Below are 72,089 nucleotides of genomic sequence, written 5' to 3' on the forward strand. Positions count from 1 at the left end.
TGCTTACTATGGAATAATTTGAGCTTTAGGAAAGTAAAATATAAGCTGAGAAACAAGATCGAAGTTATTCCGCAGATAATTTCCAAGTAAACTTCCATTAAGGTAGTGCAATGAACAGAATCGAGCACGAATCTGATCAATTTTAAGGGCTGACTAATCAGAAATATTATCACTCCCCGAAATAAGACAAGAACAACTACGGAAACCACAACCTAACATGCAGTACATGTGCTTTTCATGAGAGTTGCCGCATGGATAACAGCTGCATCAAATGGAATCACAGACATAGGTGTTAAAAACGAAAACAATTCTCATTTTTCAAACTTATATAATGTACACACATGTCAAATGTTACATTTTCAGAATGATATAAGAACGCCATTGAAACTAAAAGATATCATATTAGTTAATAGATACTTAATATTATTTATACAATCAATGCAAAGTAAGCAACTTAAAAATAAATGTTAAGTACAAATGATGAAACAATTCTATTGAAAAAGTTTCAAATTAGTGACAGAACCATGAAAAGGAGATGAAAGCCGCCACGCATATTCCATTAATTGTTGCTGGAATAGCTGAACCTGTGATTGAGAATGTGTATTAATTGCTGAGCTTGATTAGACCAAAAAAACAAAGAATTTAATAATTCAATGAATATCATCAGAGTGATATATACATTAAATGGTCAGCATCATCAATCATCATACATTCTAAAACCTTTGGATCTTTATCAAACATGCTATCACTCAAGTTTCTAATTCATCTTTCAAGGTTTGTACTACAAGAAGACAATGATTGAGCACTTTCAATTCGCAGTATTAGCAATATACAATAATAACAGCAAAATGAAACTATAAAACATAATAATATGATATAACCATTACACAACAACCATTTTTCCTCGACAAAAAGATTTCGATATTTACCAAAATATCTGCATTTATAATTAAATTTAATAACTACAATCATAAAAAACTAATACATTTCTCAATCATGACCATTGTGTTTTTTATGACTGCTGAAAATAATAAGGTATAAAACCTGGCAACTTACCAAATAGCAGAATAGGTAGATGAATTTCACATTCAATAGACACTTCCAATCATATCCACAACTTAATGCTTCTCACCATGAAGATATAAAAACTGAATGATTCCAAATAAAACCATAACGGAATGTTAACTGGATATCCTTCAATCACTAACAAAACATAATAATTCTCTAGGTAGGCCGAAACAATTGACATTTATGGAAAGAAACAAAATTAAAAACAGGACTTCAGAATGGCATTGAATTAATGGAAAAGCCAAACTTACCGGCGGACAGAAGAATGACCTTAAGTACTACATTGATAACAATCTTTGTGGACTACTGATATACATATTCATATATACATATTCCTCTCGGACACATTCAAATAGGTATAATACGAATCAGGATGAAGTGATAACTATTTCTGTAAAAGAAAGGAATTGTTATAAAGGATCCTCAGAAGGCCAGTGAATTTATCTTTAAAAAAACAATACTAACCTGTCTAAAGAAATATTCTGAATTATTATGAAGTTACTTCAACCTCATATTCCAGTTACCCAAAGATTTCAAGTCAAAGTACATTGTAGCCTCAAATTGCTTCCACGGCTGAGCCACGATGCAAGGAACCCTAGGAACTCCGAGGAAGCGAAAGGCAATGTGGAACTTCGTGACGTCACGCGCTTCCTCCCCCACTTTCAGCTGAGACCACCTCCTATTATACGCACCTTGAATCCAACCATCAAATCGCTAGATAACAGTAAAAACATGACAATAATACTATGTAAAATCTAATTTATACAATAAAGATACGACAAGGAGTGACGAGGAGATACGGAAGAGAAGATTTAATATCTTTGCTATAATATTGTAAATAGCAATATGGCCGTTGATCATCAACAGTCACCAATGCGTACATAATATTTCTTGATCCAGGTCTCCACTTCTTTATCCTATCAACTAATCCCATTGTTACTCAAATAATTTTTTTCTCATCCTCCATTGCCATGGGGTCACATAATTTTATGAGGCTTTACTTAGATATTCTTAACTCTTACTAGTCGTTTCATAATGGTCTTCATGATATCAGCATGTCTCATGATGCGGCTGATTAAGTTGCTTAATTCGTGTACGAAGTCTTCGAGCAAAACGCTGCTGATTCCATGGACATGTCATGCATCAAGTAGGCACCTGCTCACGTTACATAATTCAATCCGTGGCATTCGCCAAGTTGACACCTTGCCTGTGATATCCACGAGTGATATTCACAGTACTGTTTCCCCGTTTGAGTCGGTATTGTTAAATTCGATTGCATTATATCACGTGTCAATTTGTGCAGCAGGTTGGAATCATATTTTTGACATTAATCTTATAATATGATAATACTCTTGCAAATGGTATGTTTCTAATTTTGAACTCAAAACCAGTTAAAATTGGTCTCTTATTTCAAGAACTGTCGTCTCTGCCATAAATGTAACTGCCCAAAAATGTGAATAGATTTGGATGCATTGTAGTTTATGCTCTCTGAAAAATTATTCTGCTGATCACGGGTGTACCTTCATCTTAATACTATCCCGCTAGTAGCTTTAACAGGATTGAGATCCAGACGTTCAATTTTTCATGCGCCAACAGGTTATGGCGTGCGTATTAAGGTGATTTGACAAAGACCTAGCATTCATTCGTGTCCTACAATTGCAACAACTATAGTTAGGCATAGTATCTATCTTATAGTTTCCAACAGAAGAGAGCAGTGTCGAATTCATGTGACTGATAAAGAGTTTTGGGCATTCAAACAGCGAATCAGGAAATAAAACAGATCAATGCAGCAAAAGTCTCTTAGCATACCTCAAGTCGACGGCCAAGTGTGTCACTTGCTATTTCTACAGAAAAAGCTTTATACCAATTTTCAATCCAGAATCTAAGGTACAGAGAGAGTGATTCTGTAACATTTCTCAGGTAATATCGCACACTGCACAGTACCTCAAACTCTTGCTATTCGTTAAGCTGAGATGAATTCCAATGATTTTCATGTAATCGTTCGCTAATTGATTAATAATACTAATGTCCTCCCGCAACTTAATTGAAAGTGCTGTAATTCAATAATATAATCATACTAATATAACACAATAATAAACAAGAGCAACAAAAAACATCCCCAAAAATGATGATGATGGCAATAAAATTGTATAAAAAATAAAAATAATAAAACTAATAATGATAGCAATAATATTAACAGTAATAATAACCACAGTGATGCCTTAGGCACAGCCATTCATTCTTGTTCTTCAATGCTACAAAAACTCGTTTCAGCAATGTATCTCTCTTATAGTTTCTGACATACTACTAGGTCAGAAGTGATCAGTGTTGAATTAATGTGACTGAGAAAGTGGTTTCGGCATACACACACCGAATTGGGAAATAAAATAGATCAATGCAACAAAAATCTCTTAGCATACCTCAAGTCGACGATCCCGTTTGTCACTTGCTATTTCTGCAGAGAAAGAAAAAGTTTTGTACCTATGGCCAATCCAGCACCTAAGGTATAAAAAGGGTGCTTCTGAAACACTTCTCACTTAATATCTCACCCTATATAGTACCTGTAGATCTTGCCAATCATGAAATTGAGATGAGTTCCAAAGATTTTCATGCAATGATTCGCTAATTGATTGTAAATACTAATATAAGTCGCAGCTATTTGAAATCTCAGCTAAATTGAGTGTTTTAATTCAATATTATCATCATACTAATTTAATCAAAATAATGAACAAAAACAGCAATAAATAGGCTCTAATAATGATGATGATGAAACTATAAAGAAATAATAATAACAATAATATTAGTAACCACAATAATATTTATTTCTACAATTTAATTAATAAAGAAAAAAATGAAGATTAAATAATTAGGGCAGCTTAAAGAAATCGTCAAGGGGGATTAGTGCTTCGGTTACCGTCCTTAAAATCATCGATCATAAATTGTAACATTAAGCATTTAGAAGAAAATATACTGGTAAATATTTGAAAGCAATTCATTTTGCCACAATATACTTGCAAAATTAAAAACAAAGCATTCGTATTTATTTCCATTTCGCATGGCCAACTTGACCCGTCTACCTAAACATCACGGCAATTCCCTGAAGTTAATCCCATCAATTAATGATTCATTTAGATGGACACAATGTAACCTCATGTGGAGCTAACTCTATACTCATAACTCACTATCTTCCTTGCACCTCTATATTCTAATAAAATTTCTATTATGAAGATGAGAGCTCATCTGTTATCAGAATCTCCACAAGGTTCCTAACTTGAAAATATGGAACATGTGAAAAAATAGATTTATAGCCTGATCACATGTAATAATTATCACTCTTTTGCCATTGTAGCATCGCTGCAGTAATTTCTATTTACCTGGTGGTAATATTAGGGATAAAATCCTATCGATAAATAGGGCCTCGATGCATGCAATACACATTGGTGGAGATTTAAATCCAAAGATATTTTGTTTTATTCTTCTTGTTGAAATCAATTGTGGTCACAATGCAGGCAATAAAATATAACTATTCGAACTATAACTCTATGTTGCACTTCCTCTGATTTGTTCCTTAATACGCTTTCCACGCTTTGAATCATAGGAAAAGGATGCACTCGTCGATGTCCAAATCCGGCGGCAAAGATGGGTGCCTACATATTGGCAAATTGGGACGCCGCTTGAGTTCTCAGATGATTTCAAAGTGAACCTCGGTATCGTTATCTTTAAATCCGCCAATATTATCTGTTACACCTACACGAAATTGTAAAGAATTCGGGATATGGATGCTTACTCTGATGTCTGTAATTATCACTTAATGTGAGCAAATGAAGATAAAGTCACCATTTACCATATCAAAAATGACATATATCCATTAATGTATTATCCACCAAATTTTTCTAAAAAATTCAATATTTTGTCACGGATTTTGTCGAAATAAGTAGTCGACATTTGAGAATTATAACAGCACTTCATTAAAACACTTAAACGAACTATATCCTATAAGAACTCATTAACTTCAATACAATGAATAAATATCAACAACAGCCCGTCACTCAGCGACGCCCACGTTACACACAGGCGCCGAAACAACGTTAAGAACAACCAAGTATCGAGACCTTTTCTCTCTCTCGTCTCGAGTGAAAGGTGGTGGAGTTCACAGTTTAGTTTAAGAAAAATTAAATTTAACTATATACTTCAATTTTACATATAAAACAATATCACTTTTCGCAGTACTAAAAAGTCTCCCTCATTCGTGAAGTTGAGATGGATTCCAAAGATACTCAAGTAATCATTCACTAATTCAAAATAAATACTTATGTGCTCCAGCTATTTAAGTGAAAATTCTTTAATTGGATAACATAATGAAACTAGAATAACACCAATAAAAATTAACAACAATAAATGTGCCCTTACAATATGCAGTCATGATAATAATAACCACGATAAGTTTTATTTCTTACCCGTAATAAATACAGAAAATATAAAAAGTATTCAACAATTTAACATTTAGAGAAGGTGAAGACAACCTATACTGCGAACCTGTTTTACGTTTATAGTTTATTAAAGTCTATCAATCGCACACCATAGAACGTAACCTTTTGTTAAGCTTTAATGGGAATAACGTTGGCCCATCGCATTTATTAAAAAAAATCTATCTATTGATGACATACAAATTTATTAGCAAAATAAAAGCATTATAAATACAGTAATGAAATTGTGGCCATTATTCCTCAATCTACTACTTTAATAAAGTATTTTTCAGAGGTTGCACTCCACTATTCAAAGGTATATGCATCCAGCATCCAGCTTTCTTAGAATTCAAATATTCCCTCGGCCCATGGTGGAAGTTCACAATTTTACAAATTTATCAGTGTCACAAAGCCTTCTTAGCAAACTTCAGGTAGCTCATGTATTGCGTATATTGACAACAACATCAATGGGCTTGAAGTGGAATAATGAAAGTATGTAACTTTTATTCCTTAAGCTTTTAAAAGAGTAATTCTCCATGTCTGAAAGTTAGATGCAACCATCAGCTGTTAAATATTTACTCTTTCACCTTCTCCATCATTCATTCTGACTTTCAAACGATAGTGGGATAATTTTATCCAAAGTATTGTACACTTATCTACATGCACTAGCACTATAAGTCCGTTTTTTGCCTTAACAAACTCATCGAAGAATGATGCTTTGTAATTTAAGTCGAGAAAACGGCAAAAAAGACACAATGCAGGCATTAGCTAACAAATAAATAGAATAACATTATTTCTAAAATTCAGGCATGAAAAATGTCCACTCAAAGAACGGAAATTCCGTTCTCTTAATTGAAATATATTACGATTTTTTTTACTTCGTTCCGTAGGTTTATCTTCCAGTGTTCTGACTAAATCTCGAACGTCCCAATAGAATAATAACAAATATTGCATAATGCAACATTATTTGAGTGCCATGGGAGTGTACAGGGGACCTAATTTACTGTCTGTGAAGCTGTCTTAGCCATTTAACACTAGGAGGACGGGAGTTTCGCGCTACCTAGAAGGACGGCTAGGGGTCATTTGACCCCTAAAATGTATTTTGGAATAAAACGCCTAATTTTCAACCAATATTCAGTTTAATCGTATTAATTGTTGAATCAGTTCATTAAAAACACTATTTAACATTATTAAATATTATTTCCATCGTCAAAAGTTAATAACAATTATTTTAAAGAACCATGAATTAAACCGTATGTAGTAGTCGATTGCAAATCAAATAACGAGAATACATACACTCAATACAAAAGTTGTGTTACATGTTTAAACAATAGGGTACTGGGTTTACAAAATTTGCATTAAAATTTTTAAAACTTATTACTTTGTTGTAAATCTCAGACAGACAGTATTTTTTCAGCGCTGTTTCCACAAAATATTTTTTTGCGCTGAATGCGTTTATTGGACGATTTATTCATCTACATCTAAATCTACACACCTACCCGCAAGCCGCTTAAAAGCGTGTGACAGGGGGTGTTAAGACACCAGCCATTTGCACATGAAAAGGAATTTGGAAAATGGAAACGAAATTGGTGCAGTGATTCAATTTGATGGTATTTGGCACCTTTTTCTTTTTTGTGCCCGTGGAGATATGGCTGTTGGATTTGGAGACGTGTAAATAAATTGATACATGGTATCCATGATATCTACTCCCGCTTTGTTTTATTATGAAATAGGATGGTCTCTGGTATTCTTTTATTCGTTTCGGAAATAGTGTCGTCTGAGATCATGCTGCTGAGTGAAAGTACATTATTGTTCTAGTTTGCCTGATTCTACGTAAGAGTATGGCCTAAGGTATTTTTTAACACTCGCGTTGAATGGATTACATGGCTATTTTAGGGGTCCTGGATATTTGTACGTCACGCCTGTTTTTTTCAGATCGTCCATGCAAGAGAGGTTTTCCATTTTTTATGACTTCCTGCCAGCTGGATGGATGGAAAATAATTGTTACAAGTTACATTTATTCCTGAATTCTTGTATGTTACGGTCACTTTAGTAACTATTTATTTCCCCAACGCTTGATTTGATGGCTAATCATCATCTTTGCCACAATATGGAAATTCATTTAGGCTGTATTTTCATTTCACATCTGTCAAAACCCAGTACTCGATTCCAATTTGTCTGGTTTATTTGGAATTTACCTCATAAAAGGACAGCTGCATTTTGTTGGATAGAGGTGTGCATTTGCGATCACGCCAAAGTCGCCATCGGATTCACTATCTTGGGCTTCGTCGCTTCCATCACATGCAGATGTTGATGGATTGGTCAGAATGTCCTTGAACTGATGTTTACGATTCACTTCCAGACTGATCTTCAATATTACCTTCAGCTATTTGAATCGCGACGATTCTCTTCTCTTGATATATTTCTCGACTTCTTACTTTCTTCCTCAACTCGCTACTGATATGCATGCAAAAAAATTTACAAACGAAAGCGCATTATGGTAGAATCTTCTCTAGTTGCATTGGAGATATAGAGAGCTGGAGAGCATTAGAAATTCATACAAAAGGACAAAATTTTCAGAAGTAACGCTAACTGCCGTTCGAAAGGCAGGGACTCAACCGCCAACCGTATCCTGATTCGTATCTTCCAGGAATTTGCAGTAATGCTTCTTCTCCGACCTACGTAGGGATTTCAAGGGTAGGATTTACAGTAGAATTTTACAGTCCACCCAATTCTTCCGCTCTCTCAAAAAGAGACAGGATTTTTCCCCAGGACGCAGCGTGCAGTCATCCCGCCCCAAACCCCGACGGGGTCAGGCGGCACTAATTATGGACGCACGGCAAAGGGGCTAGGTCAAGTGATAGTGTCGTCAGGCCAGAAAAATGTAACTTATTCATAAACCTGATGAGTCGATATTGAAAATAATGTCTCTAAGAGCTCTAAATCTTGGACGACGGAAAACAATTTTTGGGATACGTGACGATTTTCCGGTGTGGGTAATACAATAATCATTGAACAATAAATAAGACAAAATTAAAATATCATAATTACATGAATTTACGCAAATCAAGGATTGAAAATGTTTTATTTCCCTTTGCTGCCCAAAAAATATCGAAAGATTGTACACAACAAGTCGTTATGCCTAGGTTTTCGAATACAGATAGGAGCCCTTGGGACGAAACTGGCATTGAACCGGGTACTTCCAGATTCAAAATGAAGCAAATCATCTACCACACTAGCCTCTTGCTGATAATATGATATACATGGCACTAAAGTGCCCACGAGCATGAAAATAGCGCGAAAACCAATTGTGGGTCAAATGACCCCTAGCCGTCCTTCTAGGTATAACACGTCATAAAAATTTAAAACAAAACATTATTGTTGAATTTTCACTAATTTATCAAAATATAGACCAAAATGAACAAAGTCAAAAAGTTTCAAAATTTAAAAAAATATTTTAATAAGAGAAAAATAAATTTGAATTCTGAAAATGGGTCAAATGACCCCTGCCGTCCTTCTAGTGTTAAATAATGCTCTTACCCGTTTACAGCCATTTTCTTCAATATACGGTCTTCTCAGCATATGCATAAGTGCGTACATTCCAAAAAATTATAAAAAATAAGGAAGTGTTACATATAAATATGAAAGAGAAAAATGAGAAAGTACTGTCTACAGGTAGAGACTAACTAATTATTTTAGGCAAAATTTAGAGTTGAATGAGACTGAAAATGGACTGTGATAAAGAGAGAAGAGAAATATTGAAGGAGTTGTTACCAGTAGAAGAACAGAAAATGGAAAAGATAAGGACTGAGTCAGATGTGTAGTTTTCATCGAAATTGGGGCAACGAGAAAAGTGTTGAGGGAGATTGCGAGAAGAAAAAATAAACAAAAATGTGACTATTACCAAGAAGGATTTGTTTGCAAACAAGGTTCGTTGGGTATATACCGTTGAACACAACGAAATACGATGAATATGTAAATGGATTAAGGTGGCAGTGACGGGAATTGATTACGACAAGAGCCAGAAATAATTTTCATAATAATATTTTTTTTATAATAAAGAGATGGAGAGGAAGTGGAAGAAAATAGAATGCTAAAGGACGTGATGGGGCGCAGAAGCTACGAAGTAAGGGCATGAAAAATACAGTGATAAAAGGCGCATGTCCTGGGAAAGATTCTTCACCGCGTAGAACACGACGTACGTCTATCTAAGCTACGTGCTAATTTTTGCTTTCGTCGTAAATGGTGTTTCCTGTGCAGTCTGATACCGATTTTCAAAATGAAAAGGACAAAAGAACAAGAAAATCTCATATTTCTCTCAAGAAAACAACTTCCTCTTTCTAACAAGAAAATCTCAATGTTTGCGGTGATCGAAAACTTGCTGAACAGTTTTCCTCACGAAGCAAGAACTGAGACTGTTTTCCAAAAATCACAGCAAGGAAAGGACTCGTTGATGTTGATAATCTATGTTGGTGAGGAAGAATGAAGAAATCCACGGTTATTAGTTGTAATCCATGTGAAATTATGCAGGAAAAGTGTTTTGGAGAGTTTCTCACGGCTAGACGCTACGATCATGGAAAAACTCTGACATGATAACACCTTGAAATACCTTTCAATTTTTCTTCATTTAGTTAGAAAAATACCGTTTCCAAACTTTCAAATGATAAGCAGGGAATAAAGTTGTATGGAGCGGATCATCCTTTCTCCCCTGCGCACAATGGACTAATTATTTAGAAGAAATCCCATATGGAAGACGAAATACAAATCATTAGCGAATGGAACGACATTGGATCAGGTAAGTTGATTTTTGATAACATTGATGTCCATTGCCCAATTGACGGGAATGCATCGCTTGAAATTCATATTATATTAATTAATATCATCATCTTAAGAGGTTGAATATAAAATAAACATTTTATAATGAGGATAAATAAATTTTCCATGAAAATCAACTTGATTTTCTGGTAATACAACTTCAATACTCCTTTAAATTTTGGAAAACACCAAAATCTAGATTAACCGCAAGTGCCCATTTGTAACACGTTCTCACTCATTTCGACGCTACTATTGTAGTAGACATTCATGCTAGATCCTGTGAAATAAGTGTACAAGAAATAACATTTTACTAATTCCATCAGAAATCAGAAATAAGTGATCTGCCAATATTTTACGCGCTTGCATACCTATTAAATCAACGAAACGGTAATTTCACGGTTCTCAATGTAAACTTTTCAAATCATGTCCACAAGATTAAAACTTATCTAATAATGTTTCCTACTAAAGATGATTCCTGTTATATACCGTGGAACACAACGAAATACACTGAACAAGTAGGTATATGAATTAGGGTGGCAGTGCGGTGAATTGATGAAGACAGGAGCCAGAAATGTTGTTAGAACAAATATTTTTCATGGTTTCATTCTAAGCTAATATTTTTCTCACCTGTTCAACTTGTGGAAAAAAATGAAACCTAGTTTACTAATTCTCAAATAAATAGAAAAAAATACCAATTTACTGATAAATGTAGTCTAATACTGAGTCTTAATCTTGCTAAGCCCAAGTCTTGCTCAGCGAAAAAGATACAAAAGGGGAAAAGCTCATGCAAAGGTTAAGAAATTACTATTAACATGACTTACCATTATTTTAGGCTGCCAGATGACATCTCCCTTTTCGGTGAACGCAAACTTGCTGAGAAATTTTCGTCACGGAGCAAAAACTGGATACTTCAAAGCATGAATGATAAAGGTATGACGAGTATCAAGTGTACAATTTTTCTGTAGCATAAAAGTGATTTTCTGGTAGACTATTACTCCTTCAAAATTTTTTAATTTGCAGTTTTAAGCACTCAAAATACAGCAAGTAACGCAGTTTATATTTAGATGGTGTGTCCTAATGGTTTCGCCTTAGTAAAGTTTAACTGTACAACTATTATTTTCCATTACTGAAGAACAATTGGAAGGGTGGATTGCATAACGTTTCACATGTGAAAGGATCAAAATTATGAGAACGGCAGCATGCTGTTGCAACATAGCTAAGGAAAAAGACGTAAGTTGAACATTTCTCCACAAATTACATTTTTTTCATTTCATTCGAATTTTTTCAATGACGGCATTTTTATTTAAGTATACCGGGACTAGCCACGGTGATAACTTTTTACGGAGTCACCCGCAATGCACAAAATAGTGCGAAAAATCCACAGAGGAAAAATCATTCGCCTTGACCGGGATTCGAACCCGGATCCCTCGATTTCCGGCCGAGTGCTTTAGCCAGTTAAGCTACCGGAAATCGAGGGATCCGGGTTCGAATCCCGGTCAAGGCGAATGATTTTTCCTCTGTGGATTTTTCGCACTAGACGGCATTTTTTTAAATATCTCAGGTAAGCGTAGCTTTGTTAACTAGTCCACCAGTTACATATATTAATTTCAATCCTGAGGTTATGAGTATGGCCTGAGCTAAATATAAAACTAATGATGTTGAATGTTCCGCTTCGGCTTAGCGAAAAATCACGGTTACTTTTCATTCCTCGATCATTTTCCTTTCCATCCATTTCACCCTCACCATTCCCCTCCAGTCATTTATCCTCCTCTTTCTGAGCGCCCAAGTCATCACTCAAGATACACTCCGGATCAGGTTTTAAGCAGTGATGGCAATAGAAACTAAAGAAAAGTCAAAATCAGTAAAATTTCAATAGTTTGTTCCCGAGAGCGAAATGGAGAAACGAAACGAAAAAGAATTAAACCCGAGGGGTTAAACTCAGTGTCGAAACGAAATCGGAGTCAAAATTACTTCGGGTCGAAACTAAAAAAAAACTTCTGGGGCGAAACGAAACGTAGATAGTGTTTCGCACCGGAGAGATCACGTGCTTCACCTTCGAACAGTTTAGTTTCGACCCACACACCGAGTACGAAGTAAGGTTGAATGAAGTAGAGGTTCGGCCTACCGCCTTTAGATGCATGGGTCACTCATATTTTTACCACTGACAGGAAAACAGTGAACGCAAACTGGCTATTCAATTTTTAAGCTCAATGTTTAAACCTCTCTACACGTATGTCACACGAAATGGGTCGAAACTATTCCCCCTTATCCCCCTCAGTGTCACTTGTGACGTCAGTGGTGGTACATCATGCCTAAGTATCGTTCTGTAAGAAGATGGGCTCCTCGGAGACCAGTGGAAAAAATAATCAAGGACTGCACTGTGTTGAAGGCTAATCATGCTGGAGCTGTCAATGTTTGGGTTGCTGATACTATTGGAACTCTTATTTGGTTTTAAGTTTACCTTTGCTGTTGGTAATGATCACAATGTACAAGTTTCATATTGGCTCACTATTTGCTTCACAAGGATACCTAATAATGTAACCATGAATTCCATTCAACTTATGGGATCGAAACTTTACTATGAGAAGTAGAGTTACAATTAATTTAGTTTCGTACCCGGGAGTAAAGTTTCATCCCGGGTCGAAACTAAACTCCTGTATGATTTTAATTTCGTGCGGGAACGAAACTAAACCTAGGCCTCGTATTTTCGTTTCCCTTCGGGTCGAAAAGAAATCTTTTCGTTTCGTTTCAATTGCCATCCCTGGTTTTAAGGCATTATCATCAAATTTGCAAAAAATTCCGTCCAAGACTCGTTGAACAAGCTTTCTTGAGTGAATATGATGTTGTATCAATCGTCATGACTTCGGAAATAATTTCTTGAATGCTCTTGAATTCTATCGCTTTTATCAAATTCGTCTTGGTTCATATACTATTGAATCTCCAGTAATGTTGAAGCGTTTCGACCAATCAAAGAAAGTTTTCCAGCCTTCCCGGTGCTACCTTGGAGATGGGACATCATGGATGAGAGTTTGACATCATGGCCGCTTGGGAGAGGAACTCTGCTGAGGCCCTTATAAAATTTACGAGGAGCAAAGGTGTTTGTATGAATTGACCTCCCAAGACTTCCATACGAAGCAGAAAAGAAGTTCGGCACTGCAAGAAATTGTTACAAATTTGTTGCCGGTAAGTAAAATTATGATCATAATTGTATCTGTCATGCTTTAGTTATTCTTTTGTCAATCATGTTGTATAGCGTTAATGAAGTAAATACTAGCTTTCCACAAAAGCGTGAAAGAACGTTCAGCTCGATTCAATGCACGTTGACACTAAATCTTGAAAGACCGTCTCAAGTGATCTTGAATCTCATTTCAGCGTTCAAGACGACTTGTTCCACGTCCCTTGATCAAGACAAGCAAATTAAGAATTTTACTTAAGTATTTGACTACTTCCACTCTTTTAAATCAATAATCAAATTAGATCATTTCAAATTTTCAGCTTCTACTTTATTAGTACAATTCTCTTTCTGATTTCTTTACTGCCAGTTCCATTTTCTTTAAATATTACCCATGTTGTTATAAACTTCCACCTAATCTAGTATCCACGCAAAATAATCCTCAGTGCTTCTCTTCTTCAAGGAACTTCTCTCCTTCAAGAAGCTCATAATACAAGTGTTGAAACGTACGTTCAACAGCAACATAACGCAGCAACACCTGAATGCATCGCCATGAACTATAAACAATTTGGAATGAATTATCTTGATGGATTATGCACAAGATAAAAATCACCAATTCTATTGCTGTTATCTCAATCGTCTTTGGCTAAACTTTAGGGAAGTCCATTTTATAAATTAAATTGAAAAACTTCTTATTCTTCCTACAATTTATTTTACGGTATCACTAGTTTCGACCTGATATCATCAGATATGAATCTAATATAATAATAATAATGATACAATATCTGATGGTATCTAGCATTAGATATTTGATGATGACGCCGCTGCATCGAAACTAGTCATATCTTTAAATAAATTGGTAGAATAAAACATTGTTTTTTCTTTCCCTAATGCCATTGCTGTTTATAATGCTCGATGCACAATATAATAATATATACATACGAATTTTCTCATAGAATAAAGAAAAATTGACCATAATCTCCCGAAACTAAACAAGTGTTACCATTAAATTGCATGGGACACGAGCAGTGACGCTACATAATGGCTATTATTCTTTCTTCAGATTAGTACATTGTTCAACATTTTATGGTAATTCATGTCACTCGCGACTATTTATAAGCTGTCATATTTTAACTTAGTTTGTAATATTTTATCATATGTAGTGATATTATCGTATCTTTTTATCGTATGTTAATAACAAAAGAGAATTCGGTCATCATATTTGATCTTGATGAGTAGGCTTGAAAGCTTCTACTTTCATTTGGCACAGTGAAAAACTTTACTGTTAACAGTTGATCTTAGTTAAATCAGTGTTCTGACTATAGTTTTTCTCAAGAAATTCAATACTGGATACAAAATTTCTTTTATAAAAGTAAATAGGTTCGTATCGCTTGAGTTAATTGTTATTATGTAATTCTCAGTGGTGAAAATGTCATTGTTGTTCATTCAAGAGTTATGGCCAACAGTAACCAAAACGGCTGCAAAAAACGGAATGCTGCCGTATTCACGGAAAAATCAATATATGCATTAAGTATTTAGTCTCACCTGGATAGTAGAACACTCATTCTTCACTTCGGAATGATTTTGGGGTACTGGAAGAAATTAAAAAAATAATTTAACTTGCTTTCTAACCAATTACAAATTCTCGATCTATGGCAAAAGCTGGCAAAAAATCTACCACTTAAGGCAAAAAATCTACCTCTACGTGAGCTTCGTCACAGCGTAACCGCGTTGCATAACATCCATCAATTTCTTGAAAATGGTAGTGCTTAGCCAGTCAACTTGGTAGGCCAGGACTGAATGTATGATGCACAAATTTTGGCATTAGCATGGAAAATTTTTAAACAAGATTATACAAGAAAGGGATTTTTGCTATGTTACTACGTTTCCCAAAGCGGTGAATTTCTCTAAAAAAAATCGCGCGACGACTCAATTTTCCTGATGTTTGCGGTATATTTACAACAATAACACTTAATATTAGCTCATCACAAAAAACTCTATACAAATTTGACAGCAGCGTCCAGTACGGCTGACGTGAGCGGTGATAGGATACCGTTTCCTAGCAACAGACGGAAACTTTGAATCTAGCATCGAAGCAAAGTGTTTATCGATGTAGCCACGTGAAAATGTAGGCTTCACATGGCTGCGAAAAATGCCTTGTTTTTCACTCACCACAATTCCATCGTCGATTTTCCTCTGACTTGACATACTCGTTTCATGCAAAAAACATGCATGAAAAATTTGTGGTACCTCATAATTTACGATGCTAATACACTCAAAATCGTACGTAGCTCCTATCTCTATCTCCACCATTAAAAAGGTGTAATCTGAGTAAACAGATTAATTTTTGATTGGAAGTTCCTATGATCTTCTTCTTGGTTGAAAGACTATATATTTGGAGCATGGCCTCTTATGAGGAAAGGGTATACGGTTTCTCATAGGCCTCTAGGGGATCTCTTTACGTATGACCCTTTTCCAGGCACAAAGAGAAACGCATCTAGCGAGTAACCTCAGCGGTGATGTGGAATAACTCGCCAATGAAATTAAATAAAAATTATGCATACAAAATTCTGCCAAAATTCATTTAATTATTATTCCTGTATCGTAATGATTTCTTCTCCCTAGCTGATATATCAAGAACTCACAATGTTCCCCGTTTTATATGTCAATAGACACATGAAAATTAGGTATTTTCCATCTAATTCAAAAGGGCAGAGAAAGAGCGGTAAACACTAGGCACTTGAAAGTGCTCAGCAGTCGGCACTGACACAAAATACAAAAATGCTGTTTTTTGATGGCCACGTAAATAGACAGAATACCAATTTTTAATTATTCCCAATGAAGGATAAGGAAATAACAAATATATGGATCCAGAGCTCCTGTGAATCGCCATTTGGTCCAAAGCTAATGATTGATGATTTAATATAAACGTTGCACGTATCACTACATTATTCAGGAGCTGATTTTGCATTCAATAATCATTTTTTGGAGAGCAGAATTAGTTCCTGAATAATGGAATAAATCTCAGGCCTCACATGTATTTCGCACAACGGCTTAGAATGCTTTCAGTACATAAAACCATGTTTTTCCGTTTTAAGAGGTTTTCCATTGAGAAATGTTTTAATACAAGCGTTCATGCAGCTGTGCTATGTCGATTTCAATGCTTAACACTTTCTGATAGTCGACGTAAACTTAAACAATATTTTGTTTACAAGGTCAGATAAAAATGGAGGTTTCGATATTTCAAAGCGATGGTATTGCTGAAAATCGGAATATTCCCACAGAATGTCGGAGAGCAGGTAAAATTTAGTATAACAGCACCAGAGTGGGGATATAGTAGGAATGAGTCGATTCCAAATGCCGATTCTGGATTCCACCGAATTTCGGGTACAGAGTCGAGAATCGATCGCTTAAAGTCGATTCTGGCTCCATCGATTCCATGAAGATACATATTTGGAAAAAGCTTGGGGGATAAAGGCCGCAACACACCTGAGCCATTTTGAACTGTACATTATTGAGTTAACAATTTTTGACGAAAACAATTGAAAAGTTCATTATTTTACTAAGGATGAGCATATATTACTGTAGTAATAATTCGCTGTTTTCCATAAATATACTTTTTGGGTCTCTTAATTGTCTTTTTTTATTTCATTCAATTTTTATATTTTAGCGAGAGAAATGCTACTGAAAAAGCAATATCCTATCTGTTACTATGAACAAGAATCGAGGGAATGGAAACCGAGAATCCGGAATCAATTTGAAAGAATCGGAATTGGAATCTAAATCGAAAAAAAACGGAATCGACTCTTTCATAGTATAAAGAAGAACTCTCAGATATCTAATATAAGAACCTATGCGTCATTCCCTGGAATTCCATTGGTCACATGTATTTATGTGAGTCACAAAATAAACATGAGCAAACACAACCTCTTCAAATCAAGATATGCTACAGATGACTCACTTGGTGCAAAATAACTTACGAGTGTCCGGAGCAAAAAAATTAAATGGGAAAACTCGGAGACTTGCCTGATTTATCTCGAGGACTTTGACACGGAGTCGGAACTTTATTTGAACGGTAAAATGATATTACACCGATACAATCTGAAAAGCATAAACTGAATGAAAAAGTGAGAGATTTAAGCACATTTCATCACGCATCCTATAATATCAAGTTTTTTCTACCGTACAATAATGGTTACTTAGTCCTAGCATATCAATATTGAGTTCTGGAAAACGCTAACCACCCACCAAAATTACGAGATCAACTTGTGAAGGCAAAGGAACCAACCGGGCTAAAAACTGCTGGAGTGTACGCTATACCATGTGAATGCGGAAAAACTTACATTGGAGAGACGGGCCGCACTATTGAGACCAGATTGAAAGAACATCGTAGACACCTAAGATTAGGACAGATGGAAAAATCGGCAGTGGCTGAGCACAGCATCCTCGAGAATCATATGATTCACTGGGAAGAAGCGAAGCTTCTCTGTCGATCTAATGGATACTGGGAGCGGGTAGTAAAAGAGTCCATTCATATTCGAAAAAACAGCAATAATATCAACAGAGACTGTGGCTATAATTTAAGCCATATATGGGACCACCTCTTAAAAATACAAGGGGACTGGCAGCCAATCTGGAAACGCTGAACCGCCCTCACACACAGAATTCTGTATATATATACCCCGAGGCTTTGCGAATTTGGTATTGGATTCCTGAATCCCTGATGACGATGGGCGAGTTATCCATCGAAACGTTGGAAGGAGAAATGGAGGACCTGACTCAGTGCGAAACCCCGTGGGTGCAGTGAAGTAAACTTCACGGCACCTACGGAATCCTCTGCGATATCTTTCAACTCCTCGTATTGGGGCTCTCTTGAGGCAAATTTTCGCTTAGGTATAGATTCCCCACTATGTCCACCACTGAGAAATTTTCCGTAAACCGATGTCGACTCGAACACAATTTTTTAAATTGCCGATCGCCATTGCGAAAGAAGTAGACGATATTATCCCCAGGGAGCGTGTCAAGCACTGATTCCTACTCCTTGAGTTCGCGTACCGACTTTACATAGTTCATTGTTGTGCGCAAAGATCTCCAAATGGGTGAGACTGCGCAATCGTAATGATGATATTTGCTTAAAGTTCTTTTTTAACGAAGCTCAAAGATTAACCCCTTGGGCTGTAATGACGAGTCTATCTCGTCATGAATTTTCGACGCCAAACCGCGCAATGACGAGTGTATCTCGTCATCGGATTTTCATAATTTTAGTACTATTTAGAGAAACAATATAATTATTTTAAAAGCTTTAAAATGTTAAAAGATACATAGTATGCATAAGTAATTAATATTTTATGAAGCATGATGCATTGGAAGGATTTAAATGATTTTATTCGAGTAGCGATAGCTGTGTTCTCCATGTTTAATAATCACATTTTATTTCACGGTGCTATGTTTATTACAAATTACAATATATATCATTTCATTGCCTGCCATTTAAAAGAGAACCAAAGAAAAAAATAAATAGAGAATAGGAGCACGATATTCGGAAAATCAATCGAATTGGAAGGCGTTAACTGTTCGAGACAATTCCAATCGCAAATTTACGTCCAATCATAACTATTTAATGTACTTAACCCTTTAAGGTTCCATTAGGATTGCAGCCGCTGGAGTGCAAAACAAAATACGTTTTTAGTTTAGGTGACTGTGCTATCTACGACCGTTGAACAGTTGAAAGGAAATTAATTCCCCAAGGCCGTAATCTTTGCTGGGCAAAGGTCAGGGGGTGGGAAGTTACAAGGCTGACAGGGGGGGTAATACACGGAGATCAAGAAAAACACAATGAAACAAAGCAATCGCGCAGCTCACTCACTCACCTCGCAGATTTGCTCTATGGAACATTTCAAATTCAACGTTCAACGAACAATTCAAATTTCCGCGAAGGTCTCAATCACACACACATTTAGGTTTGCGAAGCGTCCGCCCACGCCAGTGACCCACTCACACGCAAGAAACAGACAAAATTATAAAATTAGGAAAATCACGCTCACACTCACGCACCTCGTGGATTTGCCGTAAGGAACAAATTTCCGCGAAGGTCTCAATCACAGATACATTCAGGTTTGCGAAGTTTCCCCTTTCTTAATGTAAAAATTGTTTTCCTCGTCCCTTTGCCGATCCCCGACGCGTCGCGACGACGCTCTCTTGGAGCAATATTTTTTCTCCCGGAAAATTGAAGCCATCTGTAGGTGAGTGAATGTGTGAGTGAATGCTTATTGAGTGCGGGTGTTTCCACAAATCACTGGCTATCCCTAAAAGGCCCATCCTGTGAAGATTCCCGGTTTTTTGTGGAGCGAGAATCCTTAGTGGAGGTCCCTAAAGCCCCAACAAAGGATCTTGTTGTGCATGTTTGTTGTGAGTGAATGTGTGTGTGTTTTGGGCTTTCCGGTTGAGAGGCTGGGGTTTGGTCCCTGCGGTGGATTTCTCCCCCCTTCCACCACACCAACGCAGTAAAGAAAAAAATTTTCGACTTGCAAGGTGGACGAGCATTGGGAGAATTATACGGCCAATTGAGTATTTATTTTCCACAAAGTTCCCCGTACTTTCTTTTACTGTAACTTCCCACCCCCCATCTTTTCCCAGCAAATAGTATGGCCTTGGGAAATTAATTTTTTTTCAACCGTACGATTTTAGGCTGATATTGGTGCGTAGACTCCTAAATATTTATATGAAAGCGATATCTCTTATAGTATCTGAGATACAGCCTTGGCCGTGAAATAAATACGGATTCTCCCTCCCGGGACACATGTGTCACATGACATAAAAACACACTACTTTTGTTAAAATTTGAGCAAAAATGTGCAGTTTTTCGTACTAACTCCACAAGATAGGTGCACATATAGGATAAACCGAAAGGCCTGTTATAATCGACCTTCTCCTTGATTTGTTGTATAATATCAAATTTCTACTTCGTAAACATCATTTCAAGGGAAATTTCTCAACAATGCGGAAACTACAATATCTGAAGGGTATAACAAAAAGAATTTAAAAACTAGGAGCCAATAGCTTATTCTTCAATAGAACTAATTCTTACAATAATACACCCTCTCCTTTAAGTTTTAGGGAATTTCAAAATTTGGGACAAAAACCTTGAGGCTTATCGATGGTTAAGTTCTAACAACACGTACCTATCTCAAAAATAGCAACTTTTCAGGAGAGAAAAAGAAACCATTTACATTTTTAATTTTGCACTGAAATTAAAAACTAAAAATTCATGAAACTGAAAAAGAAGCATACATTTGCAAAGAAAGAGTTGTTTTTTGCTTGAATTTTATTTTTTAAATGTCATTACACTTTTTTTAAGATACTTGTCTCCAACCAGCCAAATTTTGAGATACGTGTTGTAAGAACTTAGCCATCGATATGCATATTCCATATACAAAACCTTGGAAGGGTTAAAAATGCAGAGTTTTTAATAAAACGTCGAAAAGGCTGGATACCCGAGGAAAACCGTCGTCATAGTAACTGCAAATTGCATCAAAAATGTTTGTGCCTAATAAGGAGGTATGGTTCAGAGTAAGTTTCCTACATAATTTCGTTTAGTACAACGTTTTGGTGTTATTGAACTTGAAGGTATGACACATGAAGACAGCGCTGAGTAGACCAAGTGAAAATTATACCAGAAGACGACGAAGGGCGAGTGAAGTAAGATAAGTTGCAGAAGGAGATGTTTGGACATCGACTGTAACTGGCTGTAAAAAAATAATAAAGACGGCACCAACTTTCAAATTGTCCATTATTATTAGTTATCTACATTATGATACATATAATCTCCTTTTCTACAATTAGATTCACTCCTAGGACGTATTATGATGCAATCACAATTAAACCATCTTCTTTTTATCCACAAGTCATAAATAATGAAATGTAAAAAAACTTTCTTATTCCACCTAAATATAATACAGTACAATGAAGATTTCGACGTGGTGTGTGACGCTTATACAAAAAGAATATCTTCGATGCAAATGTACCAGCTGATGAGGTACCACGGAGAAAATCTAGGTAGTACAGTATTAAATTTATTTGGAATTATGAATTTTTTTGCATTTCTTTTTCTTTAGCCGATTTCATGAAGTCACTCCCGAAACAACCAATTGTAACAAGACATAAAGATTAAAGCGTAGCTGTGCTTGAAGCTGCCTTATCATCATGAACATGGTTCTTGTTATTTTCTTCCGACACTTTCAATTGATGAGAATATCTGTGGCGAGTTAGTGCTATACATTGATGATTCTTCCTCATCTTGCTCTTCCGCCCCCTACCACCGCGGAGGCAAGGGGCTGGGCCCTGCCCCTCTGTGACCCCTTCACCCCGCCGCTCTTCACCTTCTGCTGCCTCCAGAATTCCTCGCGGCCCGCCAGGTAGGCCACCGCCTCCTTGGCCGGACCTTCTATGTGAGCGCAGCCCTCTTGGTGCGGAGCCTTGATGTCTGCAAGGGAGGCACCGGGAAGGGGAGGTTATGTTGGGCAAAGATCGTCAATCCTAACAAGTGCGAAGCGTAGCGAATTCGGACAAAAAACAAGCTCAAATGACGCCAGTAGAAGAGCGTGTAAGGGCGAATTTCGTGCGAGCAAAACAACAAGAAAGAAGTGATAAATTTATTTACACCATGGATGTAGTTCACCGCGGAATAATCATACACGCCAAAGATGAAGTTCGCAATGAAAATGTATTATACTGGACCGGGATTCGAACGCAGATCTCCCGATTGCCCGTCAGGTATTATAACAAATTATACCACCAAGCCATCTTGTCAGAGCGAACTTCAGAATCGCGCAATAATCGAACTTCAGAACGTCCAAATCCCGGTTAGGCCAAATATTATTTCATGGCGAACTTTATCCTTGATGCATATAAATTTGCACCAATGCGCGTGACTGCGTGCTAAGTCACTTGTTTCATGCAGTGGAATAATCATTTGGTAAAGACGGCATTCAAACACAGGTCTTCCAAAATGCCGGTCAGGTTGCTTACAGTTTTATCTCCTAGCCGTCTTCTCCATGGGGAATTCATTATAACGTCGATATCCTGGTATTTTCAACTATTTTATTTACTTGATAGTGCATCCATGTTTGTATCCCGGCTACAATAAATTAATTTATCTTGGTGAATTCCTATGCTGGCGTAAATAATTGCACGGGTTCGCATAAATGCTAACACAGTTACAATCTGCATGCTTTAGTTTCAATGATAACTTTCCTCACAAATAATTTTAGTTGATCACCAACCAAATATGATTTCAGCACCTAGCGCTGTTATCAAGTTCCTTAAAAACTCGAAGCTACCGTCTGAAGCCAAGGTTGACTTAGATTGATAAGGACTTACATTTTTATCGTATACTATCAGACCACCCAGCGTTGCTTGGGAAGGATAGTACACAGAGAAGTAGGAAACTCGGAACTCGGAATTCTTGGCCACATGGCAGGGTTTTCAGGTAAAGGAACAAAGATTGTATAACGGTGTAAACGATAGTCCCCGTGGCCAGCAGCGAGCTACGGACTGTGCCGCCCGTTCAAAAAATCGCTGTTAATTTTGTCAACGCACGCGGTCGCAATTCCTTTAGGTATCATACTATACAGGCTTTGCTAGATATCTGGTTGGAATATCTCGAGGTAACTCGGTGATCCTTTTATTTATGATCTTAGATAAACGCAAAATTTCGAAGAAAACAGGGTCCTCCATTTTGTATCGCATCGGCAACAAATACCGCAACTAAGTTGTGGAAATCAATGAACATTAGAAAAACGAATCGCTTGATAATTTATAAATTTTGTTGCAATTGAATTCCTACAAAAAGTGCGGCATTATTTTTAACATGCTGAATTTCGTATAAAAATTCAATGCGGGCAATTTTTGCGAAATTTTTTCAACTTTGAGGTCGTGTATTTTTCTAAAAAAATAACCTATGAAAAACGGTTTGCGTAATAAAATGCAAAAGACAAAAAATGTGCAATTTTTCGAATTCTGTACTAAAAATGAAAACGTTTTTGAGGTTCTGTCCAGCTTTATTCGATTTCAGCCCACTGTGCGTCGGACAGAACCAGAAGTAGCACTGCGAGACTTGCGAGCATGAGATGGTCCTATGTACTAACTTCGGTCGCAATCTTTGCAGCCGCATGGAAACGAATAACGGACAGACAAATAGACACCCTCTTTAATGTATAAAATAATGGATGGATAAATTTTTCCATGCTACACCTCACACTACAACAATTTTGGCAATGAGGAACCACAGGATAGACCAGCGACATAAAGCCAAGACCCTCTGGTAAGTAGCTGAAAGCTGTGCGAGAAAGGCCACCACGATAATTGATTTAAAAAAAACTTAATATCAATGTAATAAATTGATAATGGTACTTAGTGCGGAAATCACCACGGTTTGTTGTGCTCTTTAAAAAATCGAATATTCTTAGCATTTTTTACTTTCGACTTAAGTTAAGAAATGCCGTTTTACGAACAGAAGTTGAATTGTAGCATGTATGTGCTAAATTATGTGACCATGCAAATCCATTTATCACAGAGCTCAAGCATTTAAAACACGCAGAGACTAAATTTGGCTTAAATTTCGAAAACTGTTTGGTACTACACTTACCCACCATATAAAATAATGTAAAATCGAGCCATTTTATTATTTTCATAGCTAATCTTGCTAAAGAAATAGAAAAGAGATATTGCTTAGATGATGTTTCTATGTCATTATTATGAAATGACTTTGACGCAGTCACTATAATCATATTTTTATAAAGGTAGTTGTACTTTCGCCAATCGAGGAGCTAAAGGAGAAGTATAGCTCTTTTAAACATCTGTTAATACGCGACCACTTGAATGAAAAGATAAATTGATTTCTCTGGGGGAAAAATAAAATCAGCGAACGTATCCGCGTAGAGTATCAAGATAAAAGTTTCCCTGGAGAGGTCCTCTTTATCTATCCTCATTGAGGTGATGCAAGCTTGATGATTATTTCGGGTGATGGATTAACTTTGGTCGTTTTTTTTATTTTTACCTTGAATATAGGAAGACATTGACGGAAAATACCTTTTGCAGATGATGTAAGCATGGAAAAAGTTGCAACTATGGCATGGAGTAGATTAGGAGGCATAAGAAGTTTGCTTTTTAAGGTTACTTCACAGGAACCGCCGAAGGTAGTTAGTTTGTAGAATTAAGATGAAAGGATTGTTTTAGAGTGATGATTATATTTATAATTCAAGCCAAGCCAAACGTTTGCCTCTAAGGAAAATTGAAGCAGTGGTGATAAAACTAGAGCACGCATTTTGAGTGAATAATTTCCACTAGAGCATGCCAACGCTAGAATGAGACAGAGAGAAATCACTCGTTATTAACGTGAGATTTATCTCCCGTTAAAACATAAAATGCATCCCAAGTATGGGCAACTGACTGTGTGAATATCTTACATTCTGGGTGGGGGAGGGGGAAGCAGTCAATTTCCCTTGGCCACCTCGCAGTTAGAGGATTTTTTTCGAGGGAGCAGTCCGACGGCTTCATCCGAGATTTGAACTGTGGACCTTTCGGTCAGCATCCAAGCGCTCTTCCCAATAGGCTACCACGCTCTCAAAGACGATGAAGTAAAACACCCTAAATCTTGACTACCAGTACATCAGACTTAGTTATATTAATAAACATATAAAATCTCCAGTTTCAATCTATTCCGTTAATTATAAAGAGAATAAAGTACGCTTATCAACTGCAGAATAATCTCTGTTCATCTACATCTACATTATACCCCTCAAGCCGCCTGGAAGGCAGGCGGCAGGGGGTGTTAGGACACCAGCCGTCTACGGATAAAAAATGAAGTGCTCTACGAAGTTGGGGCTAGCATTTATTAAAGTCCTTTATGGTTCGGGGGAAAAACGAATTCCCATATCTATCCGTTCGGCAAAACATCTCTCTTAATTTGTCGATTCTATTGGACCTGAAAATATAGTGTGGCTCTAATATTATGTTTTCCGTGTCGCTCTTAAAGATATCCATTCTCAGTTGTTCAAGCAATCTAAGCTTAGCGCGCAGCCTCCGAGTCTCCACGTGCTCCCAGCCTAATTCGCTAAACATCTGCGTAACATCTGTGTTGTTCGCCCTATCAGTGATCCAACACGTTCAGTAATCGGGTCTGCAGGGCTGGTGACCTCTCATCAGCTAATATAATTTCACCAGTTTTTAATAAAAGATTTTTCCATACAGAGTAATTGTTTGTTTTAATACCATGACTGTTGGAGTTCTTCAGTTCATGGTTTGCATAAAGTTTTGGTTACTTGACCCACTGACTCGGGAAAAGAAACGATCTCTGCAGAGTCACAGTGATGTCCAGGATCCATTCTGCCTTTATCGACCAAAATCGTTATTATTATTGTGGTGATCTACCTTGACTCACGCCTTAAGCAGTAGGTGGAGTTGGCGTCACTATAGGTCTCTAATTGAAAATTTATACCTTAAAAAGCTTCTTATGCATTGTGCTTGTTTCCTGTATGTTTCCAATAATCTGCGTAATCGATAATCCAACTACGCCACGTCTGTATATGTGACGGATAACCGAGATCGCACCGAAGATCATTCTAATCGGCCAACGAAACATCCTCAAACTCATATTCAGAAACTTAAACGAGAATTCTGAGTAAATCCAATGAAAGCATTCTCGCAGAGCTTGCAACTAATATAACGCAGTGAATAATGATTGAAGCGGAAAAAAATCATGCACAGGTGAAGATGTGGAGCAAAATTACGGATTCAAATGCAGAGACTGATAACGAACACTAAGAGAAGAAATGTTTGATTTGTCCTCACCAGGGTGTTGAAGCAAGTTCTCCAAATAGAGTTTGTCGACGCAGAGCTCTCCCAGTAGTTGGCGCGACGATCGGCTGCCGCTGTTAGGCGTGCTTAGCGACGACCGCGCGTTCTTCTTGGAGCGGAAGACGGTGGCCTGGGCCTTGGCTGCAGACGCTGGGGGGCTGCCGCTGGACTCCCCCGGAGACTTGGCCCTCAGGGCGTTCGAAGCCTTCCTCCTGCTCTGGGGCTGCTGAGGACCCTCTAGAATAACACATAATCACGATGTCATGAGCATCATCACTAATAAAATCAAGCTTTTGGGCGGTGTCCCACCACGTTTTTTTTTTTGAGAATTTTGTTTTGCATTTCGTCGAGTGACCTATTTCATTGTTTCACGCCCCGCCTTTCTATCTCTACACGTTCTTTTCTATTCAGACTTCCTTCTTCCATTAATTCCTATGCCAAATGTGTTACCAATTTTGATCATTTTTTTTCATCCTTCATCCATCTTGCACCATCACTATCGTAATTTTTCCCCTATTCCTCGCACCACCCGATGAAATTTACTATTCTTTGTTATTTATTTGTAAATAGTGTTGAATATTTTTTGTTCATTATTGGTTACGTTGCTTAATATTATTAAATTGTTTCTCCTGGTATTGTGAGTCCTCTGTAATTGGCCTCGTGCTGTTTTTGGACTGGATTAAATAAATAAACAAATGAAAAGTTTTTTTTTCAGTTTATACGAAACTAGCAGGCCACCCGGCGTTGACGGGAAGGATAGTAACCTCAGGGGGGAAACTTGGAACTTGGAACTCATAGCCACATGGTAGGATTTTTAGGTAAAGGAACACTGCAGATGATGATATACATATGTAACAGCAAACAATGGAAAAAACGATTTCGGTGTATCGCTCATGGGATCAGCCTATACCCCGCTCCACAGCATTAATCGTTGTGTGTGTCCGCGCGTGCGTAGACCAAAACGTCGTGTAAACTCATACCATAGCCAAAATGTTTGCACCGAGAGGATTAACAGTTGAGTGTAGAATCATGTGAGTTATATTTTCCCTTTGAGCGTGTCAATAGATGTGCTCACTAGGTAGGGTGTCCACTGGACATTGTCCAGCCGCAGAATTTGTATGGCGTGACGCAACAAACGATAATGAGAATACGACGCAAAGGACGCGTTGGACACCAACAGAAGCAGCACTACGGGCTTTGGTCCTAACTTTGATTGCAACCCCTGCAGCCGAATGGAAATTCATTGCGGACAGACAAATAAAAATCCTCGTTTCTAGTACAGATGCATAATAAGTGGTAATGATGGGGAAAACAAGCAGAGATAAAATTAGGAATAGGATTATAAGGGAGACGGCAGGAGTGCTTGAGATCTCAGGGAAGGTGCAATGGTTCGGTAATATTTTAATTGGGGAATGAAACACTCCAATAGCCGTAACAGGGGACCTCGTCACAGGTATAAACAAAGCACTGTGTTGGTATGCTGCAACGGGAAGATTCGCAGCAGTGACCAACCCCAGTCTCTCAATCGGAAACCCTTCACTAGCACTCGCCTTATCAGCCTTAGCGAGGTCCCCCAAAACCCTCGCGAAGGTTTCTTCACTGTTGAACGAGTGTCAGTGAAGGGTTTCCGGTTGAGAGACTGGGGTTGGTCACTGCTGCGAATCTTCCCGTTCCAGCATACCAACACAGTGTTTTGTTTATACCTGTGACGAGGTCCCCTGTTACGGCCATTGGAGTGTTTCATTCTCCAGTTGACATTGAGGTCGTAGAGCTCACCTTTTTCTCTATATTATAATTAACGTAATTTGCTGATTGAAGGGAAGAGAACTAGGGGAAGACCAAAGAGAAGAAGGACTGTGCCGAGAATGATTTGATTGTGGTATTTGGAGGAGGCGACCGACAGCTGAGGTCATTTGTGCCATGAGGGAAAGGTATGGAAGGAAGGGTGGAGCGAAACCTGGCGTTGGCATTAGCCTGCTCTTAACGAAAGGCGCCAAGGGGACCACGGCTTAACGTCCCATCCGACGGTCGGAGTATTGCGCTTGAAATACCCTCCACACAACATTCAAGCAGGGATCGGGCAGTCTCTGAAAATTATCTGCCACTGCCGGGATTTGAACCCGGGCCCGCCGGGTGGGAAGCCAACACTCTAGCCACCACAACAACTCGATCCTGAATGATTTGAGGGAGAAGGGTTTGAATGAGAGGGATAACCAGGATCAAATGTATTCGGATGGGACTAGTTAGGATGCCCAGACGCCCCTAACGGGAATAGCCGGAGAAAAAGAAGGAGAAGAAAAAGAAGAAGAAGAAGATGAATGATTTCTAAGGCAACCCCTGCGTCGTACGCAAGCGATGAGATAATACAAGGGGAGGTGTTTACTATACGCTTTAACTCTTATATAAGATAATATTTTCATTCCTTACTTTTTCCTATGGTGTTTTGAATCGCCTCCTGTGCCTTCTGCACTCCAAGTCGGAAACATTCCATTTCTGGTCTGATCCTTTGGCCTCGATGGTAAAACACCAAGCTATGCTCGAAGTCGCCAAGATGGTATAAGGCCTCCGCCTTCTGGTATATGCCTGCGAAAGAAAATACAAATGTTGCCGGAAGGGGGGGAGTTTCGGGTTTACAACCCCCCCTTGAGCCTTCAATACTTTATTTTTATAAATAAGCGTCTAAAGTATATGTTTTTGAGTCCTAAAAATCACGTTTCCAGCATCAATAATCTCAAAATTTTCCTCATACCCCCTTTTGCATTGGGTTGTTTTCCACACGCCCAGGAGGGAAACCAGAATATCCGGTAAACCCCCCCATTTCAAAGTCCTGGCTACGTCACTGCTTCCATGGATATCATTGTATCCAAAGTTGATTCAAGAAGAGTATGAGTGCAAAATAAAAGCCATTACAAATGTACCAGATCCCGATCGTGGTAGGTTAATGACTAAACCCTTTAAAGACCAAACAAACTTATCAACTGATTTTTTTATTTTATACATATCCTATTTATTTTACAACTTATTTAGAGATATTATGAAAGAAAACCCGGACAAAATGTTTAAATACGTTTTCAAGCATGTTTCCAAATGGGAACACGCCAAAAAATGTTCTTATTACTTGAAAAATAAATGTACACTTGAGTAATTAGCTAAGTTTAACAACTTGATATATTGATCTTTTGAATGAATGAGTATTCATTAGTGGAGAGCGAGTGCAAAGAAAAATATCGAATAAACTGCATTTTACTATAGAGGTGATGCAAATAACCAATTTTGAAAATGTTTAATTAACGACCAATTTATACATATGTCATGCGATTCACTTAAAAAAATACTTCCATACATGTTTGCATAACAAAAGCTGTAAAAGTAATCACATATATGGAATATAATTTAAATGAATTTTTGTAAATCCTTTCCCAAATGGGAACATTGGAATGAGAACGAAAAGCATGTGGCAGCATTTAGGTACAGTACTTTAAGCGAGAGCGTCCATGCCAACAAAGATTCCACCGTATTTGTGTCGCAGTTAAACCACCCAAAAGGCCAAGAAAATCCCGTCGTCTACAGTCTCCAGCCTTTGCAATGTGGCAACAAAGAATTTCTCTTTCGAAATAGCAATTCTCTCACCTCGAATGCATCCAGGCTCCACGGCTAAGGCGGCCTCTGCGTCTTTTAGGGCACTCCCGGGCTGACCTACAGCCAGATAACACCTGCTTCGGGACACCAAGGCTTCGACATCTTCGGGTTGCAGCTCAAGAGCCTTATGAATAAAAATTTACTATAAATTGATACATGAAGGCATGAAAGGTTAATATAATGTTTTTTACAACAATAAAAGATTAAAAATCCATTGTAAATTAATTAAAAGGAAGAGAGAAGAATTTTGGTATACCTACTTCGCAATGAATACCATTTGATTATTGATGGTAATTAAGCTAATCCAGGTCACGTAACTAAATAAATAATCATACTTATTCATAGTTCTGTTGAAGAAATGAATTTATACTGAAACGCTGGCAAATATTTTGCATTTTATTATTTAAAAAATGCACTCCAAGACAAAATACAACGTTTAAAATTGAGGTCAGGAATGTAAAAAAGAAGATAACACTCAATTTAAAAATTTGCCGTCAGACTAAAAGTATTTCCTGCTTACCACTGCGAATTAGCTATCACGCATAGTCTTAAAATTTCATAAATATCGGTTAAACCGGGAATCGGATTTGGACAGCGGATCATAGCAGCCTATGAAAAGAGTCCTTCCACTCAAATTATATAGTTCCGCTCATGTAAGCAGACCACTTCCTTGGGTCCGGAATCTTATGGACTTTATTTAAGATTACAAGGGCAATAGGTGAAAGATTAGGAAAAAAGAATGTTTGCAGATTACTAAAAGTTTCAAAACTAGAGCAAAAAATTGAGCTGTATCAAGTACCAAACGATGAATGCCCTAAAATAAAAGATAATTTACACATTAATGTAAACGTAAACGCAATGACTATAAAAGATTGCAGACCGAAAACCTAAAAAAGTCAATGTGTATCAACTGAATGAGCATAGAAAATCAATGCTGACTATTTTATTTATTAGCTGGCCTGTTACAACTGCCACTTGACATGCAACGAAAAATCTTTATATCCTTAATTTTAAAATTAAATATACATCGTCATAGCTAATCAGAAAATCAAGATATCATCTATGTCCGTAAAGCATGAAGCTGTAGAAAAGTCAGCCCAATATTTAAGCCCGAGGTTACAGGTTTCCCGGAAAAGGGATTGGTTTTGAAGAGCAATCAATATCGTTATATCCACAAGGAAATTTATGAAAATCACATTTAGTTTTAGCATGATGAAAAATGGAACAAAAATAAAAAAAAGAGCATGGAATGCTACCTAGCAATCGGAATTTTTTTCAAAATTTGGATTCCGGCCCTGTTTAATAAAAAGTCACTAACTACTAGTTACAGCTTAAATTTTTATAAAGAAGGTTAATTTTAACAATAACTACATAACCTGACTCTGGAGATCACGTTGGTTAATCACCTGACTCGATCTGGATGATCATGGTGGACATGGTTCGCGACGCGTCGTAATGTCAGTAGCGTCGCTACGCTACTGACATTACGACGCCAAAATAACTGGCTTATAAAGGCTGGCGGCTGGATGTTATCAAATAACCGACATCCCGAGCTTTACTACGGGTATTACTGTACAAGTCAGGCAACATGCATACACAACATCCATCGTCCCGCATGCAGTTGGTCCCGACCTTCCCGTGATTTTCTTGGGAACGGATAAGTAAGTGGGTAGGTATTGTCCAACTGCAATAATTACAAATACTCCTTCCGTAGGAGTATTTCTTCCTATATGTCCACTGAAGAAAAGGTATTTGAAGGTCACCACGACACCGAACGTCATTTGCGTCATGAAGAAAGGGTAGAATGGAAGGGAGGATAGTGACCTGGCGCCGACAGCAGTCTGCTCTTTAACAATTGCTGTGTGCTGAGTGCTGGCGACGCAAATGTGCGTCGCCAGGGGACTTGCGGTTTTTGCGAGCGACGCACATATGCGTTGCTGGAATTATTACTTTGTTGCGTGGAAAGTAACACTCTGTAGCGTTGCTAGCAGTGAGCATTGGCTCATGATCGTATACATTGTTCACGCAAAGCATAATTTAGCCGTCTATAGCGCTCGCTGTCGTGAAACTAGTAAAAGACGTCGATGTGTCCCGAGAACACGTGTGTGTCGTTCGTGAGCCTATTGCGTGCATGTGAACATGGAGAATCCTGGCTGTTCAAGACACCTTCAGGATGAAGAAATTATTGATTTACTACAGAATATTAGTCCTGATGAAGACACAGACTATTCTGAAGATGATGAAACGTATATTCCTCTGCTGCCAAATGAGCAAGGTGAGTGTTTTTGCCATTCTGCGTCCTTTCAGCTACATTTTCAGTGTGTTTTTCTTATTCCTATTCTATACTTTTTCATTTCAAATTATCTTATATTTCTCAATGATAAAATTCTTTCTTTCTTTTCTAAAGTTAGTTGTCATTTATCGCATGTTAATTTGGAATATATTTGAATCCATTTCATTTGAGAGTACTTCCGAAGCAGATAGTGCTGAAGACGAAGACGTCGATGTAGCAACTGCGGAGAGTGTCCCCGATGCATTCCAAGAGGCTCCTCGCAAGAAACGCCCACGCTTACGAGTGGATAACCATAGCAACATTGGTTGGACAGAGAATGATTGCACACCTACTCTTCCGGTATTTCATGGAGATACTAGGGTGGTGGATGGGGTTGGCCTGGATGAATCGTGCGAGGTAATTGACTTTTTCTTTCACTTTTTTGACGTCGATATTATGCGCACGATGAAAGAGCAAACCAATCTTTACGCCCGGCAAAATATTCGAAGCAAACGAAGTGAAAATAGACTTTCACCTAACAGTAGACTTCATAAGTGGAAAGTCGTAACTCTGAACGATATAAAAAAATGTTTAGGCATCATTCTTCACATGTCAATCAGTGATAGGCCATCTTTATCGGATCACTGGTGCAGTGACCCTGTTGTATCCTATAATTTTTGCCCAAATGTCCTAAGCCGGGACAGATTTTTACTTATTTTATCAAATTTACACATGGCTGATAATAGCAGATTGAAAAGGAAAGGAGAGCCAGGTTTTGATTCCCTGTATAAAGTTAGGCCATTGATTATGTCACTTGTACAAAAGTTCAAATCAACATACAACGTTGGTGAAAACATTACAATTGACGAAGGCATGTGTCCTTTCAGGGGTCGTGTAAATTTTCGTGTATACATGCCCGACAAGCCCAATAAGTATGGAATGAAAATCTTTATGCTTTCTGAAGCTACATCTGGATATGTTTGGAATTTTGAGGTTTACCAAGGAGGAGGAATTGATAATTCAGTGCCAGCTCTGGTAAAGAGATTGCTTGATTCCCTTTTGAATACAGGACGCACACTTTTCACGGACAGATATTACACTTCACCTGATTTGGCCATGGAACTTGAGAAGTTGAATACAGGTCTAGTTGGTACTGTCAATAAAACAAGACGGGGCATCCCACGAGTTCTCTATGAACCCAAATCGCTGAAAAGAAATGAGCAAGTTTTCCGACGGAAAGGAAATGTTCTACTGACACGCTGGAAAGATAAAAGAGATGTCTGGATGGTATCTAAGAGGCACAGAGCAGGAATGTCTACTTATACTGACAAAAGAGGAAGAGAAAAAACCAAACCATTATGTGTGATAGATTATAATAAACATAAATACGGAGTTGACCTAAGTGACCAGAGGATGTCCTATGCTAGTTTTAGTCACCGAAGTTTCAAATGGTGGCGAAAGCTGGCATTCCACCTAATCCTAATGGGAACATGCAATGCTTGCGTTCTATATAATAAAATCAAGAAACAGAGGCTTGCTGTAACATCCTTCATACAACAAGTGTGTACAGAGTTGGTGCTGATAGAAGATCACCCTACGAAACGGAATACTTCTCAATTAGCAAGATTATCTGAAAAACATTTTATTGAAAAGATTCCTTTACCAGAAGGAAAAAAAAGTGATAGACGAAGATGTGTCGTTTGTTCAGAAAAAGGTACGCGAAAAGACGGAAGAGCCAGAAGGAAAGATACCAGCTGGTATTGTAAAGACTGTGATAAGGGATTCTGCCCGGGCGAATGTTTCAAGCTATATCACAGCAAGAAAGTGTATGACAAATGATTACTGAATATTGAATGTAATTTTTCATAAGTAGATGCTACACTTTTTTATGATCCACAGAACAAAAGCTATTGTACATGTTGCTATAATTGATGACTTATTTTGTATAAAAATTGTAAGTTTAAATCAATAAACATAAAAGTATACTTTTGAAATTTTTTAAAAATCACGAAAAAAGGGTTTTTTAAAAAAGAGATAACAAATATTAAACATAATGTAATTATAAAACCAACTATGTTACCATTTAAAAGAAGCTTTAAACTTTGATACTAAAAAAAGAAAAAGAAAATATAATAACTATTTACCTATCAATTGATTTTTTATTAATGCATAAAATGGCCAGCACTGAGCCGTGAACAGGGCATAACCTATTTAGCACTCAAAGTGTTAACGATAGACGCCTTGAAGGACCACAGCTTAACGCATCATCTCACAGACGAAGTGTTGTGCTTGGAGTGACCGCTACATGCCACTCAATCAGTGACCAGAAAACCTCTGAAAAATCTGAACCACCAATTATCATAAATTACGTAAGGATTCGATTTATTTCATTACAACCGATCAAGTAGTTACCGAGATACAAAAATTCAAACTCGGATATATCCACTATTTACAAGAACAGTCAATAGCGTCAGTTAACCGATATCACTAAAAGTGGTGTTTTACAAATAGTGCGCTGTTCATGAAGGATCGAAGAGCCTCTCAATCATGCATTTGAGGTCTCGGCGTGGTAAAGTCCTCGCCTACCAAAAAATATCTCTCTGGTTTGAGTAGCGCCTTAGTAGGTTGTCCAGGGAATGGTTGTTTGCGCTTGTGTAATTGTTATCTTGTTGAAAACCCCAATAAAAAAGGCCAATATGAGTTGTTTTCGGTGGTATGGGAATAAATAAACAAATAAATGGTATAGCATTCAGTCAAATAAAAGAAAATAATTGTTTATATTTGTACTGTTAGCAATGCCGATTACAGTATGGAAATTTCACACATCAGATCTAATGCTCAGACTGTCAAACACAACCGCTGGCCGACCTGACCTTGTTGACGAAGCCCAGGGCCACAGACACCCTTCCTGCCTTGAGTTGCCTCCGGCTGAGGGCCAGCATGGCCCCTGGATCCGCCTCCTCCGGGATCTGCAGCGCCTCGCTGCGGTCCTGTTTCCGCTTCATCTTCAACGATTGTTTGATGTCACGCGTGCCCAAGTTGACGGCGGCAGCGCGATCCTTGTCCGTGTAGACCTACTCCCTTGACCTTTGCCGCCCCCGCCTCCGCCGTCCCCCTTTGCGCCCCCCCTGCTCCTGGCCCACCAGCATGGCACCCAGACCCTCACCACCCCCACCCCCTTCGGCATTCCGCGCCGCCACCGTGGTTGGCGAAACCACACCGTCCGCCCCGTGCCGCTCCCTGAGATCATGCCTCAGCTGCGAGAAGGTGGTCTTCTTGCCGGTCAACATCCCGTCCGCGCCGCTGCCGGTCCTGCCACGGGATCCGAAGGCCATGGCGGCCTTGGCAAGCCGCCCCTTTGCCTCTCTCTGTTGCTTGTCATCCGTATCCCCTCCCACATCCTTGGTGTCGTCCCGGTCGGTCTCCCGCCCCTTTCTCTTCTGAAGCATCCGCATCCAGCCGCCTCCGAGGCCACCCCTGGACTTCCCATCGTCCCCGCCGCCTCCCCCATGGCCTTCTCCGTCCGATTCAGACTCACCCAGGTCCACGCGGAGGAAACTTTGCAGGAATTCGGTGTCCCGCGGCACGGCGAGGATGTCGTGCGCGTGCTGGGAAATGCGCGCGCGGTCCTCGCTCTTTTGTTTCGCCTCGGCCGCCGCTCTGGCGTCCGGCGCCACCGTCGCCTCGTCCGCCATGTCCATGTGGGTTCGTCTCCTCTGGAATAATCTGCTTGTCTAACCCATTCCTTTGAGCAAAAAAAAGGTGCAAGGATTTATAGCAAAAGCTGGTGATCAGTCTGGTAGAATATGCTATGGTTCCCATGTATATTTTATCACCATTAAACTAATAATGCATAAATAGAAGCATTAGAGTGAGCATGGATAAGTGCTTTGAGAACTTCACAAACTAACATTCCAGTAATCATGTTCATTCCACCTCGATTCCAAACGTTTATTTATCATTTTCAACTTTACAAGTTAGACCTGCCGTATATGGCCTCCGCTGAGGATTTGGCTGCTTTGTTTGCTCGTAAGGGATTTCAACTCATCAATATTCAAGACCCCTTTTATCTAGGGGCAAATAAATGTGTCCATAATTTTTTTCTTTATTGATAATTTGAATTGTCTTTCCCTTCACGGGCTACTTGAGCGGGCACTATACTTTGGTCTCAATGGTAACCACTTAAGACAGGATTTAATTTCATGAGGACACGATAAAGAAAAAGCATTTTGAACAAAAATATTATAAAACAGTCAAAGATGCCTCATATAAGGCAAATAACGTCGGATTCTTTAACCAATGGCGAGATGATATTAAGGCCCTGAGAGTGAGGAGATATAAGAGTGATTGGACCCAAAAACTAATTTATAATGCTAAGGGCACACACTAATCACCCAATACACATCTTTAAATGTATCTAGGATAATCAAAAATTTCATATAAAAACACAAAAAAATATTTCCAGAGAGTGTCGTTCACAATCGATAAAAAATGATAAGCTGGTAAAAATTATTAACTGATAGAAAATTAAGTCTATCATTTTTATAAATTCATTATTACAGGGAATATTATTATTTCCTCGAGAGTGCTCATTCTACTGATATGATGTTTCGTAGAATAATTGTTTAGCCCTCAAAGCCTCCCCAACAAACTATTCTTTTCGAGCGGAAAAAGTCTCCATGATTACAAGTCATCATCACAAAAACTGCAACCATTAAGATTTTGGAACTGGAGGCATGTATTGATATACCTTTTATTGAAATTCAGGTGCAACGACAAAGGGAAAACAGGAAAAGATGACTAGAGGAAAAGTTCAGCATGACTTGTATAACATTACAGTTAGCTCCTAAGGATGTTGAGCAGGCCTTCTTACATCCCATTGGTTTTAACCCTATTATTGCGCACTGTTTCACAAACATCCCTATTAGAAATTCTAATAGAGGCATACGCGTTAACGTACATTCCAGAGGAAATACCGAGCTACTACCCTCTCAGCTGATATACTAAACGAAGTGAAAAGCAATCACAAAATATTATGTTAAAAAATTGCAAATTCGATATTTCATTAAATGAATTCACTTCATTTCAAATGATTTTAAGGAAAACTATGTGAATGAACAAGTTTCGTCAACGTAATTAACATGTGCAATAAATACGACGAGAACAAGACGAAAAATTCTAGTTGTTAAATAATCACGGACTAACTTGTTCTTATTGATTAACCCTGATTTCTATATTTGGTTATTTTTCAGTATGTATTATAATATTCCGATTCAACTAAAAAAACGGTAGCACTCGAGACTACAAATATCTGAAAAGAGAATTGAAAAAAAATGGGCAAAAAATATATTGTGGAGATTCATAACAATGACCAGTGCCAGTAGAGACGTAAGCAATTAAGATAAAAAATAAGTTGTTACCGATTTTTATTGATGGTAGGTATTCTTTTTCATTAAAGATTTTTATTTAAAAGCGAATAATAAAATAAATGAATGTAGGTGTAAAATAATAGGAACAATCAAATAAAAGGACTAATATTGAAACTATTCATTGGAAAAATATTTATCCGAGTCTGAGAAAAACAAATCGCCTACTCAGAGACACAAAATGAAGGATCTGGATATTTCAGATCCTCAAATCAAAATATGAATTTCACGGATAATTTTTCGTTAATATCTTGCTTGGGAACAAGATGAATATCAGAATACTTAGACACTCATGCTGCAGTACGAACGTGTAAACAAACGCGGGTAATCATTAAAAAGATGAAAGCGGAAGTAGACGATAGCAAGCAGGGATGCTACAGTTTTAATAGCCTCTTGATCAAAGAGAAACATATGCATGATGCGATACCAAGAATTGAATATATTATATTATGAATTCCGATTCAAGTTGTTTATATTAAAGAAACAAGAAAGAGAGGAAAGGAAATTTGTGCAGTTGGGAAGGGTAGAAAATTATGGAGCTATTTCCACTTTCTCAGTTAACTGACAACTATCTCTATCGTGCAGCTTCTTGTTATGCTACTAGCTTATGTTATAGGCTAATAATATTGTATCAAGAAATTACACTGGCTTCCGAACAGCGTTTTAACAGGTAGCAGACTATTCTGCAGGGTGAAAGGAAGAAGAGAGTGGATTTGAAAAAAATATTTTTACAGTGAATGTAAAGTAGCAAAGGAGCCAAATTAAAAATAATTTTTATATATGAATCGATTTGCAAATAAATATGAATTTCCAAGTCTATTTGGAGATTTGCAAATAAAATATCAATTTCCAAGTCTAAATAAGTTGAAAAATACATCATCCGACAGAATCTGGTGGTTTGTAAATATACTGTATGGTGTCGTACAATATAATGAATTTTATTAGCTGATTAAGTTCTGCACGATTCATTGAATGAAAAACAAAGCATTGTCACTATCAAGGTCGTATTTGGGTTGACAACTTTGTGTGAGTATTCAATGGTAACGATGGATCTAAATTCATTAAAAGAGGTAATGTCTTACACTTTATCCAAGCCATGAAGCTCTTCAATGGATTTGTATTCGCTAGCAGTGAATATAGTTCTATCAAAACTCAACACTTATTTAGACTTTGAATCACTTTCTTTTTCCTCCAAAAAGTGAAACCTTTTACCTTGGATTCCTATCGTATCTATTTTAATAATAAGAATAAGTTTCGCTTCCCTGGATACTTCTTTAAACACAAGGTGATATTCAGTAACAGCATTTACCCTTTCTAACCCACAGCTTCTTCTGGGAGACATTAAATTCCAGAACTTCTCCTTTTAAAAATGTGAATATTTTCTACTCAATCATAATTATTGTGGCAGCTACATATTTCGCCTTTAAATTTTACAGCACAAATTAACACGTAGGCTAAATATTTCCTGAATATAGCTGAAAATATATACATTTTTGATGTGACTTAGAAGCAGCATTGGGTTATAATCGGTCAAACGCGCATTGTGCAAAAAGCACTGCGACAAGTTTATAATAGCATAATATGAAAAGATAAAAATGAGTTTCTTGCTTACCTTTCAGGGAGACTCCTTCCTTCAATTCCAATGCGCCATGTCTCCCCACAGTGCACTGAAATATCCACTTATTCATACGGAACTTGCAGCTCTTTTTGAAGAAAAAAAATTAATATCTTCTCCCAGACCGATTTCACTAGTCTAAGCAATGCCACACGTAACGATGCCGCATACGGTCTATGTATTCCCTCGTTAACGGCGGAATCGACCTGATACCGTGGGAATTCCACGCAGAAGAGCATGCAGGCAGTCCTAGCAGCAGCGGCGCAGGGCGCCTGCCTTGGGCACACACTGGCAGGGTCGCACCTTACACCTGCGAATACGCCTCTTCCTGGCGGCGGCTGACCCGTTGCCACCGGCGACGGCGGGTAAACAGATCAATCCTCGAAAGGTTCCGAATTCGACACACGAGGAGGGCGCATGTGGGGGCAGGCAGGCTGGTAACATTATTTTCAGGAATTCTTTTATTCCAGAGCCATGATACGGAATGTCCACCAATCATAATCTTTCGGCTTTTTTTCGTCGAAAAAATAGAGAGGGCGCTTCACGTGAGCGGCCAATTTTCAAAACTTCCACCCACAGAAAATGGTTTCTATGCTCTCCTAACCATGGGAACTACATACAGGAGGTCCCAGTTAGTCACGTAGAAAGCTTGATTTTTGTTGCCGCTTAGCGGGCAATTTAAATGGTTTCAAAAAATGTCCATATCGTGGCGATGAGAGGTCAGCAATCCATTGAAACATGATTTTGTTCATTGCTGGCGTATGATACTGAGGAAATCTTCTGGGGTTTTCCACCGGATGAGTTTCTATTAGGCTGACGCTTCGATGGGTGCTCCTGCCATCTTCCTCAGCGCATTAAAATCCGAAAATGATGCCTTCTTTTATAAAATTCATATCCTGTTAAACGGACCGCCATATAAGATCAGGACGCTGTTTAAGAAGTCACCATTTTCGGATTGTCATGCCCTGGACGAGGACGAATGCATTAGCAAGCATCACCCGGTGGAAAACCCGCTAAGATTTCCCTAACGATCATTTGTTCTCAAAATATTCTATGCAATCACGAGGAATAACACGAAAAAGGTTAGGGATTTTATTTATCACATGAAAGCGAATTCATATTTCAGTCAAAAGCCCTGATTGAAGCTGTCGCCGCGAAAATCGCATCGCTTTGCTCGCCAGAGTCGTGAATGGCGACTTTTGTAAACACATTTAAATGCGCGGTGGGTGATAGCACATCTAGAGCCCGACTGGAGAATCCTCTATTGCAAAATTCGTGCTCTGATCTTTCAACGTCAAAAGATTTGTAAAACGAGTTATTCAAATAGATGTACAACGTAACAACTTATCAGTTAGAAAAAAGAATCCCTTTTTGCTTATAGAAAGGTTTCGTCGGTATTTTTACGATGAAGACAAATATTAATCATCACTCCTCAAAGAGACAATTTTAGACCAAATCACGTCATTAGTAATGAACATTGGGGATTGATTAATTGTTAACGACATAATTTCATCTAATTTTTCACCAGTTTGGGCTCTGAATACTTAATGATTGGGCTATCATAAAAGGGCTGAGCAAACATAATTTTACGCGGCAAAAATATTTTTGTACCTTGCTTAAGGCGAATAAGTTGTCGTATTTAACTAAACGCCATTGAAATGCTTTGATATCATCCATAAGGTAATAATAATGATTGGACTTTATTGGGCGAGATTGAGACTAGAAAGTCCCACCTTCTATCTAACCCTCATGAGACATTGAATATTTGCCGAGAAATGCATTGCCAAGTTAACCTTGAAATTAAATGCAGTCGAATTATACCAAAAGAGACGTAGAAGTATGATTTAAATACAAAAATGTACCGTGAACAAAGTTACATTCACCAAGTGCAAAAAGTTGTATACAAACGTAGAAAAACCAAAGGATATTGACTTTTGTTCGTATTGGAAACTGCAGCAAAGCACCCACACAAGAAGGGAGGCGTGAAAAACCTGCGAAAACCTACTGAGAAAAAACTAATGTAAGGTGTAGCCCAGAGAAAATCCAGTGCCTGTATTCGTGGATATGTTCCTAACGTCACACATTTTTTTTAAGTCCTCAGTGAATTCCGGTGGAATGTGGAAGAGGTTAGCTGCGGCAAAGAGGACAAAAGCGCAGCGCGTTGCGCTCCTTCGTGCCTGCGTGTGGTGAGGGGCCTGCCGCCCCTGTATAGAAAGGCAAACCCACTCGTCATTTGTTTCCGACATTCCCGTCCTGCGAGGCGATTCGGAGCGATATTATTCGAGCGATCGATATCGACGAGGCGGTGCCGTGCCGCGTCCGCTGGGCGCCTCTCTTGAAAGGAGGGAATCTCCACGGGCTTATCTGCAGAAGCAATCGCTCACGAAAAGGCACTAAACAAAGGAATGCAGGTGAGCGAGGAATTAATTCCTTCACACAGCTGACGAGGTAATCAGGGGACGTGATAACAGGAGTGAGCTCCTAAATTTACATGAATTTCAGATATTCGAGTGCCTATACAATTACTCGTATACCAGAGCTCGAGATAGAGAACACGAAGTCACACGAATCTAATATAGTTAGCCCCCAAATCCAACTTTTCGACGGAGCGAGTACTGAGCAGGGAGGGGATGCTGAAAACAGCATTAGAGGGTAGAAGATTAGGTAAACGAGGGAGAGGAAGGAAGAAAATAGAATTTTTAGATAGAATGAGTTGGCTTTATTTTGAATTGAAGAGTGAAGTCCATGAAGGGAGGGGATACTGCCAGAATAATTTGTAAATACTCCACGCAAACCTACCTTAATTGGCAGAATAATTTAATAATAATTTAAGAATTCTGATTCTAACATGGATTTTATCTAATTGCTTTGTACTTCGCATACAGAGGTAGAAGACGTGCGAAGCTAGTCCACTACAGGGTTTTCTTAACTTATGCAACTTCTCGTGACATATTGTTGATGCTGGCTTCAATATTTTTCCTCAATAACGAGTCTACTGCATAAAATATCGAATCCAAAGCGTTAATATGAGTGAAAATAAATATGTTAGGAATAATGTTATAATTTTTATTCCCCATATTTTAGACTTACCGTGACAACTTTTTTGCCATGTACTCTACAGCAAAAAACTTAAAACATGAAAATCATCAGATTATCACCTCAAAAAATTGAGAAAAAAGATAAATTGTGCCGTAGTTAGCCTCACGCATAGAAAGATGACCTCGTGACAATGTACTCACTCATCTCATCGACAAAAATGGAAATTTAGCTGGTGTAACGGGATTTTAATATCATTGGCTACATAACGGATATTTCTGTTCCAACATATATGATCACGATAGCAATTCCTCACATCCATTTCGGGTAAAAAGCAAATCTATATTGTAATCTATGTGATACTTTTGAAGAAATAGAAATCATTCCAAGAAGAAAGCAAAAATGCAAAGAGCACTTGAGAGCAACGTAGAAAAAATAGCGGATGGCAAGAGATCGAAGAATAAAATCGAGAAAAGATCAGTTGAGTGACGAATAGAGAAGACAGCTGCGTCAAGCAAACTTCAGAAAAAATATTGAGTGATGATGGAAAAAAAAATACAAAATAGCATCCCACTACGTAAAAACAGAAGGAAATAGTAGTACTTTATTTGGTTTTTTGTATTTTGGGGTATTTTTTTCTAAAATTCTAACGTTAAATTATAATTAAACCACTGGAATTCAGTTATAAGAATAGAAGTTCAATTAAATTACAAAATGGCGACAGTAAATTCCATAAATTAAAAAAGGCGAAAGGAGATTCTCATAGTGTCTACCTTGCAAACCATATTTTTTATTCTCGATGTAATAAGAAGGATATAATTTTTTTTGCAAATAAGCATAATCTTGACACATATGCCAGTACATAATGCTAAATCCAATTTGGCTTTGAAAAATAATAGCGGTATCCAAATTTCCTGGATATAAACAGTTACTTATACCACTTATTTTATAAGAGCGCGACCCGGGTTTCAATGAGTAATCATCATCATCAGGCGCTAATTAACAGTTAATTAATTTCCTATTTTTGTCACTTAATTAGCGCCTGATGATGATGATTGCTCATTGAAACCCGGGTCGCGCTCTTATAAAATAAGTGGTATAAGTAACTGTTTATATCCAGGAAATAATGGAATACCACATAGTTAACCAAGAGTTAGTGAATTTTGGTATCCAAATTTTCCAAAACCACCAATTTTCTCTCCATATCTAAACTATGTACGCTCCGAAATTATTCTACTCTAATATAACATATTAATTCACTTTAAACGGACTTCCATTATGCATCGATATGTTCTCAAAGTAATGAGTCTCTCTTGAAAAAAATTTTTTTTTAAAACTTCATTCTTCCCCTCACTTTGTTAATTATTTATCCATAGAACATAAATAAGGCATTGGTATAAGAATAAGTAAACTACTACGGTATGAATTATTTTATATTTTTCATGCTCATAATAATTTTCCTTTGCCGTTTTTCACTCCAAATGCTAATTCATAAGTATTAGTAGATGAATATTTGTTTCATAACACAATAATGACATTCGTTATCGTTATCTAAATTATATTGGAGAAAAATTGAATAATTACTATAACCTTAAGATAGTGAAGTCGCGCACTCAGCTAGTAATTTACCCACTCAAAAATTCAGCGCGATCGTTGGTGTGGATAGGTGATAGTGGAGCTCACCCTAAAGTAAACTACAGGCGAATCCATATCACACAATCAGGGTAGGGGACAGATTCCTTTATCCTTCTTTATACTATTGTTGTATTCTTCCTGTCGACCACGTGTATCACCACTAAGATTAGGTGTTAAGGGGTAGGTGTTAAGCTTGATAAATTGTAAATAGTCTTTATCGGTCTAAATTAATTTCGCACAATCCTTCTCAACTCCAAAATTTTCTACTTCGATGGCATATCACTCTCAAGGACTGTGCCAAATTTACTTTAGTGAAAGGATTCTAGGCCACGGTCCGTATCTGAGTACTTGAATGGTTACTGGACTCGAGTAGCTCGTAACCAATTAAGTACACGAATACTCAGACGAGTAGATGTATGCCTCTTGGCTAAGGATAGTTGCTGAATGCCTTCATGAGCAGCTTCTTTACCTCGACGAATGCAACACTAGAGTCTTGGCAAATACCTACGCACACCTATGATTTCATGTTTTCCTATTTTTGTCATTAACAGGTCTTTCGCTAATTTTGTTGCATAATGCTATTATAATTTGGCTCCCTTTGTGAACGACATCACCAAAAATGATCATGCTGTATAACTGTAATAAATACATCTGCAAGAAGACTACCTGCAGTACTATTTAATTAACATGCATTTGGAAGGGAAATGTGGTTAACTTCTACCACTACTGCCCGTAGATTGTTTCTCTTATTGACCGCGTCCACTGTCACTGAGTTTCTGCATCGAGGAATTGTTGTGGCCACCATTGAGGCCACACCAATGGGTTGCCATGCATTATGATCCAATTGATTATGTCTTTGGTGTTTATTTTGATCCGATTATAAAGCCTGAGGATTAAATTATGAAAGATAACCCCATGAACCAATTATGCTGCCTACCTATTGCAACGTTACCTAAATATTTTATTTTTTATCAGCACATGTATCTTGAAATCGAAATATCCTTTTATTCTGTTATTGCTGTATTTCTCTTGTCGACCACGTCCGTCACAATACCATATTGATAAGAAGGACCTGTGGCGGAGGAAATTTGGCTCACTCCCAGATTTTGGTAGGTCAAGCCCTCTTAAATACTCTAATGTTCACAATATTTGGTATAGTAAGCCCCTGAAATATTTGGGAGATAAATTATTAAATATTTACCGTGATGAGCTTAGCACTGTCGATCTGTACCCCTGTACTGGCCATTTTCAATACTTTTGTGATTTTTCTTATCAACCAACCTTTCATGCGAGGAGTTAGTGTTTCGTATCATTTTGAAGAATGAATCTAGTTTTTTTTACTAGCTAGTTTAGAGGTTTATCACTTCGTTAAAAAATGGCAAACTATGATTTTTCAAAAGACGGATTGCGCCCGCCCGTAGAAAAAAATCGAAGGATTTCACGTCCATTGCACGGTAAGTGTTCTCGTAAGAGTACTCGTCCAGCTGGAAGCCTCCAAAATGTTTCCTCTACACAAGTTAATCCATCGAAATTGTTGTCTGGCTACTGCCTTGAAGTCAAGGCTTAAAATAATGAAATAAGTCGGCAGGAGGAATACAAAATGGTAGTAAAAACATTTCCCTTCAAAAATGTGATGATAAAGTAACAGAATTATATTTTAAAACTTGTTGCAATACCTGGGCAACATAATCGGTTTATGGGGTTGTTATTCATATTACCATCGAATCGAAAAAAAGAGCGTATGCAGTAACAAAAGGAGCTGCTACGCATATTATTAGTACCTTTACCATAAATTATAGGAATGCGTTGGTCGTTGCTTCTAATGTGTCTTACGCGAGTGGCGTCTGAAATGATGGGGTAGTGCAAGCAGGATGCCACTGTTAACGCGGTATTTATCAGCTTAATTCTGCGCGACCAAATAATCAAGGTAAACAAACGCAGGTATTTGCACTACAAGTGATCAAATTATAGTTACTTTAAAACCTCATTTTTTTAATACAGCTAAGTAGGCAACTCTTGAGAATGTGACTTCTGTACCAATTAAATGGATCATATAATTAAAGACTATTGAAAGAGATATTCTCTTGAAAATTGCAGTCAGATGGAAAACATCGGGTGAATATTTAAATCTCAAGAGATATTGATCATCTGTCGTGACATGTTTTCTTAAACATGCATGATATATCAGGGCAATCTAGGCTGCCGAGGTGAAGTATTCGAAATGAACGTCTGAATGAGTTTAATGCCTCCTCGGCACTTAAAATATCACATTACTTTAATACTGCATTGGGTTGCAGACCTACGTGTCTTCTTTAATGTCTTTATGTCTTGTTTACGGTACATCAAACACGATTTTATTAGATGCAAAATTAATATCACTCAAAATAGAAATTTTGTCTTCGTTGTACCCCTCAACCCCATCCGACGAAATGCAATTATCCCTACAAGCAAATTAAAAAAAAAACTAAAATATTTCAGGCTACCGGCTTGATTGGTATCAAATTTGTTCTTAGTTTTCTGTATGTCAGTGCATTTTAAAGCGTTAATTTGACGTAATGATACAGTGGAATCGACAGTGCGTTCTTTTGCTGGAAATGTCAAAGATGGTTTGGGAGTACATTGAGAGAAATTCTCCAGAAAGCGCAAAGCGAGCAGTCGGAATCGATAAAGAACTCGTAGATTCACCGTGAGGTCAGTATAAAAATGGAATAAGTATTTCTGGACTCTCTTGAGACAGTTATGGAAAATACTTTGATTTTTTGGTTCACCCAGTGATATCACCCGTGCATCCGACGATATCCCCAGAGAAAAAAGAAGCGTAGCCATTATAAAGGAGGGAGTATGGTAGCCTAGTGTATGGAGCGATTGGTTGCTGAGCGAGAGGTCCTCGGTTTAAATGTCAGGTGAAGTCTTCGGACAGCCCCAAACAAAATCCTAACACCGAACATTCATGTTTTGAATTCATTGTACTTGTATTATATTAATAAAAATTTCAAATTACATCTCTATCGCAAAATATCGCAATTAAAAAAGAAACATTATCAGTCTTTTAGGATAATGGAGAGTATGAAGTTTTTAGTGTGTCAATCTTTAGCCAACACAAACAAACTGGATGGTGTACCCATGAAGATGCCGTGTAAAATTGCCGGTGTGCACGCTGTGCCCATATCTAAGCCACAAACAAACATTATTTGGCCTTGAGACATATTGATTTTAATTGCGAATGCTGTTTTTGCACTGGAATCTTAAGACATCATAATCGGATCAACAAAGATAAGGCAAAGTATAAATATAGCTGTTATTTAAAATGCTACTAAACAATGCAATCACACGAGGGAACTCAAAATTAACCGGAGTGATATCGCTGCGCGCGTCGCTCTTATATTTTGGGCTTCTTCCACTGTAATAGTGTTATTTCATCATTTCTGAGTCAGTATGCGAAACGGCGTGGATATGGACGGTTTTACCTAACCACTGTGACAGTTTACATCCGAAGAGTTTTTTGACCTCTTCGATTTTTGAAATGGCTGATATTCGAAAACACCGTGCAGCATTGAAATTTTGCTCTCTGCTCGATAAAATGTGGTCGAAAACGGTAAATCTATTGTCCACAGTTAATAAAGAACACCCCTCAAAAAGAACTGAAGTGCACGAGTAGTATTCGGAATTTTAACCGCGGCAACATGTCGATGGAAGACAGTTAACTCCCGTGCCGGACATCCAGGTCCAGAACTGATGAAAATGTGGAACAAAAATCGTGCCCTTGTGCACGAATATGAAGCGTAGTAATTACGAACTCGCTGAACCATCTGATTTTTCTTTGAGTCCATTGCAAAGAATTTAAGCTGAAGATTAGCAAATGAGACGAATCGCAGCGAAAATCATCCTCCGTTAGCTGACTCCCGATCAAAAAGCGACACGAGTTACTGCTAGCCGCGACTCAATTTTTTGATGAAAAATTGCAGGACACAGCTTTCTCTCCCACCCTACTCACTAGATTAGATCACCTTTTGATTTCCTTTTGTTCCCGCGGATGAAAATGGTGATGAAATGGAAATGTTCTCATCACATTAAAATGTGAAAGGTGAAAATGGAATCGAATGCGGTCCTGCGAGGCATCAGAAGCTACGAGTACCGAAAGTGTTTCGCGTAGTAGAAAACACGTTTTAACCACTGTATCAGTGTAAATGGAGAGAACTTCGAAGGTGACTAACGTTTGTAAGACAAAAAATTAAATTTTGAATGAAAATATTGTGTCCGGTTATTTTTGAGTCCCTCCTCGTAGATGTGCGTTGGCCTGCATTCTTTGAGGTAATAGAATTATATAATAGTTGCTGACGGAGGAATTCAGTAATACCGGGAGTTATACGTAAATTCATCTGAGTAATTTCCTTCTGAGGTACAGATTAGTCACATTCCGTTTTACAAATGCCATTTAATAAAAAGCCAAGTGTGCCGGCCTCGGTGGCGGCGGGGTAAAGTCCTCGCCTGCCAAACCGAAGGTCGCGGGTTTGAGTTCCGCCTGGGTAAGTTACCCTTATCCAGGGCATGGGCGTGTGTGAATGTCCTTCATTGTTAATTGTTAATTCCCCATTGTAAAGGCCGTAAATGTGCTGTTTAAGGGGTAATGGAAATAAATTAATAAAGTGTGGCGTTACAATCGCTGATAACGGTTCAAATTTAATAAAAGCTATCACCAGTAACGGTTTTAGCGACGTAAAGGGAGACGTGCCGATTCATGGAAAAAAATGGGATTTCCATCCCTTGAAAATGATTACGTGAAAAGGTCATTTCCTTGAAATCATCGGGTCTATCGCTCGAAAGGTATGGAAAATATAATCGTGAGATGCAGGCTTTATTTGCACTGGTTAATTTCCCTCACCAGGCAATATGATTGGATGCCCTTTGTGTAGAGACCGCACTTGTAGTGTCCGTGGGCCTCCTCGAGATGGATTTTGGCCATGGCCCGCGCAATCGCCGCGGGGTCGTCTTGGGCGCTCTTCGACCGCCCCCGGCCGCCTCTCCCGCCCTTCCGCCCCCGACCGCCTCCGCCGCCCCTTGCACGAGAGCCGGCACCCGCGCCACCAGCCATCTGTCGTGAGAAAGCGGAAACAGGTGAATAAAGGAATTAGAAATGATCACATCCAAAGCCAAGAGATGGCGAACGTCTCCACAACCACAATTGATTGTATTCCAATTGGATATATTTCTTGTGATAATAAATTCTATTTATTTTGAAATAATCCAAGAATCAGGACCAAATTTTAAAATATTACTTTGCATCCAGAAAGAGAAACTTTATTCTCGAAGATAATACCCAAATAAACCAATTAGTAGAAATGGAGAAAAGTGCCAAAATCAAAGCGAATGATAGCAAAGTGATGAAAAGATTTTCGTCATCGCATTTCATCATAATTTGATAAAATGAAATAATCGCCATTTTTTAAAAATCAGCTCTGCCCAAAACTCTAGGCTTCATTTTGTGAATTAAATTAAAATCATGATTAAAAAACTCAGGTCCTTGAAACCTTTAGTTTGAGGAAATATGTAACAGGAGTTTGAGTAACAGGATTAAGGACTCTTAATCAAAACTATGGGAATGCAAAATTTAATCAATGTAAACAAATGTACAAACATCAGTAGCTAGAAACTTTTAGCCTCAAAAATAGCCACTTATCAATTAATTCACACTTACAAAAGATGGGAATTATTGTCCAAAAAATGCTCATGCTGAGGTCCCAAACGAAAGAGAGTGGTATGGACGTCACAAACTCTGCAACTAGCTTATCTTGCTCATGTGTACGCATTAGACGAAAAAGTTCGAGGCTTGCAGTAATAAAATTTAGACAACATTTGGCAAGATGCTTTGAGACACATGGAGTTAATATACCAGAGAAGAGGATGAGATGTTCTCAATGACAAAAAAGCATCGAATTCATTCTTTAGGAACTTAAGGAAACCTTTTTGATAAGATTCGCACTTACACTCTGGCGCATTCAAAAACACATGTGCAGATATTTTTCAAATATATTCGCAAAGTTTCACTTGAAAATAATCAGTAAAAAGTGGGAATGCTGATATAAATTTTCGATTTATTTCACACACTTATCCACACTACATACTAAACACACTATAAACCGAACGTTTCCCGACCGATGCTGGTCGCTTTCTCAAGAGAATCTGAAGAGGTGGGATTTAAAATTGGTATATATAGGTATACGTGTCAGGTGGGGGGGGGGGAGGGGAGTGAGAGGTTGGAGGAGTAGGTTGTCGATTATTTTTGCCGATTACGGGTTGCCAAGTACGGCTGATTTTAAGGCCAGTGTCTCTGTTGAAGTTGTTTTTCTTCCTTCACGAAAGCTATGCTATGGTATGGTATTTATAGGTTTAAAGCCTTCACGAAAAAAATATTTTCGTGAAGGCTTTAAACCTATAAATACCATAGCAGTACAAGTTTATCTGCTTTTGACTGACTACGATGATGAAGAAGTTGAGAAAGTCCGAAGGATATGAATAAGGAAAATGAAATGAAAGAGGAAAAATGCTTCTGGACTTCTTCAGAGACCACAGGCTATATGTTGCTAACGCTTTGCTTAAAAATCACTAGCGAAGGTAGTGCTCGCAAAAATTTCAGGAGACATAAGTCTTCAAATAGGAGGCTTAAGGTTTCATTACAGTGAGGAGATAATTTATTAACAGGGTGTAATACTAAAAAAGATACTCTGCGACAGATATCGAAAGCAACCATAATTTAACAATGATGAAATGCCGCTAAAAATTCAAGAAATTGAAGAAAATTGCGCAGAACACATTGCAACTTGGAAAACGGAATGGGGAATCAGCATCAGCTTGTCTTTCAAAAAATATTGGCTAATAAAATGAAAGAGGATCTTCCCGAGAAAAACGATAGAAGATATCTTGGAAAATATTAAAAGTGGACTGCAGTAGGCTATAAAGAAGACAACGCCAAGGATTACGATTTTGTGATCGAAGCAAGTGCATACAAGATTGCGAACACTGAAGAAGGAAAAACTTAACTACAACAATATAAGGGAAGAAATAACCTGCAGAGTGCAGAAAATAGGAGAAATTTGAATGAAGAACTTCTTTGAGAGCTGTAAAACAAAATCTCTGGCTTGGTAAAGTGGAATCTGCATAATGTATAGTGAGGAGCTATTTGAAGGAGCAGAGTGCAAAATTCAATGCCTCACTGAACAATAAAGACATTGTGAAAATATAAATCGAAGAGGTGGGATAACTATCTGAAATATTTAAGCAAATCATGTAGTTTTGCATGGAAAGTTATTGAGGATATAAATAGAGTGAAAAAGTATGGAATGAGAGCTCCAATTCTAAGGTCTGAATTCGATCGCCAACAATTTAAAAATGTTGCCTTTCGATTTTGTCTATTAACTATTCTTCCGGTTATTCATTTACCACTATTAAATAATACATTATAAGTTACAATAGCACATAATAGCACAATGGTTGCAATAGGTCATCGTTACGATTTCGAGAGAAGTGATTTCACATTCCCAACCTTCTACATTGGTGTCAATTTATTTTATATAAGTTATGAAATTATTATTGCATTTTAGGCACTCATAAAGCAGTAAAGTAACTCAAGTAAATATATTTTGATAATCACGAATAAAGCCTGCAGAAATATTATATTCTTGGGATAGCAGGGTGGACAGTAGTTATAGCGGCGAAGAAGTAAAACCAATCTCCAATGTTTCAAATAAAAATACTAGAAAAGTTACAGCATTATTAATTTAATTAATTTACAACAATTCCTGAAGTATCAATGAACTACTATGCATTGAAGATGCATGATAAAAGGGCATTCCTTTATTGACTTTAAGCAACATTTAATATCCCACTAATTATTCTCAGATCAGAGAATACCTTCAGACCGTTTTCGCATGCATGAATTTATTCAATGAGCAGTATTCACTCTACATGATGCATAGAATTAATTATATATTGACAGAAAATAAAAATAATACTTGATGAATACCTATAAAATAACAAATTAATTAATTTAATCGAGAGATTTTCTATTTCAAACGTAATAAGAAAATCGTATTTTTTCACACCTCACTTGGGATAGTTGTAAGCCAATGGTAACAGAAAAAAAATTCCTTGCGCCTTTAATGAAGTGGACTACGTCTAATATCTCCAGATGTACTGCTTCTAATTGCCTGATAAAACACTATAAGAGTCTGATAACTCATTTCGTAGAGGCTAATATACACGTTACTGCTCTACGGAAATGACTAAAATTACTATCTCATAGGTAAGTTGTAAATGAGGATGGGTAATATGGACAAAGTAAGATGAGCGCAGAACTAACGCAAGTTCGCAGGGAGTTAATTCGTTTGATGACCTCCAACGTATTGAGCGATCGCCCCACTAAGGATCATCCTATTTCCAGCTGAGAGCCTTACGAAGACCGAAATACGACTCCTTAGCCGTGACCTGCCCAACGCCCTATCCTGAAGGTCTAGTTTACGATTCCATATGATGAAAGGCTTCTCCAGGAAGAGATATTGGTTTAGGGACACTCATAATTCATATCAAACTAAGAAATTCTAAATACAGGCCAAGAATCATAAAAGACAATGATTCCAAAAAAATTAAAACCAATTGATTGTTTTTTTTAAATACGTATTCATCACCATTACTGATTTATAATAAGTACTTAAATGAGAGTGAATCATGGTTTTCACGAGCACTTCGTTTTTCTACTGATAATATTTATTTTTGAACAGATTTTACCGTATGGGTCGTTGACATTATCAGGGCACCAGTAGATGTCATCTATTAATGCCATGGCCATTATGAATTTAATCTGAGCATTTTCAATTTTTTAAATTATAAACCTTCCAATGAAATTCCTCAATTTTAGGCTTGAAGCAGGCAAAATTTGTATTGAGAATTTAAAAAAAGTATATCCATTGTAAGGACGCAAAAATAACAACGTTAAGTCTACAATCACGCAGGCAGGTAGATGACAGCTTTCATTGGATTGACATATGTTACTGGAAATGAATTATTGCGTAGAGTATTTCTGTTCTTGCTCACATGTACCTTCCGTTATCACCACAGTCCTTTTCCAAATAGATTGACAAGCAGGTCGGCACTGATTGAGTATCAAAGCCGTTACGCTCTCACACGGTTGCTTGTTCCCACTCGAGTTTTGATGAAAGCGATAGCGGATGCCACTGAACATGTCGACGGTAGCGCCCGTGTTTGAGGAGACTATTTTTATCTCCGAGGTGCGTGCAAGATTTCCGGTTAGATCTTTTTCATGGCCTTTAAGATACCTCACTCGGAAAGTTGAGCCAATGGAAACAGAAAAGAAATCTTCCTCGCGCCTTCAATGAAATAAACTACGGCTAATGTCTCCAGATGTTCTGCTTCTAAATGCCTGATAAAACACTCGTTGAACTTTGTAACTAATTCTACAGAGGCTTATGTACAAGCTATTACTACACGGAAAGGAAGTTTTTCTACGGTAACTGGTTATGAAATATTGACTAATTGCGCCCCAGTGCTCATTAAAGTCAATCGTGTGTACATATTCTTCACCCATTATTGAATTACATCGTATATTGAGTGAATGAAGTTTTTAATTTTAAGGGATAATAAAAGTCCCTTTTGGTAAGTAAATACAGTAGAACCTCGGATAACGACCACAATCCGTTCCAGAAAGCTGGTCGTTATCCGAAATGCTCGCTATCCGAAACAATTTTCCCCATAAGAAATATGGGAAATACGAAAAATTGGTTCCTAGCTCCTATTGACTCGCTATTATATGAAAGTTACAGGCTATGTAGGTATGCTTTTTTAAATGAGAATAGTTATAATACAGTACAAATCGAGTTAAATATAAATAAAAACGTTAAAGAAAGCAATTAAACATAAGGAAAAATAGGAAAACTAACAGTTTTTTTCTGCCATGTGATGGCGTGAGTGGATGGAGGTATTACTTTGTGTCCATTTGGGATCGCACAGCACCGAGCACAAACATGGCCGCTGCACATCTGTTCGCTAACATAAATTGTTTTCGCTATCCGAGGAAAAGGGCATAGCCGGATAAAGAGGGTGAAAAGTCCCCCCTCCGCGATTTTTCCCGTACTTAGGGTATGCGATGGACAAACTTACCCACATTTCCAGCCCGCTAGAGGCCCACTAGGGCCGGCTAGATCGAAAATACGATTTTCGATCTAGCCGGCCCTATTAAAATATGCCTCGTATCGAAAATACGATTTTCGATACGAGGCATATTTTTTAATGCGGTTTTAACCTTATTTAATGGTGCAGATTTCCAATTGTTTTCAAGAACTTTTTAAGCGAGACAAGAAGATATGGCGTTGATTTGAAAATTTCTAACGAATGTTTTTATAAAATATGTTTGAGAGGGCCAAAAAGAAAAAACGTTTTCTGGAGGTGTTTTTTAATACCTTTCGGCTGGCATAATGAAATAATAATTTTTAGGTGGTGGAACATCGCGAAAAATGCGATTAAAAATATGCGATTTTGGCCACTTGGCTCTATGCTCTGGCCCCCCATAACACCCCTTTTTATTTATTATAGTATTCTACCTATTAAGGTGTAACCGATTAACCTGTACTGTCATGAATAACAAGGGGGTTTAGCACGGAGTTCGCATTTTTTCACATTTGAGAAGTCCTTTGATCTTCGGATGGTAACACGATTATGCGGATTATAAAATACAATCGCAAATGCTAACGAATATTTTGATAGTTTATTCTATAGTTTAGTCTATTGAGTTGACTTATAATAAAAGGGCTGGAAATATTTCAATATGCCTCTGAGAATTGACATTACATTATTCCAGCAATTAGCATTATCTTCTTCAACAGCCCGATTCCTTTTCCTCATAATTATTTTACGCTGACCTCCGATGAAACAAGCTCATTAGTCCATTTCTGTCCTCATACTATTTTTCCGTCCTCCAAAGGCACAATTTGTTTCTCATGAAAGTTGTTGAGAAGGTAAGTATGAAGGGGAAGTCTATGCCCCAATCCGATGCTACTATGTGATGAACGATGCATGTACTAGCTTCATAGTTTAGGACCTATCTAATTCACGTGAAAAATCCACAAAAACGTTGAAAATAAATATATATCGTCATGTTATCGAAAATATACGTGATTGGTACATTTAAAATAGTTCCATGGAATATTTTTGACATGCATAAATGGGATAAAAATAATTTCATTGTTATCGTGAACATATGAGTTTTTGGGAAATACAAAATAATTTCCTTGAAAATATGACATGAAGTAAAAATATCCCACCAACGTGAATGATATTATGTACAATGGAGAAAATGATGCTAGAGGGGCATGGGTGCCCACTGCCCCTCTAGCATCATAGCAAATGCCACCACCCTCACTAAATTCCAGCTGGACAAGACCATGCTTCTGCCAATACTCAACTACGGACTCGTTCCGTTCATTTGACTTCTTTTTACCAAATTACTCTCAATTGAGTGAAATTTTGAGACGGAGTGTGTTAATTTAATTTTTATTGATGGATAAACGTGAGAAAAATTCATCATTGTTGTACCTTGATAAACCTTAATGCTAAAAAAAACGAATCCCTATCACTTACATTTTGGAACTATAAAAAATTATGAAGCTTATGACATACCCTGGTGGTAAAATTTAGTCCAAAAATTCTACCATTCGAGTGTACTACATTTGATTTTATTACGTTAGCACTCAGATTTCGCGTCGTTAGTACACATCTGCAATCCGTAACTGTCTTCCGCTTCCGTGTCACCAGGCGACGGAGTTCTGCGTTTCCAACGCGCCATTATTACTAGCCATTTCCCGAGAAAGATTTTTTTCCGCCGCAGAAAAGTTTCAGCGAATTCCGGACGCTTTCTTTGTCATTTATAATACAGATACCCTCTGCCATACTACACCACAAATTCCATTAGAACTCAATGGAAAATGTAAGTAGTTAAGTAAATGGTCATCAAAATAATCTCGAACTTTGCTCATACTGAATATTTGACAAGTTCCGGTTTATAGAACATTTTATATTAGATTAATGTCCATGCCAAAACTTAAGGCTCATTCAATATTAAAAACGAAATTTCCACTTATCACACATCACGCCATTTTCTTGCAACATACGTAACTTTGAATATTTGAAATATTTGCTAATGATTCATTGAGTAACATGGTGCCTTGCCTATGGTATACGTTCATTATGGGATACTTTTAATAACGGGGATGAGTTATTTTATCATAGGGACAATTATTTTCTTGTTGTGATGAAAGTTTTTATATCCCTCGACCAGAATTCATAAGAGAAAATATTTAGGAACTAATTATGATTGCAGTGGGCAATTCGTATTTTTTTGGTGAGACATAAACCACAATATGAACTACATCTTGTCTTATTCGAGATCAGAACGAGTGTCAGATTCTACTACTGCTTATGCTACTCTATAGCGAAGAAGGTGAAGTGGACGGTGATGAGGAGGAACAACGAAGTGCTGGATATGGTGGGCGAGAAGAGATATCTTCAAGATGAGATGCGGACGGGAGAGAAGATATGGATGGAGAGAGTACTGAGCGGGGAGGGGATATTGAAAGTAATGTTAGAGGGAAGAATGTTGGGTAAACGAGGGATATGAAGGAAGAGAAATGATTTTAAGGAAGAATGGAAAGGAGTACACCTTATTGTGAATTGAAGAGGGAAGTCCATGAAGGCAGAGAATACTTCCAGAATACTTCTTAAATATTTCATGGAAAGATACCCTAATCAGTAGAATATTTAAATGAAAAATAAATATGCTATTACTGTACTTCGCTCGCCAATGTAGTTTCCCGTTTCAAAGACAAAAGGGGTCATCACTCCTTTTTTGTGTGAATTAATGTCAATAAAAATTTTCTTATTTTTAGCAGCTCTCATTATTGTTATCAAGAATCAGGCTGGTATCAACAACAGTAATGATGCCGTGACCTTACCTCCTGTAAAAATAATGTGAAATTATTGCTTCAATAATAACTAATTTCCAAGAAAATATTGGTTCTTAGCGAAAACCAAGTTCTTAGCGACATCACAACTAGAAAATAATTGTCCCCATTATTAAAATTATCCCATAGCAATCATAGTCAATGCGTAGCTTAGGTACAGCATCATTTTACTTTGAGAATCGTTGTCAAGTTATTGAACTAAAATATCGTACGTTGCAAGTGAATGAAGTGATATGCTATTAATCTTCAGTAATATTTTTTTCTTATGCCAACAATTAATATGTAGCTGCTGTGCTTCGCTCGCCGGTGTAATTTTCCGTTTAAAATGCAAGAGAGTTTACATCATACCTTGTTTCGCTACGGTCGTTTCCAGTCTATACGGAAGGAGAGAACGCATTATAATGGGCGAGGGAGGATCGATTGATTACAGGACGAGACTCGAAGCAGAAGATACGTTTACATTCCAAGGAACTCGTGACATTTTTTTTGCTTCAGTTCAGATTTTTAAAGTCTTTATTCCTCCCTCTTTATCCTTCCCCCTTTGCCCTGATACGATCTTTGCGTGTCCCCTTCGTTACGTGACCGGCAAGGAGTCACTCTCCAACCCTTCCCTCTTGTCAGAATCAGTCCCCCAACCACCTCCAATGAATCCTGCGAGGCATCCCGGGGCAGCGTAACCCGAGACTGACACGGAGGGGACAGGCGGGCATAAGAAGCAGTCGCTAGAGATGGAGCTAGGAGGGTTTAGAAATTAGACAAAGGGAAAATTGCCTAATAATATCACCACCCACTTGTATCATCATAGCAAACTGGGAAATGAGTTCTAATATCATCACTACCGTCATTAATACCAGCCTGATTTTTGACAACAATAATGAGAACTGTTATTATCAGTTATTCGATATTTCCGACGAAAAGAAAATCCGGAAGCCAATTGAAAAGGAAATAAAATCTCGGTAACAGTTTTCAGGAGACTAAGGGATACAATAAAGTGTAGGATAAGTTGTATCCTACACAACGAGCGGAAAAGAGGTGGGATAGCGAACTGAATAATACTCAAAGTCGCAGCTAATTCAATCCGACAGTTGGCTTGGCTAGGTGAGGGTAGAGTTCATCCCGCACCATGGCACAGGTTTGTGAACTTTTCACATTTAGGGTGGGGAGCAAAGAGGGTGCTCCTTTCACTGGGCCACCTCGCACTTCGAGGATTTTGATTTGGAGTTTCCCAAGGTTCCGCCTGGGATTTTAACCTGGGTCCCCACGAACAGCTGCCGAATGCACTATCCACTGATTTACCCCACTCCGCTCATTAACACAAAAAAATTCAAAGCAATTTTTTAAAACATTGCCTTAACTACATCACGTCATATCTCTCGCTAAGTGTTCATTTAAAATGTAAAGTAATTCATCAAGTATCACCGAAAATTATCCACGTTGGGATTAAAAGAGGCTTAATCAGCGTGCTGTAGTTATAGCCGACTGTAATTTCCTTAAGCTTGGGTCAAACGCAAGGATACATGACGAATTTTTGTCTAATTTTTAACCTCGTCGTTACTCCTCCTCTCCGTCCACTTCTCCATGACAGATTATTGTTATCAACAACAACATACGTAGTAGTAAAACCTAATACTCGCACTGATCTCAACAAGGGTTAAAAAGCAAGATGTAGTTCATGTCGTGGTTTTACCTCCCCATAAAAAATATGAATAACCAAGTGCAATCAGTGGCGTAGCTGCGGGGGGGTGGGGGAGGGGTTTTCCAGGCTACACTCTCTCCGGTAAACCTCCATATTTAAAAATCCTGGCCACGCCAATGACTGCATTAATTATTAATTTCCAAGTAAATATTGCATGCTAGTCGTAGGATACAAAAACTTTTATCACGACTGGAAAATAATTGACGCTGTGACAAAATAACTCATCCCCATTATTAAAATCATCCCATAATAATAGTGTAGTATAGGCAAGGAACCAAGTAACAATAACTCACTGTATAATTAACATTCGTGAATAGTAAATACTGATATGGTGAGCAAAAGTAACAAATAAATTATTTTTTCATGTAAAACCTTTCATCGTCGGCATGTGCACAAGAACCGCAAGTAAAACGTCCACGAGAAAATATTATAAAAATCTAACATATTTTCTCGTGGACGGTCTATGGTGAGTTCTACGTTCCATACAATAACATTTTAAGCTAGTAATTGTTAGTGATAGATACATAAATTCAAGTTAAAGCACCTAAATATTATTAGACTCTTCACTGAATATCATCAAAGTCTTTAGAATAATAAGTATTTATCTATTTTACTGTTTTAATTCATTAATGAGATTTATTAATGACAGTCTGCTTTTTAAGAGAATGGGTAAGCCTCAAAACTCCACTGAGACTAAACAAAGCCGGAATACTATCTAAGACTGTCATATTCAGCACCTAAGATGCATTGTCTCTGGCATAAAATTCTAAAAGGCGTAACGAGATAAAAAGGTGTGGCAAATTGTGTGATGTGGTGTGGCAAATTAAAATAAGTAAAATTACCGAATTTGGGCTTTAATTTGGATGAGTACAATGGTTTATCCAAGTAAGGGAATTGTTTGGTAGCTCAATAAATGACCGCCTACGGCGCTCATGAAGCGGCTCACTCAAAGCACTCACATCCACGGAAATGGTTAATTTCTAATGAACCATTGCTGTTTTCTTGAGCAACTCAATGACTCAAAGACTCAGTGAAAATTTCATTTGAAGATCCAATATATCTCAGAATGTGCTCATTTTTATTTGTAAATGCAAAAAAAAATCCCAGGTCACCATTATCGTCGTGATCGACGCGTTGGATAATAAAGCGCGACTTACAGTCGCCTGTAGGTGTAGGGGAGGGACAACTTGTGTAGGTTGACTAGTCCAGATCATCCGCGACGAGGAGAGAAGTTATTTCTTTGTAACATGGTGGCGTGCGCGTCACCGCCTCGCACCGCACGACACTTGACGGAGGGGAACACTATGAGCACTCGACGCGGATAAAAACCGATCAACTCGAGAGAAAGCGAAATAAAATCGCAAGAAATCACTGGAGGTATATTTTCATCCCTCAGTTCATAAATCAACCGATTTTAGGGCAAGTTATCAACATTTTGTCATCTACTTACGGAGGACATGAAACTGATCACGTGAAATCTCACTGGGTTCAATTTCTAATCATCTATCATCATAAATTACAGGCTTCTTTAATATTACGGGCCAGAAAATATGAACGCATAGCCAAAAAACTGTTGCATATCTAATGGACTTCTTTTTTTGGGAATATTCCGCGTATTTCCTTCCGTACTAGAGAATCGTGAGACGGAAAACGCCAGTGTCATTAATATAAGCACGTGGAATTCACCCAAAATGAGTTCCACAGTTGCTAGTCATCTAACCAGTAATATATCCGTCTATGCACTCGAATGTCATTTGACCTGATGGCATACATTCAACCGCAACCACTTTGCAAGTGAAAGAGCATGCTTTACTTTGCCTACCAATTCGCAACCTGCTGAGGGTTGGCCACCATGTTGATTGTTCAAAATCTGTATAAAGGAATGATAATTTTAATGAATCTAGTATAAAAAGTAAGGAAAAGGGGTACTAACTCCAGGGAATAGACCTAAATTATCTCTACTTGCAATTTTTTCACAAAAAGCCTTTACCAATACCATTCTTCGCTACTCGGCGGAATTAAGTATAATACGACTTTTGAAGTATGAATTTATGAAAATGACGAATTTCGTGAAATTTTTATTGTCATTATTAAGGTTTATTCTTATGAACTGATGTTATGTTTGCCATTATAATAAGAATTCTCCAAATTCCGTTTAGATGAATCCATGGGTCGGAAGGAATGCGAAAAATGAGGTGACTTTCAAAGTAACTTTTGTATGGGCGCGTGAAATGCAATGAACTTCGGCCGAGTGTAAAAGTGGGTCGATCAGAGAGCAATGCCTAGCCGATGCGATGGTTTGATTTCGATAAGAAGACTGGCATGGCAGGCGCCTCCATTGAATTTACGAGGAAAAAAACGTAATAAAGTTCAGGGAAAAAGGATCACTGATCGGTAAGAGATATGTTCCGTAATACCATGGCCGTCTTCTTTCATACTATGGGAAACCCTTCAAAAATACCGTGGTAAGATAAAGTTGGTGTGAATATACTGTACGTGGTGGTACTTCAGGCTTCAAGGAGAAATTTTTCGACTTTCCAAACTCCTACCACCATTTTATTGACGCTTCGATGTTACGTACTTTACGGATAATGTACAACTCAAAATAAATACCTTTTTTGGTCACAGATTGAGTCTAAAATAAAGTAAAAACAAATAAAATACCAAATGAATTACAATAAAGCACGTTTGGAATGGCATTAAATAAATCGTTTGATAATCAAAATATAAATATTTTTTCAGGAAATTTATTGAATTAGTCGGGGTTATTCGTGATCGCATTTTTACGATTCCAAATTGAAGTGGTACAAAATACTTTTAGCTGCTCGCCGACGAAGATAGCCTTTCGGATGAAATCCTCTACTTACCCTTTAGGTTTCTTCTCCGCTACTGCAAATGGATTATGGAAAACGTAAGCAGAACCGGCGATTCAAGTCGGCCGCAGAGACAACCGCTTTTGGTCACTTGGTCTTCATCACAGGGGAGCTGTGGGCCACGTTAACTTCTCTATCCGTTAGCTGAACCCCGACACAAACAGGATACTACTCCACAACGAGCACGATTGATGCGTATTACGTGTACTGATAACTGAAAAGAAAATTTTATAAAATTAAATTTTAGCCTTAAACAGCAAAAATGATCATATACTATTGTCTCGTGTGGGTCATAAATATGGACAATGTCAAAGAAGACTGAAAAATATCCGATAGTGTTCGAAGTTTTAAAATACATTTATGGCCTTATAAATGCATTAATTCAAATTGTGGATTAATTATTTAAAGCGAATGCTCTGTAAGTTAATGGTAAATAAAATTATATTGTAATTATAATAATAATAATAGTAGTTAATATTATTCTTTCAGAGTACATACGATTTTGAATAATTATTCATTTTGGTATAAAACCTAAGAAGGGATGTATGTAAAATAAACCGACCAATAAAATATAAAATACATCAATCAATACCTTGATGCTATAAATATTGCTATATCTATTCGAACAATATGCCTTGTTGATTGAATATGCTATAAGTTTTCAAAATAATGTTGGTTAAATCCTCCGACGGTAACAAAAATCACTCTGATAAAAATAATTATATTTCTTACTATCCCAGTAGTTAAAATGTAACTTGTCATATTATGACGGAATGAGGAGGATCCAACGGAACAAAGAACCACTAAAGCTAATTAAAGACCCAGATGTGGTAGCATAAATCAAAAGTAGAAGACTCAGCTGAGTAGGTCATGTATCGTACGGAGAGAACATACCATAATGACAAAAGCTGTATCAGAAGGATTATCAGGAGGAAAGCGATCTTTGGGACGGCAACGACTGCGCTGGAAGGACCAAATCGTAAAAGACATGAGAAAAGTTGGAGTAGCAGTCGATTGGATGCAGGGTCGAGGGAGTTGGCGAAGTGTTGTTGGCGAGGCGGAAAACCTTCTCAGGTTAGATTGATCTGTTAGATGACGTAACGCTTCCGTAGACCAGAATCAAGAGACTCAACTATTGAAATGGGTACTGAAATGTAATGAATGTGAATCATGAATGATGTATGAGGGAATGATGAAATAAATAAATGCGATGAGTCTTATTACCCGCAGATTGTACGTATGAAATTGAGTGATTAATAAAATTCTTTGAAAAAAAAAAATCATTCGCCTTGACCGGGATTCGAACCCAGATCCCCCGATTCTCGGTCGAGTGCTTTGGCCTTTAAAATGTAAGCTTCTAATTGGCCACCGTATTCATGGACCTCACTCCCAGATATTCTTACCAACAGGAGAAAAAGTTAGGGAAGTAAATGTAGAAGGGAAGAAGGTTTATTCCGGTGTGGTGCACAAATTTCCACATAGGTAAATGACACCTCGGTAGCTTAACTGGTTAAAGCACTCGAATCCCGGCCAAGTCAGATGATTTTTTTCTCTGTGTGAGTTTCGCATGATTTTTGTATTATTTCAGTGGGCAAGGAAAAGGAGACTAATTGACGAAGACGAAGGAAATTGAGGTTTTAACTTGGCCGAAGTTGCATCACTTGTAATCAGACGACGAACTAAAATATCCATCCCTTACCATTTCATGATTCAAAATCCGAGCAAAACAGCACTTATTTTCGAACTAATATTTTTTTCTTTTAAAAGCACATGAAGATAATCAGGTTGTGTTAAAGTGGATAAGTTTGTAGCTTTTTTATAAAGGCTTGATATCTGTAAGAACATCTAAACAATATTTAGATCTAATTGCAGTAGCTACAGGAAACAATCATTTCGTGGCAAAGATTAATGAAAAAAACTCTACCTAAATAAATTTGATTCTTAATGCTCCTTTTGTCTCCAGTATTGGCCAGAGAAGTAATTTTGCGCTAGGGCCGGAAAATTCAGATTTATTTTGCCAATTAGGCAAACTAAACTCTTCACGTTTCTGAAGTAAACCAATTCCATTAGTTGAATGGAATTTATCCCAGTAAAAATTGTTTCCCAATTTCAGGCTAATAAAACTCCTCTTTTCCTAGGGGAAGGGCAATTTTGACTTTCAACTCCACATTAAGACGCCGTAACAAGTCCCAACTTTCAAGAGCTCTGGGAAATCAGACGAGTGACGCGAAGGACGGATACTCTCACGTTTTAAGCTGCTGTCTTCAGGCTATTTTATGAAGATATTGGGAAAGAATCGGCGAGAGATGTCTTTCTTACTTCAGCTGCCGACAGAATTAACGATCAGATTTCTATACTGTCTATCATTGAGCCGCATAATTTTATCATGCTTTGCGCAATGCTAAGACCATATCGCACATTCAGATATTTCAACTTATACAATTACTCATTCATTCGCGATTTTCAGTCAATAATAAAGAAAATAAATTTAAAGATAGCTTGGAATACTAAGCATGCATTGGAAACGTATATCTTGATTGAAATACCTCTGAATATCACCTGAAAGTTTGGGAACCTAAACATCCCTAATATGAATACTCATACGATAGAAATTTTTAGGTGAATAAGTATACCCAATTTTAAGAAAATTACTTTCACTTGAGACAAGGGCGTTCACTATATTTTCCATCATAATTACTAAACCAATTACATTTATTGTCATTCTATCATTTCTGGTAGGTAATCTCATAGAAAAAGTGAGCATGTTACGATGAAAAATGGCTGAACGTCGATACAGTCACAATGAATTTCAAACTCATGCTGCGTAATAAACGCAAGTACCACATTCAAGGCCGTATAATTAAAATCCCTCAACAGCTGAAGACGGATGAAGGCAAACCCGTGACACTTAAAATGAGTTTTCTTATATTTATTCCTATTTGCAAGTATTGCTTACACCTTGGCATAAAAGAAATTAAACAGTAAAAATTTGTATTGTGTACATCTTTGCATTGGTGATGGGAATACCAAGTTCTACTGGGACGTGCGCTGTAGATACGAAATGCATCACCACCGTATAGTGTCCATAGAGTTGATATCAATAAATTTAAGCTGTTAATTAGCCTAAATAATTATTTTCTGACTTGAATTGGCATTCAAATTTACTATCCTCTAAAATTTTATTGGAGTTGTTAATTTATTTCTGGGAAAATGAAAATACTGCCTTTCATTCAAACGAAGGGAGGGCCAGATAACATATCATTGAATATGCAACACACTATCACTCCATCATAACCTTCTTCGGAACTCTAATGCCAGAATTTTTTTATGAGATGAATATATCATTCATTAACCCTAGTTGCTAAAGATCCATGCACTTAATCACCCGATAAAGTCCAGAAAAACATTTTAGACGCCGCTGATAGTATCAAAATATTATACTGATCAAAGACTATGTGCAAATTTGCGTTATTATTTTCAAGTTTTTCCTGCATTTAACCTGTTAATTTATTTTACCCGGGTATATATAACCAATTAAAGTTCAAAATTCCATCTATTTTTATGGAACGGAAGCCCAAACTAATTCAGGGGTGAAGCCAGTTCTGCTACCAGTCGACTGAGGAAAGAAGTAAGTCGATAATTCAATGCAAATCTCAGAGTATAGAACTATGAATCTCTTTAAGGCTCTGCGCCAAATTTACCCGAGTTGGCCGTAAGGTACGTGGGCACGGAGTAGAATAGAGAAGATAATTTAGACAGAGAGGAAAAGGAACGATAAGGTGCAAGACATGGAGAAACCTCTACATGAGATGCGGAGGAGGCAGAGGGTTTGAATGGAGCCAATACAAAGAGGGGAGGAATGCTGAAAACTGTGTCAGGTGGCGTAACGTTTGAAATTTAAAAACTGCTATTTACAGTTGCTGATAAAAAATAAGTATGCTTACGAAAAGAGAAGCAAAGGAGAAAGTTGCTTGAAGTAGTGAAACGATAAAAGACTATAAAATCAATAAAAAAGTGGCTTTTTGGAAAAATAAACAATCGTTTGACGTTAGATTGAGATTAGAGAAATTAGATTGGGAAGAATATTGGGAAAATGGGGAAAGCGAGGAAGAGATTAGGATATACAGTTGGTGGAATGAAAGTGACTAGACCTTTGAGCAAATGGAAGCGGGAAGTGCAATTATAGGGGGTGGGATGATTCGCAAAAATATGTTCCAACGAAAATCTATCCAAAACACGAAAAAAGAATAGTTAATGGTGAAATATTTGCGTACCTCTGATCAAAATGCTAATACCTGGGGATGTGTTCTCCACTTGAGGAAGAAAATCACTTCATATCCTCAACCACCAGTTGTTATCCCGGGGGTGCCTTGACGGAGCGCTGTCAGCACGGGTATTCTTTCCCGTCAATTCACGTCTTCTTTCCCGTTATGTGAGATGACCAAAGCACTGATGTTTTTTTCTTTTACTGGATAATCGTTTTCGTAAAATATAGCATAAAAAATTAGTATTTTATGTGTCCTTTGCACGATATGACTGGTAATTAAGATCAGTTTATCATTGAGGGAAGGGTTGGAAATGAATTGTGAGGTGAAATCTTACGTCGATTTTAACCTCTCCTTTTTGAAGGGTCTTGGGGATCACAACAAAACGTCCCTACCAACATAGAGAAAGCACTGCTATAACTATCCAACGCATAGTCCAGAAACTGCCTTTCACCTAGCTTCAAGGCTCCCAGAAAATCTCTGCCGCCGCCGGGATTCGAGCCAGTGTGTTGAGGATTGCAAGCTAGATACTCACTGATTCAAACCGGAGTTGGGTCTGGAATGGTGAGGGTAGAGCTCACCCTGGACTATTCCACAGGGTAGTAAAAGCACACGATCAGGATAGGTTAGCCACTTTCTTTCCCTAAGCCATCTTTCACCTCCAGGATTTCTGTTTTAGCTTGTCTAAAGACAGGACTCGAACCTGGAACTTTCAGTAGCCAAGCGCTGTATCCAATTGGGAAAACAGGCCTCACCAGTCTCTACACAATCCGATCACAAATACTCGTTTATATTTTGGAAGCAAAGACACGATGCGATAAGCGAAGGGTAGTGGTGAGGGGTTCGTGTTGACCGTTGTTCGTCGATTGAGAGGGTTGAAGCGATGGGGGAGCAAGCGGCAGAGAGTCCCGTCTCGTGTTGGCGCGCGCCACCGACTGAGCCAATCGAGAGGCCGAGGGGGATGACGGGAAGGCGAGGGAGGAGGTGGGGTGGTGCTCGAGAGAAAGGGGTTGAAAATAAGGCCGGTGAGTTAGGAGGGAGATGAAAGGGAAGAAGAGGAACCGATTAAAACTAGATCAGAAGACGGACTTAATAAAGAAACAGTACAAGCCAAATTCCTACATCCATGACATTGCTAAGACTTACACAACTAAGAGTAATTAGTTGTTTCATCCTTGACTTTACGGAATCTACGGAATCATAATGAAAATTAAAGAAAACTTTATAATATCTCATTATATATTGAAGGGAATCGTAAAGTTTCCTTTATTTTTCTAGACTAAGAATACGTGTAAGGTGTGCTATGACTAACAAATAATATCAAACATTAAAAATAGCACCCTTAGAAGTTTAAATCTTGTAACTTTATGCGGTTTTGGAAAACACCGCCAGCGAGGAATGTGAGGCTTAAGAGCAAAAACTAGAACAGGCGGAAAACTGAAACTATTTGGGCAGAAATTCAGAGGAAAATGGACATAGCAGAAAGGGAGTTAAGACGCAGAAGTAATAACATACAATTAAAATGTTCTACCGATCATGGTAGGTTTCAATTTGCATTCTTTTCTGATAGTAAGGTAGGTTCGTATGGATTATTTAAGATGTATTTAGATGTATGCAGTCTTCCCTCCATTCAAAGACTTATCTCTTCAATTCACAATAAGGCCTAACCCCTTTCCTTCCATATAAAAAAAATCCTATTCTCTTCATTCCTCTCCCTCGTTTACCCAACATTCTACCCTCTAGCACTGTTTTCAACATCCCCTCCGCGCGAAGTACTCGCTCCATCCATACCTCCTGTCTCCTCCGCAACTCATCTAGAAGCTGCCTCTTCTCACCCACCATGTCCAGCACTTCGTCGCTCCTCCTCCTCTCCGTCCACTTCACCTTCTCCATTCTTCTCCAGACACACATCTTGAAGGCCTCCAGTCTTTTCTCTCGTCCTAGTGCATCATTATTTTGTTTACACAGGAGGCGTTCTTAAAATGGGAAAGACCTGCTTAGAGTATCGTAACATAAGCGTATAAGGAAAAGGCAAGTGAAGAGCCACATATGGAATTTAAAGGAAGTCACGGCGCGTATGCATAGATGCTCAAAAGAGAAAACTCAAGAAAATATCGGAGTAGATCGAGATGTGGGCGTGCAGACAGAAAAAGATGACGTGAACGGAAAGGAATTGAGAATAGGACAATTTCTATGGTCTTCGGCTTAACTTGTGGAAGTTCATTTTGAGCCAATGAAAAGAAATTTTTTTTAGAAGAACCTAGAGTTTCAGGTAGCTAGAGTTAGATGACCTGAGGTACCTGAAGGTGACGCCGCTTCGCTGTAATTAGTAGCACCGTGAAAATAGATTGTTGGGAAAGTAAAAAAAAATTGTTCTTTTCATTTTCTCGCGAGAATAGAAGTTATGCGTGGAATGAGAGGGAGCATGCCTTATTGTGAATTATAAAGGACAGTTCAATTTTGGAGAAACAAGGGGAGTGTTCGTAAAATACTCCGTATGAAACGACCTTAGTAATCGGCAATAATAATTGCCATCATTATATGCCTTCTGCTATCGAAGTTTCCTTAAAAGAAATTTTTATTGACTCCTTTTTTCGGAATCATATAATTAGACCCTAGCAAATGGCTCCATAATGCACTGGATACAAATTTAGCGACTAAATCCCCAGAGTATTATAACTGAACCATGAAATAGTGCTTAGTCTAAGGGTAGATAAAAAACTAATTTTTTGCTAAAATAATAACGCAGTCAACAATCCATTCACGCAATAAAATATGCACTACTTGTCGCTGAATTTTAACCCTTGCATGCTTATTTTATTACAATGAGAACCTATACTCAGTCCTTTGGGTCACTAGAATAAATCACGGAGCATAACTATTGCGATTCGGTAATACCCATGCTTTATTTATTTATGCTAAAACGGTACGGCGCTTACACATCAACTAGGCCTTCCACTTGCTTCCGGTTGGAAATCCAAGAGTAAAATCATACCAAGAAAAAGAAAAAATACAAAATTTCGTGTTACAAGCACATAACTTCAGCAGAAAGCATCGCTAAAAAGTAAATCCAAAACATAAGTTGCCAAAGCCACTGAAATTGTCAATTGAGCAAGCTATACTGCAGAGAGACACACATGAAGATAGTGACAGAAAGAGTCACGAAACACAAAGTGATATAAACTGAAGGAAGACGGTGTGTTACCATACAGAAATAGGCATCGCGTTGATTCAGGTTTCAAAAAACGGGATATATTTACTGCTGGCTGCAAAACGGGTGGTCACAACTTCTTGCGAAAGAGTTGGAATGAAACATATTCGCGAAAAAAAGTACCCAAGAGTTTAGTGGACAAGAATTTTATCCCTGGGCATGGACGGAATAGAGCATTTCCGTCGGTTGTATGAAGTAAAGTCTTTGTGTTCTTTCTAACCATTTTGAAAGAGGACGGTCAACAGCAGAGGCAGTAAGGCCTGGTGGCTGTAACAAAAGAAATGGCCCATTTATGGGAGGAGAGATGAGAATTGGAATTGGATGTGGAATCTGTCGGAGTCACTTCTGGAATGACGATTACGAAAAAAACAAGGGAAATATTACATTTATGGTTTCAACGTAGTCTCTTGTTTACATAATTTAATTACATTAATCATAATTGTCACGTCTCCTCAGTGTTCCACAAAGAAGTCTCAAAAATAATTACGCCCAGTCGGAAAAGGCCTAATATCAGGAGGATATTAGGCAAATAAAAAAGATTAATGCACTATATTCAATGATAAAAGGCGTTAGCAATCACAACGAGCTAAAAATAAGGCATCAAACACACAAATATTTCTAGGAATATAATTAATGTTTAGGAACTCGAGATCTAAGAGATATCTTTAAGCATGGGTATGTACTAAGCAAACCATTAATACGAATAGTATATTGGGGTAAAATTGCTATTGTAAAGGAGCTAATGATGCTTAAAATGATTATTTCAATGATTAGAACACTATTAATTAAGTATTCACACAAGTGTGATTGTTCTTCTATTTAAAATTGGAAGGAAATTTATCGAAAAGACGAAGGTTCAGCATTCCGTGCAAGGAACATGACTAAATGTGTGGTAATTATCTTCTTCGCAATAAGCGTTTAATAAAAAAAAACATCTCAATATAAAGCTCATTTCGTAAAGCAAAGCCTCGAAATAATTATCCCTTTGCAGTTTCAAATGAGCTATTTTATAGCCTACTCAAGATGCACGACAGTTGACAGCCAAGATTAAGAATCAGTAGACGAAAAGCCATCAGCTGATTGTGGGTCTCGAAAGGAAGAGAGGAAGAACAGATCAATCGATTCGAGTTATGAGTGACTCACATAACGAGCAGAAGAAAAGACAAGTCGGCTGAAGACCGGAGGAAAGGACGGGATGAATTAAGAAGCCACATCATTAGAATTGGCATCCACAAAGACAATCGTCGAAGGATAATGGGAATGAAATAGCATCAAAAGACTGTCTCTAAGTATTAACAAAAGACACGATATGAAAGATGTAAAAGAGAAGACATAAGTACATACAAAAGGCCAGCGTATGGGAGTATTGAACGTAAAGATGCTTCAAAACAATCAAAGGATTAATTCCGGCTGAGCCAAAACATTTTCAAAGTCTAATTTTACCCTTAGTGAATCAAAGGATAGTTGATCGTGGGTTTAAATACAATGGCTCTATTCAAGCTAGTGATTAGAATAATTAATCAGGACTCGAAGATATGCGACGTCACTTTAACTCTCTTCGGAATAAAGTTGTTACTTTATATTGTGGCGGTAGAGTTTAAGTTGTACCTACCATCAATTTTCGCCCTCCATTCCATGTACAAATATCATAATTCCACCGAAATATTACGATATATCGGTCGGTTGGCAGCCCTGGATTGGATGAGAGCGAAGAAGGGCAGTTTTCATACTTACGACACGGGAGGGGGGGGGGGGGAAGACGGATACGATGATGGGAATTGGGGGGAAGGGGACCGTGCCATCGTTGTTTGGTGACACGTTGCCTCGGGAGACGACGGTGGCCTCCCCCGCCCAGTTAAATGAGGGCCCACCCGCCCCTTCCCCTAGCACAAACTGTCACACGAATACACCCCCTGATTACGATTCACCCCCACCCCCCCAGCCCTCTTAACCCCACCCCTTGACATGCCCCCAAAATACATACGAGGCGGACGAATGTCTTCATTTTATTCCCCCGATGACATATCTGCTCTCTTCCGCTTCTTGTTTTTCCCAAGGAGGGAAAACCACGAGCTATCAAGGTTATTTATGGCCGCTTCTAAATAATATGTAAATGATTTGAGATATGCAGGACATTTAGTTAAAATTAAGAATTCATATATGGGAAGAAAAAGTATGCTATGATATTATGGAAGTGGGAAGAAGGTTCACCACGGAATGGTGAATTACAAAAAATCTCTAGGTGAAAAATGGAGGTAATACTTTTCGGGTTGAACATTGGTCAAATATTAAGGTTAAGTTAAGTACGAATTACTATAACAGCAGGAAAAAACCTTAATATTGACATATACAACGAGCAGCAATGTGTCCGTAAATTTCCAAGGGTGGAAATTCTAAAGCCGTTTGTAATATTGTATGAAAATCAAAATTTAGGTTAGATGAATACATGCTATTTTAACCACTGCCGAGACCCCAGGATATTATAGCTGGCTGTAAATATATCCATCGATAACTTAGCAAAAAATTTCTTTTCAATTGAATGCAAAAACACTTGAATATGGACTCCGTCGCCCAACTACACACATGCATGCAATTTCTGTGAAAGTCACGACGAAGTTAACGTTGAAAAAAGGATTAACAAGGCGATAACCATAAAATATTCCTGAAATAGAAGAGTAATGATGGAATAATAACTCAATAATAAACTATATCTTACAGTGAATTAGTGAAGCAGTGACCAGAAACCATGTCCAAGACTGCAAAAGCTACCTCAGAGCAGATATCGACAGCGACCATAATTTAGTATTGATGCCACTTATAAATCAAAGAACTGAAGAGAAATGTGAAAACTAATGGAAGGGAGAAAAGTTGACTGAGGCTCAACTTCAGTTAGCATTTCAAGAAACAGTAGAGAGTAAACTAAAAGAGCATATTACCGAGAAATCAGTGAAAGGTAGTTGAAAAGACATCAATAGTGGACCAGAGAGGGCTGCAGAAGAAGTTCATGAGAGAAGAAAAGC

General features: G+C 37.9%; 1 protein-coding gene and 1 long non-coding RNA gene across 2 annotated transcripts; both read right to left on the bottom strand.

Annotated features, from left to right (window-relative positions):
• Positions 1 to 526: 526 nt before the first annotated feature.
• LOC124159823 lies at positions 527 to 1,403 on the bottom strand. Its single transcript, XR_006865019.1, has 3 exons — positions 1,320 to 1,403; positions 1,057 to 1,148; positions 527 to 584 (listed from the first exon to the last, which is right to left on the bottom strand). It is a non-coding gene; the product is annotated as an uncharacterized LOC124159823 (long non-coding RNA).
• A 19,918-nt stretch (positions 1,404 to 21,321) lies between these two features.
• LOC124159799 (outer dynein arm-docking complex subunit 4) lies at positions 21,322 to 48,989 on the bottom strand. Its single transcript, XM_046535717.1, has 5 exons — positions 48,882 to 48,989; positions 30,007 to 30,139; positions 28,804 to 28,959; positions 26,371 to 26,613; positions 21,322 to 22,003 (listed from the first exon to the last, which is right to left on the bottom strand). Exons 1-5 carry the CDS (start codon positions 48,960 to 48,962, stop codon positions 21,813 to 21,815), a joined length of 804 nt encoding a protein of 267 aa, XP_046391673.1. The 5' UTR covers positions 48,963 to 48,989; the 3' UTR covers positions 21,322 to 21,812.
• Between the last annotated feature and the right edge of the window lie 23,100 nt (positions 48,990 to 72,089).

Source organism: Ischnura elegans, chromosome 5 (assembly GCF_921293095.1).
Source record: "Ischnura elegans chromosome 5, ioIscEleg1.1, whole genome shotgun sequence".
In the NCBI taxonomy this organism is placed as follows: domain Eukaryota; kingdom Metazoa; phylum Arthropoda; class Insecta; order Odonata; family Coenagrionidae; genus Ischnura; species Ischnura elegans.

Excerpts from the sequence above, each read along its gene's own strand:
- LOC124159799 (XM_046535717.1), bottom strand. The coding sequence starts at position 48,962 with ATGGCCAAAATCCATCTCGAGGAGGCCCACGGACACTACAAGTGCGGT. Across the intron at positions 26,614-28,803 it reads TCAAAACACCATAGGAAAAA|AGGGTCCTCAGCAGCCCCAG; the intron begins GTAAGGAATGAA and ends GTGTTATTCTAG. Across the intron at positions 22,004-26,370 it reads GAACTTGCTTCAACACCCTG|ACATCAAGGCTCCGCACCAA; the intron begins GTGAGGACAAAT and ends CCTCCCTTGCAG.